At 40.5% G+C, this 72,089-nt stretch overlaps 2 protein-coding genes and 1 pseudogene across 2 annotated transcripts in view; all 3 read left to right on the top strand.

The window, feature by feature from the left end:
* Positions 1 to 13,557: 13,557 nt before the first annotated feature.
* LOC120571144 lies at positions 13,558 to 20,592 on the top strand (annotated as a pseudogene).
* A 19,103-nt stretch (positions 20,593 to 39,695) lies between these two features.
* Positions 39,696 to 57,043, top strand: LOC120570764 (protein NLRC3-like). Its single transcript, XM_039819291.1, has 11 exons — positions 39,696 to 39,763; positions 41,839 to 41,944; positions 42,312 to 42,452; positions 44,956 to 45,034; positions 46,898 to 47,126; positions 47,362 to 49,129; positions 49,232 to 49,405; positions 49,501 to 49,674; positions 53,572 to 53,745; positions 54,708 to 54,754; positions 55,892 to 57,043. Exons 2-11 carry the CDS (start codon positions 41,853 to 41,855, stop codon positions 56,410 to 56,412), a joined length of 3,399 nt encoding a protein of 1,132 aa, XP_039675225.1. The 5' UTR covers positions 39,696 to 39,763; positions 41,839 to 41,852; the 3' UTR covers positions 56,413 to 57,043.
* A 12,571-nt stretch (positions 57,044 to 69,614) lies between these two features.
* The window catches only part of LOC120544862 (interleukin-1 receptor accessory protein-like), a gene marked incomplete at its 5' end in the record, with an annotated part of 85,083 nt that continues 82,608 nt past the window's right edge, over positions 69,615 to 72,089 (top strand). The window contains one exon of the mRNA XM_039778725.1: positions 69,615 to 69,840. Within this exon, the coding sequence (XP_039634659.1) occupies positions 69,615 to 69,840 (226 nt within the window). The remainder of the gene's footprint in view (positions 69,841 to 72,089) is intronic.

The following is a 72,089-nucleotide window of genomic DNA, read 5'->3' as shown; positions in this document are numbered from 1 at the left end:
GACTTTTCGGTTCAAGCTATTAAAGTGATGGTTCGGAGTAATTTTACCCTAGGGTCCTTTGCACCATGACCTCGAGCCAAACACCCCCTCAGAAGCTTTTTTCACCTGGGTCTAACATTGGGAGAGTTAGCGTAGAGTAGCGTTAGCCGCTGAATAGCTTAGCGCAGAGGCTAATGGATCCGAAGTGTCTCTTAACATTACCCCACTAATAATGCCCGAAATGATACCAAAGGTCTACACTAGTATATATATGTTATGCACTCATAAAACGATGGATTGTAAAGTTTGTAAGTACACCAGAAGGTTATGTAAATAACACTTGCCTGCTGGCTTCTGCTCTCTGCTGTTGTTGCTGCTGTAAGACGAGTGCTTAGGGACATCTACAAATTACAACACCGAAAAGAGATGCAACAAAAATATTTTTTAATTTAACTTATTTTTTAAAGTAAGTGCTGTAGTATAACTAGCAGGAGACAAGTAATAATTGAGGTTAGTTTGGAGACATTACCTTATTTAATCATTAAATTAATAAATATTTATGTTGCATCTCTTTTCGGTGTTGTAATTTGTAGATGTCCCTAAGCACTCTTACTGCCCGGTAGTAACAGCAGCAGCAGCAGCAGCAGAGAGCAGAAGCCAGCAGGCAAGTGTTATTTACATAAACTTCTGGTGTACTTACAAATTTTACAATCCATCGTTGTATGAGTGCATAACCTATTTGTACTACTGTAGACGTTTGGTATCATTTCGGGCATTATTAGGGGGTAATGTTAGAGACACTTCGATCCATTAGCCCTGCAGCTATAGCTGATAACGCCTACCGCTACGCACGCTCCCAATGTTCGACCCAGGTAAAAGTTTCTGGGGGTGTTTGGCTCGGAAAAGACCTAAATTAAAATCCGAACCATCACTTTAAGTGGTTTCTTTCGTACCTGTCTCACAGAGAGCAGTGCACTGTGGTGGACGGGGTTAGTTGTGTCTACATAGGTTGTCCTGTGGGGGTCCCTCAAGGGTCCATACTGGGGCCCATTTTATTTTCATTATATATAAATGATTTACCTGAATATTGTTCAGGTAAATCCTGAGGAGGCAGCACGTGTGCTCTCAACAGCTCTTACACATATACAAACGTGGCTCAATAGATCATGTCTTATTTTAAATGCAAAAAATGTTTGTTTGTATTTGTCAAAGCAACCTTCTACCATTACGCCTTCTCAATCCAGGGTGTTTTCGGGTACAGAGGAGTTGGAAGTTATTAATGAGTTTAAATACTTGGGCATGATTATAGATTCCAAACTTTCTTTCAAAAATCATGTTAAAATGATTTCCAACAGAATTAAATTCAGTCTTTGTAATTTTAAGCAAATTAGAGAATCTCTGTCAGATACGGCTGCTCTGATGTTCTTGTACTCAATGAAATTTTCACATCTAAACTACTGCATCACCAGCTGGTCTATGTCGGGTTCTACTATCCTAAAACCAGTTGAACTTTTGTAAAAAAAAAAAGGCACTCAAAACTCTAGATAAAAAACCTTTTTCTTATCATCATTGCAAAATCTAAGAGAAATACAACTTACTGACTTTTGATAATTTTTGTAATTTTTCTCAATATGCTTAGTTTATAAAGTACTACATGGCTTGGCACCACCCCCATTGCAAGAATTTATTAAATACAGACAGACTCGGATTACTAGAGCTGCTGTAAACAGGGACTGTGAGGTTCCTTTTAGAAAAACTTCTTTTAGACATAATGTAATCTATTAAAGGTAGTGCATTGTGGAACACACTACCCCCAACTATAAGGGAATGTCCCACTCTGGCCACCTTTAAGAGCCAGGTAAAGGTGTGGCTCAGAGCTAACCAAACGTACAACCACCTCTGACTGCATGCTGTACCGTATTAGCTCAGTAGAGTGTGCTAATGAATTGCGTCTTCGTCTTAACACTTACTAATAATAATAATTATTACAATAATAATAACAAATGTTATTACTGTATATATTTTGTCTTAGAACTAACCAAGTATGGGTCACCCCTACTTGTATGCTGTACCGTATTAGCTTATTGAAGCATATGTATGTTGTGTCTCTTTTTTAACATTTACTAATAATTTGTTTTGTTTTTCTTTTCTTTCGTCCTGTTTTATCCTGTTTTATATAGCAAATGTTAATAGTGTTTATCTTATGTCCTGTTATTGTAATTTATATCTGCCAAACGGGACTACAGATGGAAATTAGCCTTTGGGCTACAATCTGGCACTTTTACGTGTACTGCTGTACATGTTCATTAAATGTGCATTGTCCTGAAATAAATAAATAATAAAAAGATGAGCGTTCACGGCTTTCCTTACCAGACCGCGAGGTCGATAACAGATTTACTGAGCAAAAATAGAAACACAGCGACGGAGGGGGGGGGAGGCTTGCGTGTTTTTCTGGGATGCTAAAATTAAAAAAATAAAAAGGGGGTTTTTTTGGGTTTTTTTTTTTTGGTTTTTTTTGTGTTTAAATATTATTTTTTTTTTTTTTAGTTTGTGGTTTTTTTTTTTGTTTTTGTTTTTTTTTTTTTTTTTAAAAATAATATTTTTTTTTTTTGGGGGGTTTGGGGAAAGAAATAGACAGATTGAGACATGCAATTATGACAAACTATCAACAGATTCAAGGCATTTGCTGTGAAAAAGATGGAAACTACAAAGCATGATTATTGCAGCACATATACCGAGGGGCTTGGACTGGGGAGGGGACTGAAAAATATGCTAGAATTCATAGCTTTGGCTGTGTCGAATGACGGTGTGAGCCCCTCCGCGCTCCCCCATATTCAAAATAGGGAATAAAACTGTACAACTGTTTAACTAGTATTGATAAAGCTGTACCCGTCCTTGCCCTCCCCTGAATATGTATACCTACTCCTAAAACTACTAATGCCATGTAATGAGTAAGCAAGAATCAGTGAAAGTTGACACATTAAATACTTCAACAAAGTGCCATTTATTAATACACTAAAACTGTATACTCATTAATCATAAAACAAGCTATATATACAGTACAGGCCAAAAGTTTGGACACCTTCTCATTCAATGTGTTTTTTTATTTTCATGACTATTTACATTGTAGATTCATCAAAACTATGAATGAACACATATGGAATTATTTACTTAACAATCTAAAATATAAGACATGTTTTCAGTTATTTCACACTTTTTTGTGTGAAATAACTGAAAACATGTCTTATATTTTAGATTCCTCAAAGTAGCCACCCTTTGCTTTTTTTGATAGCGCTGCAAACCCTTGGTGTTCTCTCAATGAGCTTCATGAGGTAGTCACCTGAAATGGTTTTCACTTCACAGGTGTGCTTTGTCAGGGTTAATTAGTGGAAGTTTTTCCGTTATTAATAAAAAAGTAAAGGGTGGCTACTTTGAGGAATCTAAAATATAAGACATGTTTTCAGTTATTTCACACTTTTTTGTTAAGTACATAATTCCATATGTGTTCATTCATAGTTTCGATGCCTTCAGTGAGAATCTACAATGTAAATAGTCATGAAAATAAAAAGGAAACGCATTGAATGTGTGTACAAACTTTTGGCCTGTACTGTAAATGTAGCTTGCTTTATGATTATCATTTCGAGAGGCCCTATGCTATATCATCAGGTCTATCATGATTTTTTGTCTGCCAATGCAGATAGAAAAGCTACAATTCTCGTTAAGAACGTTTGCATGATGTGCATGATGGGCAACATTTAAATAGGCTACTAATGCAATCATACAGTAAAGCATGCCTACTTTTTTTTATGTTGTAGTGTTATCAACAGTTTGTCCACCACTCATTTTTATCAAGGGGTTAAGTGTTTTAAGGGGAGTTGTGCTTACCGCAGGTTGTAGCCTCACTCCCTCATCTCTGTCCCTCTCCTCCTAAAGTCTCCTCCTCACTGTGCAGGTCACTGTAGCCAATACCAGCACCGCTATCATCGGCCACAGGCACGGGAGCTGATGAAGGTCCTGCTACTCCCGAAAACATGTCTTTTCGCTTCTTTCTTTTCTTTGAGCCGCTTGGGTAACGTTTTTTCATTTTGGCGTTTAGACCATTGACATAAAAGAAAGGTTTAGAGCGTTTAGACTCGTCTTGCTCCGTCTCTGTGTACTTCCCATTTCTCCTGTCACCGTGTGTTTATCTTTCGCGCTGCGGCGCACTGTGGAACGGACTAGTCCATTTCATTGTGAAAGTGGGGGGTGTTGACCTCTCTCAGCAAGCAGGGCGCCTGCAGCTGCTGGGGGCGCTAATCTGCCAATTCCCCACACAGTGAAATGATAGAAAACAGAAAAACGCTTTGCGGTACAGAGGATTATTTATATATATTTTTTAAGTTAAGTGGCTGCCCTGTTCGCCCGTGCCAAAAACCGCCACTAGTTTGAGCACTAAACGATTTCACATTATCACAATAAGGACTTTATTTTCAGGGGTGCTGAGATGATTTTTAGGGGTGCTTCAGCACCCCTAAAAATAGCCTAGCGCCGCCTATGGAATACACATTGTTCATACTTTATACAGAGTGAGTAGCAGCTTCTTGTGGAAGTATGATAATGTGAAACACATTATTTGTAAAGAAGATGAAACGGCAAGAGAAAGCTAGGCAAACAATCACGGACTGACTGAATGTGTAAGCAGCCTAAAAATCTACATTTACTGACCACTGCTCTGAACTGAAACCCTCATTATCATACCATTCAAGGATTAGGCTACTAATCATTTGCACAAATTAACTCTTTGTACTCTTTACCTTAAAAGTGAGCAGAAGATAATGTTACTCAGGAAATTTACCATAAAGATCCATTTTCCATAACACTAGAATATGATGAATAAATATCTCTTTCACACGGTTTCTCTCTCTCTCTCTCATGGGCTAAAATATAAATTTCCTAAGTCATATTAACTTCCACTGCTCGCTTGCAAAGTGTACAATTGTTCATTTTTGCAAATGACAAGTGTTTCATTGAATGGTTTCAGTTAAGAGCAGTAGTTCATAAATGTATATTTTTAGATATATCATTCAGTCAGTCCGCTATTGCTATCTGGTATTGCTATGTGTCACTTTTTCTCACGTTTTTTTATATTTACAGAGGCTGACTTTCCTTCTCTACATATCATATGCTTTGCTCCCTCGTATACATGGACATAGAACAGAAAGACACTGAAGACATTGGACTCTAAATCTAGAAACTATAAAGAGAATTACGTGATAAATATAATGCAGAGTATACGGAGTATATTCATCAGTTATTTCCCCCCCCAGCAAAATATAAGGTCAAAAACCATTGAGGTGTCCTCTCCCTGTTGTTACATGAAGGTACAGTAGTCTACACTATACACTCACCTTAAAGATTATTAGGAACACCTGAAAGATTTCTTGTTAATGCAATTTATCTAATCAACCAATGACACAACAGTTGCTTCAATGCATTTAGGTGTGTGGTCCTGGTGTAGACAATCTCCTGAACTCCCAACTGAATGTCAGAATTGGATAGAGGTGGGCGATATATCGTTTAGACGATAATATCCAAATTGTTGTCTGGACGATATGCAAAATTGGGATATCGAATATTTCATAATTTGTACAATCCGACCCCCCAAACATGAAAAGAGCTGAAGGAAGTCAACAAGAAAACAAATAACGCACACTATAGCCTTCTAAACAATCATATGTAGCGATTTTAATACTGTAGGGGTTTGTTTGACTGTATTTTTTGTACAAAATCACGATCGTCCCGCACGAGAGTAAGCTGCTACTATTTCTTACCTGTGCCTTATGACGTTCACTCATGTCAACAAAGATGGCGGCGCGCGATTGTGCTGTGGCTCTCCTGTCGGTGTATATTTATACAAGTACGTACAGCCACACTGAACTAATCAATACGGGACCACGATACAACACAGCCATTAGAGAGCCTTCCAGGCGGCTCATAACATCCCGGAGGAAATAGCCTGACCGAGCCCTCCAGGTTGTTGTCGGCGCTAGCACGCCGAGCTAGCTATCTACCGGCAGGATGAGAAAATAACTCTGGCACGACCAGAGGCGGAGGACTGCATTTTTGTGCACAATGAATGGAGTACCAACTGCAGGATCGTTGCCCAGTACGGCTCACCTGACTTGGAGCCGTGTCGGTAATATATTGACCATTTTATTTACTATGAAAACAGCACACTGCCGTCTACATAGCCCCCGATGCTAACGTTAGCACAATTTTGGTTCGCTGCTAACCATAGTGAACAAACTGCAGCACAATCACCTGGATACAGGATACAGGGGACTTTAACAAGGCGTCCTTAAAGTCTGTTCCCCTCCAGCTTTCTCCCAGCATGTAGATTGAGTTACTAGAGGGAAGAACACACTAGACCATGTATATACCCTCTAACATAAAAAAAAGCACACAGAACTGCACCTCTCCCTCACCTGGGCCAGTCAGATCACAGTTGGACAGTTGAAGACTGTAAAAATGTTGTCTGGTCTGATGAGTCTCGATTTCTGTTGAGACATTCAGATGGTAGAGTCAGAATTTGGCGTAAACAGAATGAGAACATGGATCCGTAATGCCTTGTTACCACTGGGCAGGCTGCTGGTGGGGGTGTAATGGTGTGGGGGATGTTTTCTTGGCACACTTTAGGCCCCTTAGTACCAATTGGCCATCGTTTAAATGCAACAGCCTACCTGAGCATTGTTTCTGACCATGCCCATCCCTTTATGACCACCATGTACCCATTCTCTGGTGGCTACTTCCAGCAGGATAATGCACCATGTCAAAAAGCTCACATCATTTCAAATTGGTTTCTAGGACATGACAATGAGTTCACTGTACTAAAATGACCCCACAGTCACCAGATCTCAACCCAATAGAACATCTTTGGGATGTAGTGGAACGGGAGCTTCGTGCCCTGGATGTGCATCCCACAAATCTCCATCAACTGCAAGATGCTATCCTCTCAATATGGTTGAAAGAGCAGGGGAGGTGGTCAGGTTGTTGTAAATGGTGTCAAAGGCGCAGATTTAGTTTCCCTCCGTAGGTGCTCACAGGCAAAAGCCTTTTAAAAAAAATAAAAAAATAAAAAAAAGCGGCTGACACAAACGCATGCGCCTATTAAATCGATAATTTAGCCGTAAAGTAGGCTTTCAACTCAGGACAGCGCCACTTCTCACAAATACAGACAGGATTGGAGATGAGAAGTTTAACGGACACGTAACCGCGATCAGCTTCGTGGGAAATTAAGAATCAATGACACCAACATAACCAATCACACTATGCGCTCCACTCAGCACCAACTGCAATGTTTAATTCCACGGTATCGGCGCCTATGAATGCTATTGCTTTTGGATTAAAAAAGAAAAGAGTTACATTTGTCCTCTGTGAAGGTTTTAGAAACTTTGTCAGGTGGGTTAAGAAGTTTATTGTAGAACACCAGCGGAGCACGTGAAAACCAAAACGTAATGGTAGGAGGTAAACATCAGTAAATATTGAGAAGTGGGGGCTGCAAGGTCTGTGATACATTCCCATTGCAAATGTTCCATTAACATTGATTAACATGGCAAAACACTTATACGTTGATTATAGCGCCCACTATTGGCCGATCTTCGCCAAATTTAGTACATTATTTATTATTTTTAATTAATTAATATTTTTATTTTCAGGACAATGATAACATATACTGATAACATTTAATTTGGCAGAGATATGATGAATTTAGTGTTTAGTAGCTTGCTAGGAAAATTTGTTTGGTCGTCAAAAATGCATACTTTAACGTAGCAAAATTCCTTGAGTAACTTTTGGTCAGGTCCATCAGGAGATGTTACGTACCAGGTTTTGTGCAGATCAGCTGCACGGCCGAGTTAAAAAAAGTTGGTATTGCGCGATATTGCAAAAAAACTTGAGCGGAAATGGACGTAGCCTATATCATGCAGGGCTTAAAGTATTCCGGCACCGTGCCGGATCTCTGGCGTGCGGCCGTGAGGGGAAAAAACAAAAACAAACTTGCATGCGGTTTAATATTTTCGTTACCACATACCAATCCTATAAGAGGAATGCAGCTCTAACTAACACATGGTTGAAAGTAATCAGGCCTGGTGCCGGATTTCTGGCATATGAATATTTTAGAAAAATAAATAAATTAAAAAGTCCACATGGGATTTGTTTTTGATGCGCTGGGTTTAACCAATTATCGAACTTCCACCTACCAATGAAACAAGTTCTAGCCAATCAGATGCAAAGTAGGGCGGGTCTTTGCCGAAAAGCAAGAATACGGTGTGGTCTCCGTGGTAACGTGGCTAAAAAAAATTTATGCAAAGTTTATGAAACTTGGAGCATGTAGATACAGCTTTAGTTGAGAAAGTAGTTAAAAAACAAATGGCGCTGGGCATGAATAGAGGACAAGAGGAAACTGGTGGAGACGGGAAGCCGTTTAGCACTTGGTTCCTCAAACTGAGGGAGCCGGGTGCTTCTGCAGCGCATGTTGAAGGAAGATACTGGATGGAGCAGGGGTAAGACAGTGCTGCTAGTCATTAGATGCTAATCGCAAAGCTTCGGTCCGTGCACTCTGTCATACGAGTGTGTTACCGGCAACGACCGTTAAGACTGCGACTGCCCCTTTACTGACCGACTGTGATACAAACAATACGTGTGTGCACGTTCACTGTAGCTATCTGAAGCCCAAACTGCCTTGACAAAGCTGTCTGTCTGGAATCAGCATCGCAGGTATTTAAACATAACGGCCTTGTCCCAGAGTTTAGACGTCTAGCTATATGAAAAGATAAACAATGCAATTGCGTGGGTTTCCTCCGGGTGCTCCGGTTTCTTCCCACCATAAAGACATGCATGCAACTAGGACTACAGTTGAAAATTAGCCGACTGGCTAACACTGGCGCATTTACAGAAATGTTGATTAATGTGCATTGTCCTAATCAAATAAATAAATCTTAAATATTTTTAATAAATGTAAATAAAGCAGCTAATATCAACATGGACAAAATCATGAATGTACTAATTCGCTTTTTTGATGAGGACCTGGCTAAAGTAGTAAATGTTTATGTTGATTTCATGCAATATGTAAATCCACATTGACTCTTAATTTAACATATGCTTGGAAAAAGTAAAAATTGATCCAAAACATTTTAGTTTTTAAAAACTGACTTTTATTATTGTGTGATGTCGGAAGGACTTTAACTGTTTTGCCAGCCAAATTAACTTTAATGAGTGCATATTGAAATATTACACTGTTGGTTGGCAAAACATGCATCTCAAAATGCATCAGATTGATGCTTTAAAATATGGAATATTTAAAATTTTCTTCCGGGGGAGCATGTCCCCAGACCCCCCTAGAGGGGTAATATCCTTCTCACCTTTTTCAATCCTGACCCGTTTTCATGCCTGAGTTATTTAAACATAAGAACCTTGTCCCAGAGTTTATGAAAAGCTAAACAATGCAAAGTTGTGACTTCCAAAAAAGTTTCAGGCTCAGTTTTTTTCTTTCACTTTAAGCCCTGATCATGTGATTCAGCTTTATTCACGGAAGACGTGGATGTAAGGATTTCTAATGTGCGATGTGTAATGTGGCAGTTAAAGACAAAAAAGCATTATAGCGCCACCTAGTGGTCCACATGTGTAATTGTTGGTAGGTGCGTCCATGACCCATTGTCTATCTACACTGTAAATTTATAATTGTTCACATCAGTGTAAGTAGTAAATTTAGACATGGGTCCCATAGGCCACGCCCACTTTGACTCCTCAATACCACACTCTAGGGTTGGCCTCAGGAGTGACCCTAGATGGTATCCATCACATTTTGTAAAAATCGGATTAGCAGTTCATGAGATATACACTTTTTGTAGTTGTAGCGCACCCCTAGTGACCATTTTTTGTAAAATGCGTGGGGGACCTCCAGAGGGTCATGGCAATTTAAAGTTAGGCATTGATGGCATTTATTTTGGCCAAGATATGGCAAAGTTTTTTTTTTAACTTTTTGGAAGGCCCAATTGGTCGCACGGTCTAGGAGGAGATCGAAAAAGTAGGTTTTTGATAAATCGTAATTTTTCACGCATAAAAGTCTAGGCGGAAATGGGCGTGGCCTATATCGCGTGATTCAGGTGGATCCAGGGAACGCGTAGATGTATGGTTTTTGAATGTACAGTGTGTGAGTTATATGGCCAAACACGTTTTTTCTGCTATAGTGCCACCTAGTGGTGGAAGTGGGTCAATTGTTGCGCCTGAGGTCTTTGCAGAGTTTTGGACCAGTCCTGAAAATACCACCCCCCCACCATGTACAGTTTAGTCTGTAGTCTGAGTTTTAGGCGGAGAAGAATAATAAAAAAAAAAAGTAAGAAGAAGAAGAATATATTTTATATTGTTATATTTTAACCCATGATAGAAAGGAAGAAACGGAGTGAAAGAGAATCATGCATCATATTCCAGCGTTGTAGAAAATTGATCTTCATGGTAAATTGCCTTAATAACATTATCTTCTGCTTACTTTTAAGTAGGGCTGCTCGATTATGAAAAAAATAATAATCATGATTATTTAACACGATTACTCATTAACATTTGGATATATTGGATAGTGTCAAGGGTATAGTCTGTTAGTGTCCGCTATCTCACAGAAACAGTCTTTGGATCAGAATACAATCTGTTTTACTACTGTGAGTCGGTTCAGCTTTACAGATATCACACATAACGTTACACAGCTAATGAACAGTTCCACACACAACACAATGTGCATCTCACTATGACCACTACTACTGTCATTACAAAACATTGTGCCAAAATACCAACAATAATGTGGGCTTATTTGATAGCTAACCTTAGGAAAAATCCAACACATAGACGGTACCTTAAGCCTATTACACACTCACCAGACGGCCGACCATTGACAGAAAAGCCAGTCGAAATGATCAGTCTCCCCGTGTTGGTCCACAAAGTGCCACAGAACACACCAACAAGACGAGAGGAGACGAGACGTAATACATCTCTATAAGCCTTAGAGGGTCATGACAAACAACATTCTAAAGATTCGCGATGATAACATATATTTTGGCCGAAATATGGCGACGTTTGTGTCTTGGTAGCTAGCTACACAAATTTGTTTGTGTGTAATTTATGCAATTTTCATCCGACAAAAATTCTTTTGATACCTTTTTGTCAGGTCTGTCTGGAGAGGCTACGTACCAAGTTTCATGCAGATCGGTCACACGGTCTAGGAGGAGTAAGAAAAAGCAGGTTTACGATAAATTGCGATTTTTCACGCATAAAAGTCTAGGTGGAAATGGGCGTGGCCTATATCGCGTGATTCAGCTGGATCCAGTGAACGCGTAGATGTATGGTTTTTGAATGTCAGTTGTAGGGTGTGGGAGTTATAAAGCCAAACACGTTTTCTTTGCTGTAACGCCACCTAGTGGTGTAAGTTGCTGAATTTTTTTTGTCCAAGGTCCTTGCAGTGATCTGGACCAGTCCTGCAAACGTCACCCCCCCACCACCCATGTACGGTTTAGTAAGTAAGTAAGTAAAGTTTATTTATAGAGCGCTTTTCACAGATAAAAATCACAAAGTGCTTTACAAGGTACAACCACATTAAAATACATTGAATAAAGTTAAAACATTTAAAAAGTCAGAGATAAATTAAATTAAACCCAGTCAACTAAAAGCTTGTTTAAATTAGTGTCTTGAGTTGCCTTTTAAAAGAATTAACAGAATGAGCCACACGGAGGAGCAAAGGCAAGGCGTTCCAGAGTCTGGGGGCTTTAGCCTCGAAGGACAGATCTCCCCGGGTTTTGTAGCGAGTCTTTGGGACGATTAAAAGACTTTGGCCTGCTGATTGAAGGGCACGGCCTAGGGAGTATGAGCGTAACAAGTCAGCAATGTATTCTCGGGCCTGACCATTTAAAGCTGTAAAAGTTACAACCAATATTTTAAATTCAATGCGAAATTTGATAGGTAGCCAGTGTAGGGAGGACAAAATGGGATTGATGTGTGTCCTTCTGCCGGATCCTGTTAAAAGCCTTGCCGCAGTAAGTTTAGGCTGTAGCGTCTATTTTATCGGCGGAAGAAGAAACCTTAGAAAAGCAATAGGGTTCCACAGCCCTGCTGTGCGAACGGCGTAGCTTCGCTGCCGCCGATTCTTCCAGCCTCGGGCTTGGGCCCCTAATAAGTTTTCTTGCAAAACGGAACATGGCAAAATAACCGTTTTTTTCTCAATTATACTATTTTGGTGATCGTTGGGAGCCAAAATTGAAATCGAAATTCAATTAATTGCACAGCCCTACTTTTAAGGCAGAGTACAACTGTTAATTTGTTCAAATGTAGTAGTAGATTAGTAACTACTTCCATAGGAAGCTGCTGCTTACTCTGTATAAAGTATGAAGAATGCATATTTTCCATGTTAGCATCCGTAAATCTGTTGTCGACCTTGTGGTCTGGTAAGGAAAGGCGTGAACTCGCATCTATACGAAAGATTTCAGGCTCGGCCTTTGTGAAACGCACCAAGCCAGGCTGCACAGGTTAGACCAAGTCAAGCCTGGCTTTATCAGTTATCCTGGATTTATAAATTCTACTTTTGTGAAACAGACCCCAGGCCTGCCTTGTTGCATGTTCAAAACGTTTTTCAAAACATGTCATTTTCAGCATATAGCTCGCTAACTCAGTTTGTTGTTTCCCGAAATATACTGACTTTTGTGGCTTACATTTTAACAGTTATTTCAGTTTTAATGCAAGAGATACTTCACACTCCACGCAGAGCTTTCGCCGTAGCCTATGTAAGTGGCCTGATGTTTATACTTGTGCGCTGGTGTGTGCGTCGAGCCGGCCATGTGTGTGTACGTACGCTACGGTGAAATCTTTGTCTGGAGCCTCCGCAGAATGGTAAAACAAGTGACCTAACGTGACACACACAAAGAACATCGAAGGTGGGTTGTTGTTGCCACAGCCAGAAGACACATTTAGTTTTAAATTAAGCTGGAGGCAGCAAAAAAAAACACAGCTGGCTGAACTATTTAAAAATAGCGGGTTTTTTCAGGACACCCCCCTCTGTCGCTTTCACGTCACCTTTTGGTATCGGCTCAGCTCGCTTGGAACCTCGATTGAGGTGGTACTAAAAAAAGTACCTGTTAGCAGGTACCAGGTACTTTCTTTTTGTAATGGAAAATCAAAAAGGCAAGTAGAGTCGAGGCGAGTCGAGCAGGTACCACGTCATGGAAAAGCGCCATATAATTCACTCCCACCTCCTATTAGTTCTTCTAACCTTTGTATCATTATCTCTGGATGTTTCCCCCTTGGGTGTACCAAAGGAGCCCTCAGCAGACGTCAAGCTGGCGACCAGAGCAGGAAATAAGGGCAAGAAGGCCAAGGAGGAGGAACAGCCTGCAGCACCTCCTGCAGCAGCAGTGAAAGAGGAGGAGGAGCAACCTGCAGCACCTCCTGCAGCAGCAGTGAAGGAGGAGGAGGAGCAACCTGCAGCACCTCCTGCAGCAGCAGTGAAGGAGGAGGAGGAGGAGGAGGAGGAGTATGTGGTGGAGAAGGTTTTGGACCGCAGAGTGGTGAAGGGAAGAGTAGAGTTTCTGCTGAAATGGAAGGGGTTCTCAGAGTAAGTATGAGTCTATAATATTAATACTTGTTCTTGGTCATATATATATATATATATATATATATATATATATATACATATACACTGTACATTGTATATATTGTTATTTTGACTCTAAGCTGCAGATCATCAAATAACCTTAAGAAATGGCAATAGAAAAAAGGAATAATACGAATTAGCAATTAGAGTGAGAATGTATTGCCTAAAAACAAAGCCTGAGGAGATTTTCTTCTGTCTGCACTCACCTTTCCAGTGAGGATAACACATGGGAGCCGCAAGAAAACCTGGAGTGCCCCGACCTTATCACCGAGTACATGCAGAAACAAAAGGAGAAGGAGGAGAAGAAGAAGCAAGGCAAGAGGAAAGTTGTCAGTAAGGCCTGGGGAGACTCAGAGGAGCGAGGGAGCAAGAGGATGAAGAAGGTGAGCAAAGGAAAGCGGTTTCTCCAGACAAGAGTTACAGAAATCTAATCTCATTATTAATGAATATTAATACAGTGCAAAAACTGATTTATTAAAAATTTAATAATAACCTAGCAATAATTTATTTCACCAGTAAATTGCTGTTAAACGACAAAAACAGATGAGAAAAGTTATTATATTATTTTAAAATAACTTTGAATGCACCACGAGGTTTACCCGTTTCAAGTTAATGGAGCATTACGATATATTGTGCAGCCCTAGCTCCAACTGTTAATTTGTGCAATTGATTAGTAGCCTAATCCTTGAATGGTATGATTGTGATGGTTTCAGTTCAGAACAGTGGTCAGTAAATGTATATTTTTAGACTGCTTACGCATTCAGGCAGTCCGTGATCATCTGCCTCGCTTTCTCTCGCTGTTTCATTGCAGCGTCCGTGTTTCCTTTTTATAAATAATGGGCCTCATTTACCAATATCTTCCTAAGTTTTCTCTTAAATATGTTCTTAAAAAAAGTTCCTAAGAATGGTCTACTTGGATTCATGACATGTTCTTAAACAACAGAATTTTCCGCACCTGCGTTCTTAGGATTTGGTGAATCCCACGTCTTCGTAATGATGAAATGAAAGCACGTGCCAGTTGTTCCTAATTAGCATAAGATAACGCCCCGCAAATTCCCATATAAGGGTATGACACTAACTGTGCACCTCCTGGGAAGCGGGAGACTGCGTTCGGGAGATGGTTGTCGGAGTCACAGATGACTTGTACATTGCAGTGGTGGAGGAAATACTGAATCTCAGTACTTAAGTAAAAGTACAAATAACCAGACATATTTACTTTAGTAAAAGTAGAAGTAGCCTACCACGATAACAACCCTACTTAAGTAAAAGTAAAAAGTACCTGTTTTCAAATGTACTTTAAGTGTTAAAAGTAAAAGTACTTGCATAATGAGTTATTCTCTTAATCTTATTTGCATTTTAAATGGTAATATGTCCACTACCACAAACAAGGCCTGGCTTTTAAAAAACAGTTCCTATCCTAACCAGCTTAAAACGGAAATATGTTGTTAGAATGCGGTTGTTTTTATTCGTGGATGTATTTTAAGACTGTTTTATTTTCTTTAACCATGTAAGCCAATAAAGTGTGTCAAGCAGCGGAAATGGGGAGGAGATGTGAAGAGCTCCAGCCAAATAAATAAGATATAAACGCGTCTTACGCAGCCTGGCGGAGGAGTAAACGACGCTGTGGAGAGAAATAGATGGCAACTATTATTTAAAATCGGGAATAATAAAAAACAAACATTCTCACTTTTACCGGAGGCTGTATTACCGAGGGTCGGCATCGCTGCGGCTGGGCTCTGGAGCACCAGAGCGGGCTTGGAAGCCGATGAAGGATCGGCGGGGCACCATATATACTGTATCTATGGCAACCAAACTTCAGTGTTGAGACAAACGTGTGACGGTCAGGAAGACGTTTTGGCAGGGTGAAAAACTGATCAGAAGATGTAACAGAATGTTGTAGAAATGTAGTGGAGTCGAAAGTATAGATAATGCTGCAAAATGCAACAAAGTAAAAATATGCACTATTGGTACAGATATGTGAAAAATGTACTTAAGTACAGTAACAAATAATTTTTACTTCGTTACATTCCACCACTGCATTTTGGCCCTATAAATAGCGCGATCAATCACCAAATAACACAGGATTTTATCAGTTTAATTGCTGATGTAAATTGCAGTCTTAGTGTTTCTTTGCATACTATGATTTTTTTTTTTCAACGGATGATTAGAAATACATTACAGTACAATATTATCATTGTAAACGACTGTAGAATTAAATAAAATGCAGTAACCAATTATTTGGAGCAAACTGTCATCACTCAAATGTGCGTAAGAGTGCTCTTGAGTGTTTGTAGATTTTTTTTGTAGCTAACAACAAATCCAAAATCTAAAATAGATTTTACCTATCTTCGTAAAATCTTGTGTGGGGTGAACACATTCTTTGTAAGAAAGGTTGGTGAATGAGGCCCAATGTGTTTCACCTTATCATACTTCCATAAGAAGCAGCTGCTCACTAGTGCTTAGATCGGGCCCAAAAAATCAAGCCCAACCCTACCCGACACGTTAACTGTAATTATGAGCCCGAGCCCGATTTAAATCCAACAATTTTTAATACGTGGGCCGTTTATAACTGATGTTCTCAACTACAATTCTGAGTTGTTTGAACTACAGAAATCTGTTTAGAATTATCTTAATAAATACAGGTAATGCAGCAAGGCCGAAGCGTGTAAACTGCGCCGTTTGTTTATTCAGAATGGAACGGATCGCAAATGGATCTAGACTGACACCAATAATTGACTTTTCACGAACACCACAATTAATATTTATTTTGACTGTCTTTGACTTTAACAATAAAATGAATTTATTCAGAAGATTTGTTCCACACATCATAGAAATTCGCCTGGAAACCAAAATAGGTGACCTATGTGAATCGTGTAGATTCAATGAGAAAATGTTTGGGGGGGGGGGGGCAACGGTAAGACAGGGCTTGCTGTCATTAGATGCTAGTCACAGAGCTTCGGTCCGTGCACTCTGTCATAAGAGTACGTTCCCGGCAACTACCGCTACCGTTAAGACTGCGACTGTTCCTTTACTGACCGACCGTGATACAAACAATACGTGTGTGCACGTTCATAGCGGAACATGATTTGTCATTAACGATGACCACTGTTTAAAAGCTATCTGAAGCCCAAACTGCCTTGACAAAGCTGTCTTGTTTGGAATCAGCATGGCAGGTATTTAAACATAATGGCCTTGTCCCAGAGTTTAGACGTCTAGCTAGACGAAACGTTTTTAATAAATGTACATGACAACTATATATAAATTAGCTTTTTTGATGATGACTTTGCCAAAGTAGTAAAATTTAGTTTTCACAATGATTCATTGTAGGATTATATTATGGCAATATGTAAATCCACATTGACTCTTTATTTAACATATTGTTGGAAGAAGTAAAAATTGATCTTCTTTTTTTTCTTTTTTAGTTTTTGAAAATGATGACTTTAAATATTGTGTAATGTCAGAAGGACTTTAACTGTTTTGCCAGTCAAATTAACTTTAATGAGTGCATATTGAAATATTACACTTGGTTGGTTGGCAAAAAATGCATCTCAAAATGCATCAGATTGATGCTTTAAAATATGGAATATTTAAAATTCCGGGGGAGCATGCCCCCAGACCCCCCCTAGACAGGTAATATCCTTCTCACCTTTTGAAGGTAACCTGCACATCAACAGACGCCACATGCAGAACGCCACATACAGAACGCTTTAAAACAGCGGGGGGGGACTCTTTTCCTGCTAGTGTATTAAATTGCTTCGAGCTGGCAGAACGTAACGTAATCTCAGAGATTATTCCTTCAGAGTTGAACCGGGCAGATACATCAGTTTTCATCAGACTCACCATGGGTCGGTTTAATTGAGTCGCCAAAATACCCCCGTGAATCAAATCCCCTACTTCACCGTTAACCGTCAAGCCACTAAACCTGTATTGAAATGAACACCTCTGCTGAAATGTTATATTCCTTAATGATCCAATACAAGACAACACCGTTTTTTTTTTTTTTTTTTTTTTTTTTTTTTTTTTTTCTCTCTCTCTCTCTCTCTCTCTGTGCGTACACACACACACACACAGAGTCCGGTTCTGGTGGATGATGACGGGCCAGATGCCAGATGCACACTGCCATGAGTCCATGACGCTAATGTCTAATTACTCCACATTGTCATTGTGATATTTTGTGATTGCATTCTGAATCTGCAGCTTTTTCTGTCAGGTAAATATAGTAGTAATGTCTTCCTCTGGTGCAACTGTAGAAGTAGCCTACACTGTAAGTCAGTAGTAGGCTATACAGTGGAGTTGCATATTAAGTGATGTAGTAATTTCTGTAAGTAATTTTGGGGTACAATTTGGTTTTGATGAATTCTACAAGCAGCAATACCACAGGCCAAGAAATCGCCTGTTCCAAACAGGCACATTTTCAACGGGCACTGCACTAGTTTGTTTAAAATGTTACAACCAATTTGTTTTTTTAGCAAAATACTGAAAGCAGCAGAACTGAGTAGGCTACATTTTAATATTTGTTAATTTATCAGAAGTTATATCATCATCGCGATATTCAACGTTACGTCATATCTCATATTTTCCTCATATCGTGCAGCCCTAATAACTACCCTGAAATTGTGTCAGATGCCGCATAGTGTCGCAATATTTTCATCTGTCATCTTTTATTCTAATTTGTTTATTATGTAAATAGTTTTTTCTTTCTAAATGATCTGATAATGTTGTGTAGTCATTGTTTTCACCTTCATTTGACTAGTTTATAACTGAACCCATTATTACTAAACCTAGCCGTCCCGCACCGCGCCACTCACCACCGCCAGTAAATTCTCAACCTGTGGGAAACACTGAGAAGAGCCCGATGGTTTCCATAGTAACATGTCTGAAACCAGACGGACTTTACCTTTATTTTGACATAAAATTAATGTATGTATTTCAAAAGGTTTGAATGGGATTTAAAGGATGAAAAATAACCAGAGAGCAAGTCCAGGGTTTAAGAAGGTTGTTCACTAACTCTCGGTCTCTCTCCGTTTGTCTGTTGCTATAGAAACGGAGAGGAGGAGGGGGACCCAAACGTCACTACTGTCAACACTGTGACAAATCCTTCACCACATCTGGATATTTAAAGATTCATCAGAGAGTTCACACTGGACATAATCTACACAGTTGTGATCTATGTAGGGCAGCTTTCATACTCCATTATCAACTAAAAGTACATAAACGCATTCACACTGGAGAAAAGCCTTACAGCTGTGGTCAATGTGGGGCAGCTTTCACACAAAATAGTGCCCTAAAAAGACATCAACAAATTCACACTGAAGAAAAGCCTTACAGCTGTGATCAGTGTGGGGCAGCTTTCACACAACGGAGTACCATAAAAATACATCAACGCATTCACACGGAGAGAAGCCTTACAGCTGTGATCAATGTGAGGCAGCTTTCATACTACAGCATCAACTAAAAGTACATCAACGCATTCACACTGGAGAAAAGCCTTACAGCTGTGATCAATGTGGGGCGGCTTTCACACAAAAGACTCACCTAAAAAGACATCAAGTCATTCACACTGAAGAAAAGCCTTACAGCTGTGATCACTGTGGGGCAGCTTTCAAACGACAGAGTACTCTAATAATACATCAACACATTCACACTGGAGAAAGGCCTTACAGCTGTGATCGATGTGGTAAAACATTTTCTAGGAGTGACAGCCTAGAAATCCACCAACGTGTTCATACTGGAGAGAAGCCGTACTGGTGTGATCTTTGTGGTACAACATTTTCTCATCGTGGTCACCTAGAAAGCCACAAACGCGTTCACACTGGAGATAAACCGTACAGCTGTGAACAATGCGGGGCAGCATTCATAAATTTAAGTAACTTAAAAACCCACCGACGTGTTCACACTGGAGAGAAGCCGTACTGGTGTGAACAATGTGGAAAAACGTTTTCTAGGAGTACTTGCCTTAAATCTCACCAGCGCATTCACACTGGAGAGAAGCCGTACTGGTGTGAACAATGTGGTAAAACTTTTTCTCAGAGTGGTACCCTTAAATCTCACCAGCGCATTCACACTGGAGAGAAGCCGTACTGGTGTGAACAATGTGGGGAAATGTTTTCTCAGAATGCTGGCCTTAAATATCACCAGCGTGTTCACACTGGAGAGAAGCCATACCGGTGTGAACAATGTGGGAAAACTTTTTCTCTGAGTGGTGGCCTTAAAACACATCAACGCATTCACACTGGAGAGAAGCCATACAGCTGTGATCTATGTGGTAAAACATTTTCTCAGAGTGGTGACCTTAAAAGACACCAGCGCGTTCACCCTGCCGTGTTGTGAACATTGTTTCCGAGCCAAGCTGTTTCCTCCTGCCTCCTCCTCATGCCCTGATAGCTGTGTTGTTATTTTCTGTTCTTCTCTCCACATTGAAGGCTGACCAGCAGTAACTTTATCTTCTGAACAGCATGTATGTTATCCTGGCTAGGACTACACATTACAGTGAGTTACAGAGGAATCAGCAGGAGAGCAAAAACAGTGAAGACTGTCTGATAATGATGGTTACTTTGTCTGCCACAGTAAGAGATTGACACGCATCTCCTCCTCCACCACCTCCATCTTCTAACAGAGTAGCAGTGTATGTGGACATTCCTGCTGGTACTCTGTCCTTCTACACAGTCTCCTCTGACTCACTGATCCACCTCCACACCTTCAACACCACATTCACTCAACCTCTTTATCCTGGGTTTATGGTCTGCTCTGCTGGTTCCTCAGTGTCTCTGTGTCCTCTACAGGACTGAGAGTCTCTCCTGTGGACAGAAACACTGACTGAAGATCAGCTGCTGAAATCAAAGTTCAGTCTGTTCACCATCACACACACTCTGCACTGTGAAGCAGATCTCAGACTCAAACACAGAAACATTCATCTGATTTCATCTCTGGGATTAAAGAGATTTGAATTGTTGGACTAAAAACACTTCATGATATCTAACATCTAAAAAAATAGTAACAAACTGTTATTGGTTACTATTATGTCCTTTGTATTGTAATATATTTAAAATTTGGAAAACAAATGTTTCTATAAACAATCATATAGTTTAATATTTCTAAATGCTTTTAATAAAATCTATGTTTAATCTTGAGGGAGATAATTTGTTCATTTGATCATATGATTTCATTTATCAGTTGACTCTTGCCTTCTAGGCAGCGTTGCCTGGAAGGCACTGTTGGCAGGCACTGGTTATGGTTAGGGTTAGGTGCCTAGAAGGCAGCGGTCGCAGTGGAAGGATCAGTTGGGGGAAAAAAACACCATTGAGCATATTTTTGAAGCAGAAACAACCTTTCAGTGTAAAGGTAGGGGCTGCGATCACTTTTTGGCAGAACAGCAGAAGCGCGTGTCCCCCCCCCCTCCCGCTCCAGGTGACTGATGGACAGACAGGTGCTGCTGTCGGTTCACTTTCCTTCTTCAGTTGTCGGATGGAAAGTTGGAGATGTTTCCAATCACAACATGGCATCATGACTTTGCATAAATATATACGCCACTTTCATAAAGCCAAATGGCGTGTTATTGTACGCCATTTTCAGCTATCCACGTGTATGATACACGCTGTATACAGCTGATGTAAACAGACCCACCACGTGGCCTCGCTTCCTGAGTTTAGGAAAAGAACACAGGGAAAGGCTTTAGTAACAAAACAGTGACAAAAACACGCTTACGACAACAACAAATGGTTGGGTTTAGGAAAGAAACATTGGGTAAGGCTTATTAAAAACAAAAACTTACAAAACAAAAACAGCTGAAAAATTGCCACACGCAGGGTGCGAACCCAGCTCTCCCAAGTGAAAGTCCTGTGTTTTACCCATCCACTAATCTACCTCCTTACCCATTCCCCACTTGCTTTATACTACTCGCTACGGCGGAAATGGACTCTCAATGTAGGCCAATGGCGGCAGATTTGCGTTGATTTACACACAAAAATGCGATTATGCGTCTTGATAATACGCAAAAACGGAATACAAATTGGCGTTTCATACATACGCCAATTCATGAGATCAGTCTGCCAATCAGCAGAAATCAGCTGGGACAGCCAACCAACACACACACTGGGAGTCCAACCACTTTAATTAATGTTGACTTTGTGAATATTATATCTGAACTTTTAGCTTCAGTCTTCATCACAGACTCCAGCAGGTTTTGGACAGTACCGAAGCCAAGTGGATGTAAAATCAATCTGAGCATCACAACTAACTGTTTTAGACATAGATATGGTCATAATAATGCTGTCAAATTGCTTTTATTTATTTTTTTTAATTGTCACATTTTCTTAACGGAGGAGCCCTAAACCTCCTGCCAAATATGGTCCCCCAAGTCTTTTCCCAAACCTGGGGAAAAGTGCCCAGTGTAGTTAAACAGGAGGAATGTGAGGTAGAACAACAGCCTGTTAACTGCTACTGTTGATTCTGCATCAAGCTGCATGTGCAGCTAACTGACTGCAGCTGGAACATCTGGTGTAGCATCACAGCTGTCTAAAAACAAGGACACATGTTAATGACTGCTACACTTGATTATATCAATAATTCATAGTTACAAACAAGTGTGAACTTTTCATTTAATAATCTTCTGACGTGTAATATTCCCTGTTTGTATTTTCTGTGACTGAATGTGGTTTTAAATCTGTTGAGGTGTGTTCAGACTGAAAGCAAAGACACTGATGATGTCAGAAAATAGAAAGCAAACTGTTTCCAGCAGACACTAAAGAATGATGAAGCAGCAGGAAACAGACCAGGTCAGATAGTAAACAGCTGATTTATTCATCTGACTTGTAGAATAACCTCAATGATTGGATTGTTTTAAATGTCTGGGAATGTGGAACAACTAAATGCAAAATGAATGAAATAAAACAAGGCCACATGCTGATTATTTGTGACTTGATTTGATGGATTTATTCTTCCTGTTGTGTCTGTGTTTAAACTCCTAATTAAAAGGTAAAGTTTCCCTCCACTAAAGGTTCTGTTGTTGCCGCTGACAGACTCAGATTATTATTCCAAGTGTCTGACAACATTATGAAAGGATCCCTACAGAGATACACCTTTTAGTTAAAGAGTAAGATCCTTTTAGTTTAACATGAAACAGCCCCGAAATCACCATCAGCAAACTCCACCAGACTCCATGTAAATAATCAGGACTTTTAGCGTGTTTAGAGCCAGCAAACTCCACCAGACTCCATGTAAATAATCAGGACTTTTAGCGTGTATAGAGCCAGCAAACTCCACCAGACTCCATGTAAATAATCAGAGCCAGCAAACTCCACCAGACTCCATGTAAATAATCAGGACTTTTAGCGTGTATAGAGCCAGCAAACTCCACCAGACTCCATGTAAATAATCAGGACTTTTAGCGTGTATAGAGCCAGCATATTTCCACCAGAGTCCATGTAAATAATACAGGACTTTTAAAAACTCTTCCTTTACATCCCAGATTTTTACAAATATGCAATAGTGGATATATACCCCCGCCTTCATGTACACATTTAAAGAGATTAATTCATGAATAATTTCTTAAATAGTCCATTTTTATATCATAATGTGATGTGTGATAGCACAGGACTGACTTTATGGATTTTGTTGATGCAGGAAAATCTATTTTTATGTTCTATGTTTTATGTTCTTTAATCAAGTATTCCTATTTGGAATTATTATTTTAATGTACATGTTATGAGACTAACATGGTCATGTTCAGCCAATATAATATAATATGATATATAAAATACTGTCACACAGGGCCGTGACCAGCCGTGAAAGGGCCTGATGTGACGGGGCCTGACAGTCGGCCATTTTCACTACCATAACTCAGCATGCTAGCTTCCTAGCATCAGAACTGTTAGCTTGTAAGCAAGGCATTTCAGTAACATTTTTTTTAGACACAGTTTTGGTTTTCCAAAAACTTTAATTGTTTTCTAGGATATTTTAGTGTGACAGCGCATGACCCTTTAGCTCGTCCTCCCCAAAAAAACATGCAAAAACAAGCTTTAAATCATAAAAGTGATTGAGAAAAAGTCACCCTTTATCAGTATCAGCATCAACTCAGTCACATGATGACACATCCTCTGAGTCATAACCTTAAAGGCGTATTACACACTTTTTGTGTATGTTTTTTATGTAACGTGACAGGGCTGCCCGAAAACATGGGGACAGTTGTAAAATACCATTTATTTGTAGAATTTATGTAATATTTAATGATTTTTATAAATTAATGTGAATGATAACAACTTAAACTTTTAATGAATACCAATTTTTCTAAATAACTTTAACTTATAAGTTTTCAGAATAACAAAATTATGGACAATGTAGTTAAATTTGGCTGAGGACAGACCATTTTTCAGGATTTGTAATTTTCAAAAGTGTTTTTAATTAAGAATAAAACATCCAAGGACCTAATATTACATATTCCTTTAAAGTGCAACTCACAGAAATCACCCATTTAGTATTTCTTTGTCAGTTTTGGATTATACAAGTTTTATTCAATGTAACAACTCCAGGACAGATAATGTACGTTTCTGGTAGGATGTCCCAGTCCCTTAACAGTGGCGGTTCTACACGGAGGCATGTCGGGGGAGGCCCGTGCCTCTCTAGACATGTCCCTGCCCCCCCTGTGCCCCCCCAGCCTCCCTCCGTGCTGACCAAATAAAAAAGTTATGAATTTATTATGGTTTTACACGCGAGCGCCAAAAGCGGAACTAATGTGCGAGTTCGAGTTCGCTTCAGAACTCGAACCTCCTATGGCGCCATTTTGACGCTACAAAGAGATCACCTCCCGTTAGCATTCCACTGACTAGCATACATTTTGGCGCCACTTTGACAGCGAATAACTTTACATCTGAAGCGTTTAAAGACTGTATTTGTCCGTTGTTTATTTGTAAAGAAACCCGACAATGTATAAAAGGCTCCATTACCTTGTACCTCACGTTATGGCTCCGTAGCAGACGTTTTTAAAAATAAACTAACGGGGTGGCCTCTAGCTCACCCAGTAAGAGCGTTCGCCCCATGTTGGCTGAGTCCTGCAGCAGCGCGGGTTCGAATCTGACCCGCTGCCCTTTGCTGCGTGTCATCCCTCATCTCTCTCCCCCTTTCCGGTCTATCCACTGTCATTAAAGGGAAAAGCCCAAACAAATAATCTTTAAAAAAAAAAATAAACTAACGATTGTGTCATAACCAAGTGACACAATAGAGGAATTACCGTATAGTACAGGAGAAGCTCGCAGGCACAGTACCGACCAAGTGAATGTAAAATCAATCTGAGCATCACAACTAACTGTTTTTAGACTCAGATATGGTCATAATAATGCTCCAAAATACTGTCAAATTGCATTTTTATTTTCTTCAAATCGTCAAATATTCTTAAGGGGAGGAGCCCTAAACCTCCTCCCAAATACGGTCCCCCAAGTCTTTTTCCAAACCTGGGGAAAAGTGCCCAGTGTAGTTAAACAGGAGGAATGTGAGGTAGAACAACAGCCTGTCAACTGCTACTGTTGATTCTGCATCAAGCTGCACAGTTTGGACATGTGCAGCTAACTGTCTGCAGCTGGAACATCTGGTGGAGCATCACAGCTGTCTAAAAACAAGGACACGTTAATGACTGCTACACTTGATTATATCAATAATTCATAATCTATTAGCCTTGTGTGATGACAAAAACCAAAGTTTTCTAAATGTCTGACTTGTTTCCATTGCTGCAGAATGACTCCTCAACAATAAATGCCATCCCAATACTGACCTTACTTCCTTCACCTTTTAATGGTTCTGCTATTACCTTCTGCTTTGGTAGCACTAGGGTTCAAACCTTTCTGCCTAATGGCTGTCTCATCTTATTGCTTTTCCCGTCTTTTATTCCTGTTGGCCAGTCAGACTCTTAAAGTTTGGATTTTAGTTATCTTACAAGCCAGTAACTGACCCTCTGCAGATATGATAGTTTTGTCATTGTGGAACAAACAATCCTTCATGTACATAGACTCTTTGTCCCAAAAACTTTAAGGATTAATATTATTATAACATCTAATTTCATTTTACTTTGTAGTGTGAATTGAGGATTAAAAAGTATAAAGTGTGTGCGAAGGGTGTGATTTGTGAAAAAAACAGATGGGGGTTGTTAACTGACTTGAACTTGACGTTAAAGTATAAGCGGAGCGTCTGTTTTATATCGTTATTTATTCCATACATGTGCACGGCTCCATTCATCTGTCTCCATCATTACACACAAGTGAACTGGCATACATGGCATACATGCAGTATGAGAAACTGTAATACCTCAAATACAACAACCAACACTATTACCGTAATGTATTGATAAGAGTGTTATCCAAAAATGATATTTAACACACAGATACATATTTTGGGAGGAAGACAGTGTTACAATTTATAACACAAATAAATGGGTAAAAACGACTTTCTTCAGAGTTCTCCTCATAGAATTTAATGTGAAATGTAACATATACACACTATGTGTATCATCTGTTCATTCTGTTTGTTCAGACTGAAAGCAAAGACACTGATGATGTCAGAAAATAGAAAGCAAACTGTTTCCAGAGGACACTAAAGAATGATGGAGCAGCAGGAAACAGACCAGGGGTCTCATTTATAAACGTGGCGTACGCACAAAACGGGGCTGAAAACCTCCGTACGCCACTTCCCACGCAAAGGTTGTGATTTATAAAAAACAAACTTGACGGGAGAATGTGCGGTCCTCCACGCAAACTCTGACTCATGCGTACGCACATTATGGAGACAAAATAGGAATTGGCGACGCAGATGGTGAGGTGGTGAACTGAAGTCAGACTGCAAAAAGTACATCTGGGATTAAGGCTTAGGCTAGGTTTAAAGTATTAAAAAAGAATGCCTCACGCACATTTCTTCACACCATATGAAGATTAAATCCAGAAGTGTTATTTGCGCTTGTACTGAGTGATAATTGTTCAGCCACCTCAAACTCAAATCTTAAATAAAAACTCATTCTTAATATTTAATCGGCGCTGTCTCGCCGTCACATTGTCCGCTACGGAGCGCAGGAGCAGGAGATGGTCCGACTGCATTGAATACAGGATAGCATCAAATACCCTACCATTAGATAACTGCAGAACACAGTGTAAATAATTAAATATCTGTCTTTAAAACTGTGCATGTATCAATAAATGTCAAAGTCTGGAAATACAGCCGTTAAGCTCTCGCGCAATCGTTACGCTCTATGTCCTCGTTATCGGTCTAAAATGTAATACTGTTCATAACAAACCCTGCATGAAGAAAAGTGTGTTTGCCTATTACATTTCGATTTCAAATTGTATCTCGGGGTGGGGGATACCATTAGTTGTTGCTGTGATTTTAGCAAGGTGTTAACAATCACAAATTGTTGTAGACTAAACATATAAATACTGCGGTGAACCCGTGCGTAATGCTGCATCATGGCACTGCTGGCCCTGCAGGAGGAAGAATCAGGAGAGAAAGAGACTTCAGGGACCATGACGATGACTGGCTCATATGCCGATTTAAATTCCCTAATATAGCTGTAATAGTAATATAGCTTCGCTCTTGGATCTATGTACTGAATTGGGTCCAGTAGAGAGGGCAACGCGCCGGAACCGTGCCATCCCGGTCCAAATACAGGTCCTCGCCACTCTGGGTGAAACCGGCTGTTTCCAGAGGGAAATGTCAGACAGCTAAGTGTTTTTTTTAAATAAATATTATATATAATCTTCAACTTTATCACTAAGGCTTGTTTGGATATAATATATAGTTCTGTTAAATCTTATTATATATGTCTGGTATATCGAAGCTGTCCCCGAGTGCCGTAATGCCTGCCGTTTTGGAAGATTTTATTAATAAAGGTAGTCTATAGATCCGGTTTCCATACGCGGTGCGACAACAGGTCAAAATTATAATTCAATTGGCAGCAATTCACGAGCGTCTGAGAGTTTTTTTTTTTGTTTGTTTGTTTTCTCCGCCAGTCGTCATGATTCGGCATGTTTCGGTGTAACGAAGAACAACTGCCAGGGCCATTAACATACTGATCAGCATTCACAAGGTGCTTACATTGACTATTTATGGTTAAAAATGGGCGTGTACAGGGCGGGATAAGAGGCTGATCCACGTACGCACACTTGTAGTCAATCTCTGATTTATAAAGGGAACATTGCTTACAGGTGTGCGTACACACGGTTTTATAAATCAGACTTTTTTTCGGCGTACGCCAATTTGGGCTTTTGGGCGCACGTACACTTATAGTAAGGATCCTACGCACAGTTTTATAAATGAGACCCCTGGTCAGATAGTAAACAGCTGATTTATTCATCTGACTTGTAGAATAACCTCAATGATTGAATTGTTTTAAATGTCTGGGAATGTGGAACAACTAAATGCAAAATGAATGAAATAAAACAAGGCCACATGTTGATTATTTGTGACTTGATTTGATGGATTTATTCTTCCTGTTGTGTCTGTTTAAACTCCTAATTAAAAGGTAAAGTTTCCATCCTCTAAAAGTTCTGTTGTTGCCGCTGACAGACTCAGATTATTATTCTAAGTGTCTGACAACATTATGAAAGGATCCCTACAGAGATACACCTTTTAGTTAAAGAGTAAGATCCTTTTAGTTTAACATGAAACAACCCCGAAATCACCATCAGCATATTTCCACCAGACTCCATGTAAATAATCAGGACTTTTAGCGTGTATAGAGCCAGCATATCTCCACCAGACTCCATGTAAATAATCAGGACTTTTAGCGTGTATAGAGCCAGCATATTTCCACATGTAAATGGGCGAATTAAGGGTTTATTTCAACCAAACCAGAGTGGTGATTGTTGTTGGAACAGTTGATATATTGTTTTTTCTTTTTCTATCGACCATAAATTAAGTGTGTTTAATAATCATGAAACTGATATTTTATTTAAATGGATTCTGGTGGAAACATACATTTAAATGCTTAAATTATATTTAGTTATTTCTCTTTATACTTACAAATTGTTTTAATTACTCAAGTAAAGTACAAGTACCTTGAGTTAAGTCCAGTACTTGAGTAAATGTCCTCAGTTCCAGTCCACCACTAACTGATTAATGAACTGAATGTGTATCTGTTGTTCCCCTCCTGACCTCCAGGTGGCGGCGTTCTTTCATTTTAAACTTTAATCTGAAAAACCCTGACTTGGAGGAAACCGGAAGTCTCGTTGTTTCACTGTGATCTCGGGCTGGCAGCGGGACAGTTGTGTTGTTTATTAGTGAGTTTTAAACATAGACAGTATAAGAACGGTTTTAAGAAGACAGAGCTCCAGGTAAACCCGCACACACACTCAGGTAAACACTTTAATAACTGTTCTTTTACAAGGCTATCAAAGCGAATAAGCCAGAGCTGCGCATGCGTTAGCGTCTCATTCTGCTGTTGTTAATATATATATTTGCTTTATTTCAGACACGTAAAAAAATGGTCCATATTACATAGAAGAAAGACACATAATAAACAGTACATTTATCTCCTGGATAGGCTCATAAGCCAGTGAGCCCAAATACCCGAGGAGTATCGCACAGAGCTTAGTCCAGGATTTGTCAATGCAGCGATGATACTATTCGCCGAGCTCGAAAGCCTGCACATACACCTGTACATAAGATTACGTAATATAGCAGGGCAATTTGGCAAGTCCATGTTTACAAACATTTGGCTTGCACTACTCCATCGTGGGACTCTCAGTAGCATCCGCAACGCATCATTATACGCTACCGTTAGCTTTTGCATACTACTCTTTTTTTATAGCGCCTCCACAGATGTGTGTTAAGATTCAGTTAAACAGAACATCTGTTGCTGAGCAACAGTCTGCTCCGTTAGCTGCTCCTCTGTAGTTCGGTGGGCTCGGTGAGATTCGGGGCTGAAGTTGTAACATTGTTGCATTTTTCATTTGGTTCGGTTTGCGTCACACTGCACTATCAAATGCAGCAAACAGTGGAAACACACGTCACGTGGTGGAAGCAGTCGCTTGTTGATTGGACAGAATATCAGAGGGAAACTCTCCGAAATAATGAAGCTCCACTACATTTCTACCGTGTTGGCTTTTCTGGTTCTGCTTTAGTGTTTCTAATATTTGAGAGGAAGGTGAACAATGGGAGCAGCGTCATGTGGTGGAAGCAGTCCAGAGGGTGGGGGGAGGGGTCTCTGGGTGTCCTCCCCCAGGGAAGTTTAGAGCCCTGCAAGCCTGTCGGGGCCCGACGGGGCCAGACAGGCTAAGCCCATTCGGGCCGGGTTCGGGCCGTTTTTTTTTTTTACATATCGGACTTGGGTTGGACTCGGGCTTATTTTAGCTTCTCTCCTCATTGTGCCCATCTTAAGGCCGTTTTACAGTTGTGCGGAGGCTCCACGCAGAGCTCTCGCCGTAGCCTATGTAAGTGGCCTGGGGTCTCATTTATAAACGTGTACATGCGCGCAAAAGGCGGGGCTGAAAGCGTCGTCACCGCCTACTTTCGCAAAAGGTTGTGATTTATAAAAAATAAACTTGACGGGAGAATGTGCGGTCCTCCACGCAAACTCTGACCCATGCGTACGCACATTATGGAGACAAAATAGGAATTGGCGACGCAGATGGTGAGGTGGTGAACTGAAGTCAGACTGCAAAAAGTACATCTGGGATTAAGGCTTAGGCTACTCTTAATATGTTTAAAGTATTAAAAAATAATGCCTCACGCACATTTCTTCACACCATATGAAGATTAAGGGCCCATCCCAATACCTTCCCTTTTCCCTAGATTTTTGCCCTAACCCTTGTTTTTGCGCGTTCTCGTGTAGGGTAGGGTGTCCCAATATGTTAGGGAGCAAGGGGGCGTGCTATCTTTCCCTTAAAATCAACCCTTAACAGTGAGTGAGGTCCGATGCAGGCTTATAAATGAAGTGGGAGATAAAATTACCCAGGATACCTTGCGAACTCAGCGAGTCGGACAAGTTTTTCCAACAAGATGGCAGACACCGCTGGAAAAGAGCAATTTACTTGTAAGTATATTTTTGCAAATAAGCATGTTAAAATTTCGAAATATGTTGGAATGTGTTAGTTTGATGCACATCCAATGGACTGTTAAGTTTTGAACATTAATGTTAGAAAATATTTCACGAAGCTATCTGACGATGTTTATGGTATCTGCTAGCTAGATAGCTAACTGCTATCTCCTATAAGCTAACAGGAAAGTTAAGGGGAATGCTAACGGTAATGTTAACGGTAAAGCTAACGGGAATGTTAAAGGTAAAGCTAACGGTATGTTAACGGTAAAGCTAACGGTATGTTAACGGTATGTTAATGGTAAAGCTGACGGGAATGTTAACGGTAAAGATGATGGGAATGTTAACGGTAAAGATGACGGGAATGTTAACGGTAAAGATGACGGGAATGTTAACGGGAATCGTTTCTGCTGTTAATGTGCAATTTACTAGCTAAGCTGCAACTGGTGTCTTTCAGGGACTGTAGAGCAGACTTTTGTCCTCATTAGGTTCAGGGCAGAAAATGAAGACAAGTTCACCAAAAAGAAATTTACCTCCAAACTGTTATGGGAGTGAGTGACCAGATTGTACAATTCAATAACTGATAACAATATGTCTGATAATGCTCTAGCCCCCAGGTACGATGTATTGCGACACAGCTATTCACAGTAGCAGTGGCAGCAAAAACTGTCCTGTTAGTAGTGTCCTGGGGCCCTCAGACACTGTCCCGTTATGGAGTTACTCCTCAGGACACTACTTACAGGACAGTTTTTGCTGCCACTGCTTGTCACTATTCATCATATTTGTATGTTTATAGGAAAGCAGTGAAAGACCTGGGCCTGGACGGAAAAATTACAGGAGAGAAGGCAAGCAAGAAGTGGGAGAACTTAAAGAAGCGGTACAAGGTAATTATTTGCATAATGTTTTCATTACCTACATATTACTTAAATCCTACTTTAAAAATTATTTTTTTATAAAAAGATTGCTCTCTCTGTCTGTGTGTGTGTGTGTGTGTGTGTGTGTGTGTGTGTTATTGTAGGACCTGAAACAACCAAAGACGGGCTCAGGTACAGACAGCGGTGAACAAACGGTATCAAATTGGCGATACGCTAGTGATAAAATTTTATTTTTTATAAAAAGATTGCTCTCTCTGTCTGTGTGTGTGTGTGTGTGTGTGTGTGTGTGTTATTGTAGGACCTGAAACAACCAAAGACGGGCTCAGGTACAGACAGCGGTGAACAAACGGTATCAAATTGGCGATACTACGAGGCGATGCATGCTGTTTTGGGGGGGAGGCCAGCGATAGATCCTCCCGTGATTGTGGCCTCTCTCAAGCCGGCAGAGGACCCCACATCAATATTAATGGTAAGTTGATAGGAGTAGGAAATATCACATTTTCAAAGATATCCTATAATTGGTGCAATACTGATGCACATAACACCCACCTCCCGCCCCCAGGCCATTGTCACGCCCCAACACGAACCTGAACCCACTGAGGAAGACTTCTCTAAGCCTGGATCTACTCTTCCTCCCACCTCCCCAGTTCTTCCCACTACACCAACCACTACTCGTCCCCCCACCACTCCAGCTGCCCCAACCCCATCTCCCAGAAAGAGGAAGAGAGGCAGTAATCCCATTCTGGATTTCCTGAAAGCGGAATCTGTTAAAGAGCAGAAAAGGCATGAGGAAACAGAGGCCAAAACTGAGAGGTTTTTAAGCCTCTTTGAAAAACTTGTGGACAAAATGCCCCAACAATAGTATTTCCTCAATAGTTCTGTTCTGGTTCTGTTGTGTTCATGTTAAAATGTTAAATATTGAAAGTGCAATTTATTTATTTTATCAAACCTCAGGTACATGTTCTTTTTTGTTATTTAAATTTTACTTTGTTTTTTTGTTTTATATTTACAAAGTGTTCCTTCTTTGATCAGTGCACTTTAAATAAACCTCTTCATGGGTCAAAGAAAATGTAAGTGGTAAAGGTTTTTGACCAATCATTATACCGATACACTGCATGTCTAGATCATTATAAAAGAAAACGTCACCAACATGTTGTCGAAATAAAATTAAGTTTAATAGAAATTTAAAACATGAACCATATGTCCACAAAATATGCACATGTAAAAAACACCCTCAGAGTGTAGAACTATTTACATTTTTCATCAGAAAGGGTGAATTTTCTAATTAACAGTTATGACTATACTCATCAGTCATCACACTGATGGTGTCACAAATATTTTGTTATATACATAAACAAATACTACTTAATACTTATATGTATGTGCATAACATTTCAAATCAGAGGAGCTGAGAGAGTAACTAGTACCAACATGTTACGGTTATTTATTTTTTTGACATTTTAGGATATAATCCTACTCCACTAAATGTTTATGCAACTATTTACAATTTTCCTCATACTTTTCTAATGAGTGGCTTGCGCGTAGATCAAGGCCGCAAGCATGTCCCTTGTGGCATTCCCTGGTGTTTCATGTGCCTCAAGAGCTTCTTGTAGGGGAGGTTCTGGGTCCTGGATGTCCAGTGCCACATCATTGTCTGGTTCCAGGACATCTCCATTGTCGATGCAAACATTGTGCAGGAAGGCACAGGATGCTATGACCTGGGGTGCAAATGTAGGACTGACCTCCAGGGCCCTGAAAAGTGTGGACCTCCAACGAGTCTTCATAATTCCAAAGGCTCTCTCCACAATGGAGCGTGCCCTTGATTGATGGTAGTTAAATTTTCTTTGCTCCCGACCATTCACAGGTTCCCTGTATGGAGTGATGAGGCAGATTGGTGTCTCCAAACAAGGATATCCACCATCTCCCAGGATAAAGTAAAGATGTTAAAAGTTTGATGTTTTTGAACTTAAGTTGATAAAAGTTTTTTAAGATGCGTGTGTCATGTACGGAACCTGGATAGCCTATAAAAACATCCAGGAACTTTCCAGTAGAATCACAGATGGCTTGCATGTTTATTGAGTAAAACCCTTTGTAATTTAAATAGTCCAGGCGATGAAGTGATGGGGGCTTGATTCTAATGTGACAACCATCAATAGCACCAACAGCTTTGTTGAGGATGGGTGTCCCAGAACACTGGGCAAATCCATCAGCCACAGTCTCCAGGTCTGCAGGCTTCGGGAAGGCGACGGCTCTATGGAGATTGTCCTAAATAAACTGTGCCACCTTGTGTATGACCCTGTGAACAGTGGATTTGGGCACACTGAAAACTCGCGACACCACACGATAGGAAAGTCCATGGGCAAGCCAATAGACATAGATCAGGACTTCAAAATCATTGCCCCAGCCATGGTCCTGCTCTCTCCGCATCAGGTGCTGCACAGCATGCATGGCTCGCCTATTTAACCTGAAGTCTTGTTTGGTGTCTAACTCCACATCAAACCACAGGCGTAGGATGGGCACGTCCACATTCAACCTGCAATATGTCGCAGGACGGTCACTCTGGAAAACAATAAACATAAACCAACTATATTGCATAAGTACAACAACACCAGATTGATAAAGTAGCTTAATAAAAACACATTCCACAGTCCAATTTAATTTAACAGATTTAACAATATATTCATGCTTTTTTTTTCACACTTTGTTTTTCTGGATTATTGTCCTACCGGTATTTTAAAGTCAATGCGGCTGTATGGTTAACTCAGCCAAGTGTAGTTTGCAGTAACGTACAGGTGCCAATAGATGGCAGTAGCTACATTGGATGTAACACGGGTCTCATTTAATGCTAGCAGAGAATGACGGGCTCTGGTGCTAGTGACCTGACGGACTTTTCAACAACAAAACGAAAAGAGTTTTAAAGTATAAACTCGGGTAAAAAACCTGCGAGACATTTCGACATTGACCCCAGGAGAATCTGATACTGGAAGAAAAAGAAGGATGCGCTGACAAGAGCAGAGCACAGCTAGCTGGAGGTGGGAGGAGTTGTGTGTGTTGTTTTTTGTTTACTTTCTCCTTATGTCACACACAGAAAATGACAACCTATCAAAAACAGTTCCAGTGCCTTGCGAAAGTATTCGGCCCCCTTGAACGTTTCGACCTTTTGCCACATTTCAGGCCTCAAACATAAAGATATAAAACTGTAATTTTTTGTGAAGAATCAACAACAAGTGGGTCCCAATTATGAAGTGGAACGAAATTCATTGGCTATTTCAAACTTTTTTAACAAATAAAAAACTGAAAAAGTGGGCGTGCAAAATTATTCAGCCCCTTTACTTTCAGTGCAGCAAACTCTCTCCAGAAGTTCAGTGAGGATCTCTGAATGATCCAATGTTGACCTAAATGACTAATGATGATAAATAGAATCCAGCTGTGTGTAATCAAGTCTCCGTATAAATGCACCTGCTCTGTGATAGTCTCAGAGGTCCGTGTAAAGCGCAGAGAGCATCATGAAGAACAAGGAACACACCAGGCAGGTCCGAGATACTGTTGTGGAGAAGTTTAAAGCCGGATTTAGATACAAAAAGATTTCCCAAGCTTTAAACATCCCAAGGAGCACTGTGCAAGTGATAATATTGAAATGGAAGGAGTATCAGACCACTACAAATCTACGAAGACCCGGCCGTCCCTCTAAACTTTCAGCTCATACAATGAGAAGACTGATCAGAGATGCAGCCAAGAGGCCCATGATCACTCTGGATGAACTGCAGAGATCTACAGCTGAGGTGGGAGACTCTGTCCATAGGACAACAATCAGTCGTATACTGCACAAATCTGGCCTTTATGGAAGAGTGGCAAGAAGAAAGCCATTTCTTAAAGATATCCATAAAAAGTGTCGTTTAAAGTTTGCCAAAAGCCACCTGGGAGACACACCAAACATGTGGAAGAAGGTGCTGTGGTCAGATGAAACCAAAATCGAACTTTTTGGCAACAATGCAAAACGTTATGTTTGGCGTAAAAGCAACACAGCTCATCACCCTGAACACACCATCCCCACTGTCAAACATGGTGGTGGCAGCATCATGGTTTGGGCCTGCTTTTCTTCAGCAGGGACAGGGAAGATGGTTAAAATTGATTGAAGATGAAAAAAGAAATTGAAGATGGATGGAGCCAAATACAGGACCATTCTGGAAGAAAACCTGATGGAGTCTGCAAAAGACCTGAGACTGGGACGGAGATTTGTCTTCCAACAAGACAATGATCCAAAACATAAAGCAAAATCTACAATGGAATGGTTCACAAATAAACATATCCAGGTGTTCGAATGGCCAAGTCAAAGTCCAGACCTGAATCCAATCGAGAATCTGTGGAAAGAACTGAAAACTGCTGTTCACAAACGCTCTCCATCCAACCTCACTGAGCTCGAGCTGTTTTGCAAGGAGGAATGGGCAAAAATGTCAGTCTCTCGATGTGCAAAACTGATAGAGACATACCCAGCGACTTACAGCTGTAATCGAGCAAAAGGTGGCGCTACAAAGTATTAACTTAAGGGGGCTGAATAATTTTGCACTCAATATTTCAGTTTTTATTTGGTTTAAAAGGTTTGAAATATCCAATAAATTTCGTTCCACTTCATGATTGTGTCCCACTTGTTGTTGATTCTTCACAAAAAATTACAGTTTTATATCTTTATGTTTGAGGCCTGAAATGTGGCAAAAGGTCGAAAAGTTCAAGGGGGCCGAATACTTTCGCAAGGCACTGTATATATATATATATATATATTAATGGGAGGGAATTACATATTGGCTATTTGTCGGCTTCTTGAGCCGTGTGTCGCCAACGCACACATCGGTTTGAATTATGTTTTTATATAGTATTATTTGCTCTCACAATCGCTTAATACTGCCAGGGTTGCAACTGAAATAATTTGCTAAAGCAAGGACAGTTTATGGAAAGCACAAGTGTAATTATGGTCACATCTTGCGCCTGACTTATGGGGAAGTGATATTGATAAGAGTAAGTGATTTACGCATCTACAGCGTCGGCTTTTTTTCTTTGCCAGCTTTCCTTCCTGTTGTAGGAAGCAGTGACTGTATTGCCTTTTCCCTGTAAAACCGAGTCTGTGTTCTTCATATTTATGTAGAATTATGATTTGCTCTTCTTATGTAAAATATGCGGCTCTGGTAGATGTTTGCGATTGGTCATGCTGTGCAAACACCGCCTCTTTTATGTGAACGTGTGCGCCACTGGATTGGGAAACTCTGAGTTGACTGAACTAGTTGTTAACCAGCGTCGTGATACAGGTTATGCGGGACCGCGTTGTTAGGTTTGGTGAAGCCGGGTAACTGAAAGAAATCCAGGCCATGTTGATCTTGCTTCGTAGTACAGGCCTCTAATGTTTCTAAGTCCATATCAAAAAATGCTTTTATGTTTAAAGCACCTTCCGACTGGAATGCCAGTAAATATTCGTTCCATTTCATCTTTCACTGTTTAAACATGCCTTGGAAAATTATATCTCATTCCTCACTCTTCTCTCTTTATTGAACCCCTTAATCTTACTAACATTCTACAGTAATGCTTGGCTATATTTTGAATGATCCTTATTCCCTTACGTTGTAATTGTAGGCTCTGTGTTTTTTGTTTCGTTTTTGTTTTTGTCTGTTGTTGTCTGTTTTGAGTTAGTTGTTGTTTGGCTATTTGTTTCTGTTCTGTTCTGATTTGTTTATCATGTTTGTGTGTCTGCAATGTTTTTTGTTGTATTTTGTTCAGGACCCCCTCGAAAAACGAGATGGTACATGTCAAGGGGTTATCCTAATAAAAGAATTTCAAAGAATTTCAAAGATCCCTCCTGAGTGTGTTGACATGGTGACATAGGTCAGAGGGTTCACTGACCCCCAGAAGTATTTCAGGGGGAGATCCAGAGACAAGAAGCAGGCCAGCAGAATCATCTCCCACATCAAGACATCACGAAGCCTCCACATCATGTGTCACATCCCAGTCTTCTGCTGGGTCACTGCTACAGTTCTGGAGGACGTGTTGAAGACCAGAGGGGGAGGAGAGCTGCCCAAGACCCTGACTGAGATGTACATCCACTTCCTGGTGGTTCAGTCCAAACTGAAGAACATCAAATATCATGGAAAATCTGAGATAGATCAACACTGGAGTCCAGAGAGCTGGGGTCCATTTCAGAAAGCAAGTTTAGTGAAAACTCTGAGTGTGTTAACCCTGAGATGAGTGAAACTCTGGGTTTTCTGTTTCAGAAAGAGAGGTAACTTAACCTCAGAGTCAGTTAATATGGTAACTGAGCCTGTGAGCCTCACCTGGTCGGGAGCAGGTTTTCTTCTCTCAGTCTCCTCCCTTTGACACAGCGTTTCCTCATTCATTCATTCAGTCTGTATCAGGCGCATTTTAATGCAGTTATCTGCATAAATAAAAAAACGTATTGGTTTATGTTAGGCAGATTATAAAACGTTTTTTTTCTCAAACATGTCATATCCTTTTGTGGACAATCCCGTTGATGAAAAATTACTTCACAGAGAGTTTGTGTCGGGAGATGATATTGAGTCCCGACTAGATGTATTTTCATTTCCACATAACCAATTTGAGAGGTATTTTTTGCAAACGGCAGTTTTCTTTATAACAGTGTAGGGGATCATAATGTAATAGTAAAGCCACTGTATGCAGAGCCGTCAGAAAAGTGTGACTCGCTCTGAAACGTTTTTTAAACGTCTTTGTAGTGTTCCCTGGACACAAACCACTGAGAACCATTAAAAAGAAATACATAATTATACATTATAGTTCTGTTAATGATATGGTGCTGCAACCTCACAATGGGAATAGTATAGTTTACTTTTTCGTCCGCAGGATTGCACCTAAATGAAATTATAGGTGTAATACAATTCCAGTTTTCATCAGTAATATCATAAGTTAACTGTGATTAAATATGACATTAATACACTGTTAATGCTTACGCATTGACTCAAGCAGCAATTTTCTCCCACACCAATTCTCTCTTTTTTTTTATTTATTTGATTGGGACAGTGAATGTTAATTAACAAACATGGAATACATGCATGTAAACATGCCGGATTGTAGCCAAAGGCTAATTTCCATCCTTAGACCCACGGGCTAAGATCACACAGGTCACAAAACATTGCATAATAAAATATAACATCTACAGTAAGTACATCATTTATCAATAAATTAACAAAAGCCCTATATATAATATTCACATAAGACTTAAAAATTCATTCAACTTCAAAAATCCATATACACATTACAAAGTAAAGAAATTCAGAAAAGGATACAACATACCCACTAATGTGTGCAGCTTTGGTTTTCCCATTATCATTATTATTATCTGTTTTGCAGCAGCAGCCGCTGTCTTGATTTTTTAACGAAATGCATGTTTGCTGCACTCGCTGTTTGTGCACAGTGAGTATTTCCGCCGACCTGTGTGTTTGTGGTTGTTACCATGGTGAATCGTAGAATCGTAGAAACTGGTACTGGTACTAAGGTGTCTTGATAAGGGACATTAAAGGTCAAAGTCTCTCTCTGGTAGTTCACTCTGTCCCGTGTTGTGATCCAGATGTTTTTTCCAGGTTAAACTTTTGGTGACACTTTTCAGCTGATTGTTGATCGGTTAGTTTCATCAAACTTTAAAAATGTGTTTGTGTGTCGAAGAGTTTAATTTAGTTAGGGCTGTTAGGGTTAGCATTAACACAAACAGCTCTTAGTGTTCAGGAATACCATCTACTCTAACAACAGAAGCTAACCATGCTAACCATGGAGTGGATTCCAAATCCATATTTAAGAAGTCAAATGTAGCTCTGCTGACAAAGTGAGACAGGACTGAAGGTGATCTGTATTACTGTATTATAGCATATATTGATATTCTATCTTGATTTTTTTACATGATGTACGCTACTAAATTATATCTGATACTAAGTTAAACTGTTTTATTGCTGCACTGTTCTATACTCTATATGCTGATATATTGTATAAACGTGAGTTCTCAGTGCAGTAAAATGTCCCCTGTGTAATTTAATATTTGATATGATGACATTATTCTGATGCGTTCAGGGGAACACTGTGGAGCAGAATGCAGCTTCTCTCTCTCTCTCCCCCTCCCTTCCTCTCTCTCTCACTGGTGTACTCCCTGCTCTGTGTGTGGGAGCAGTTTTTTTCTTTGACTTGGTCTTGATGTGACGCAGATGTTTCCTCCATGTTAAACATTTGGTAAGTATCATTTTCAGCTGATTTTTTATCTTTCCCTAAACTGTAAAAATGTGTTTTGTTGGAGAAGAGTTTAGTTTGGTTAGAGTTAACTGTAACAGTTATCAACTCGTAATCCTAACTGTGTAAACCTAATCCTAGCTGTGTCAAGTTTGGGCTCGGGCAGAGAATCAGGATCACCAGCTGCTCTAACAACAGTAGCTAACCAATGCTAACCATGCTAACCATTATGGTTGATCTGTTAGTGTAGGACGAGAAATGACTCATCAAACATTACTGAAACTCACCTATATAAACACACAACTCATGAAAGAGTCTGAAGTCTCTAATGTTTATTCTGTATTGCAGTAAAAGTACCAATACACACTATCAAAGCATACTGCGTTAGTAGAAGTTAAAGTTCTGCTTTGAAGACATTACTGAGTTAAAAGTACATATTATCAGCTAAATGTACTTAGTTCATAAAATTAAAAGTACACAATTATTATCAGCTAAATTCATTAGTTGTTCCACTTCTGCTCTTCCACTTCCACTATTAGGCTACATAACAGCATACATCACACTGTTTCTCACAGAATAGAGTTGAAGTTGCTGATCTTTAGGGGACAGTTGTTCAAAACATTTAATCTGGATCAAAATGATACGGATTTGCAAATCCCATTTTTTGCTATGCAGGATCAGGTAATCTGTCTTACTTTTATGCTGGTTTTTCAACGCAACATTGGACTGGATCACCCTGACACAGTTTTGAAAACACAAACATAACATAAACATCCACTTCCAATCATAATTTCTTTTATGACCCCTCATCTGAGCCACAACAAATAAAAACAAATATACATTAACAAATAAACTGTGGATATTTTGAAAACGTCTTAAAAAAAAAAAAAAGGATAAATGTCCAATAGTTAACAAAATAAAGAATGTTCAGGGTTCTTCTTCAGCTGAGGAGGAGAGACCAGCATTTCCAAGCCTTGCTTTTAGGAGGCGGATCTGAAGTTTCGCTTTGGTTTGCTGCAGTTTGGTCAGCTTGATTTGTTCCTCTGCCAGGAGTATTTGTGCTTCTGCTCTTTCAGTTTCTTTATGATGCACCTGAGCCTGTTGAAGAACCAGACCAACCTCTGGTGTTCTGTCAGAATGAGGGACTGACTGGACGTATAGTAAGGGATGCAATTGTTAGAAATAATTTTTGACAGCCTCATCTCTGATGATTGTTTCTTTTAAATTAATACACGGTGATGAATGACAGAAAAATTGAATATTTTATTATTGTTAGTTATTGAAATCTGTTTGGGGGATTTCATGTGGACAAGATCATTTTTATTTTTATTTTACTTTACTATACTGAATATCTTAATTGGTAGTCTATGTCTACTTTATCTACTTTATCACTGTTACAACGGTTACACAAGTCAAGTGCAAAATATAAATAAAAATATATACACTAAATGATACAAATGTATTATTTGACCAATTTTAAAGTTTTACTACATTTTCTTCCTGGAATCCACCTTGAAATCCTACCCTCTGTTGGGATCAGGATAATCCTTTTGTTTTTAATCAATGTTATCTAAATCCTACTGACAAGTTTTGAACAACACAAACTGAAGGTTTGATCCAGATTAAAACTAGGATTGGATTCCGTCATCTAATGTGATTTCAGATTCCTTTTTTCCCTTTTGAACAACCCATTTTCAAGATTTCATCCAATCCGATAACCAAAATCCAATCATTTTACCTTTGAACAACTGGCCCAAGATGATTAGATGGTCAGTTAGCTCCATTTAGTGGACAGATAGTAGAACTCCATCATCTGATGTGGGACAGCTTAAATCATCAGTGAAGAATGAAGGATATGTCAGAACTTGTCAGACTACTTGATCCACCTGGGTGTCATGTATTGTATTCAACCCACAGCCATCTTCCAACTACTGAGACAGACTTGGTTTGCGTGTGCCTGAATGAAAGAGCAGCTGATTCTCTGTTTTCTACAGTATTTGTGTTGGAGAGGAATAAGAGACTAATGTGTCCTGTGATAAAAAGCTTGTTATAGTGACAGAGGTGATCTCTCCCAGCAGGTGAGGACACTGCTATGAGTCAGTGTGTGGACAGAGAGGAGGGAGCCCCTCCCTATAAAAAACCCACTCTGTGTGGGGACCTTGACAGCCAGACCAAAGCTCAGAGGTGAGATGATGATGGACTCTTCTCCATGTTAGAGCTCAGCACTCAGATCACTCCTCCATCATGATTCACACTGAAAATATATGTATGAAATATGTATGAAAAAGCCCATATTATACTCCCTTTTTTAGCATCATAGTTGTACATCATAATCTACTACAATAGATTTATATGCTTTGATGTTCAAAAAAACATGTTTCTTATACTGTGCTGAGTACCAATATACCAACTGATATAATAGGGCTCTTTAACGACGACTTTATTATTCAACAAAGCAACTGATCATCAACGGAGATGAAACAGCATCTTTCATCAGATTACATTTTGATGAACACAGAAATTACTCATCCACTGTCTTTGTTTGTATCAGGATGCAGCAGCAGAATCCAAAATCTCCTGGACCTAAACCTAAGCTTAAATCTGAATCTGGACCCAGCTGTGTGTCCATGAAGAGTGACTGGTCTATGCATTCTCCTATTTACTTTAAAGTTGGAAAAGCTGCTGAAGAAAGGTAATAATTTAAAACTGGACTCACTTTAGCCTATTTTAAGTCTCTCTGACTGTCTGCTTTGGCTTCAGATCATCAACAATTATAAGTTTGAATGCATTTTAGCAGACCACAGTGAAAATCAAAAACACAATTAACGTTAATAAGCAACAGTTAACCACCTGAGGGTTTGTCATTTACACGAAAAAAAAAAAAGAATTAAGAGTCCTGGGGCCTCATTTATATAAAACTGCATATCTTTCATATTAAAAGATGGCATCTGCAAAAACCTGAAAAGTACGCATGCACAGAAATATTCAAATTCACAAAACTGGGCGTACGCCAGGTTCTGGGTATCTGTCCTTTATATATCACAATCAGTGTGAAAATGAGCGCACGTGAATGAGCCACTGACCCCGCCTTGCCTCCTCCCATAAATTAATATGCAATTGACTATAAATGCACCCCTACATCATCCTTTTCCAATCACAAGGTTAATCCTGCTGCAGAACACGCAAGAAAAAACAAACACGACTGAGATTGAGGTGTGATCACAAAGGTGAAAGTAAGGAAAATCATGATTTATCATCTCGGATAAGCAATAAAAGAAAATCTGCAGATTGAGCAAATTTTCTGGTGTAGGTTTGTGTATGCACCGGGTTCAGAGAACCAAAACCATGGCAGAAAAAAAGGTTGATATCAAAGTGGAAATCAAGAGAATAAGAGTGGCGGCGCCACACAAAGACACTGTGCATGTCAATCCAAATTAGGCACAATAAGCAGTTTGAACCCACTGATGTAATGTTATTAATTTTTGAGAGACGCAGTCCCAAGCCAACCCGATTTATGAGGAGAAGAGGGACCCATGTGAGCCAGCGTCTCTATGGGAGGTGACAGTGTGCACCCTGGATCTGCTGTGCATGAATATAATAAATACAATAACAGAAATATTTGCAAAATTAATATAAATTAACATTGTTCTAAATAACAAGCAAATCCTTGAAAGAACTGGTTAAAACATATATGCCAATTCTCCTGCCACTTTTTCACACGCTGTTTATGACATCCAAACGGCACTGTAAAGCTGCTGCAGTCAGCCCAGTGTTTGGTGGGTCAGGTTCATTTACTACACCTTGTTCACTTACTTACACATCATCCACAGGATCAGTTGAGTTTACCCACATGTAGAGTCCGGATCAGGCCGAATTTTTCTGTCCGAGCCCGGCCCGTGTCCGAAAGAGTCGTGACCGAACCCGGCCCGAGCCCGACACAATTAAAATCTAATTTTTTTTTCATACTAATGACACATGTAGGCTATGTTTTTCTGTGGAAAGCCCGCTTTTATTAAGCAACTGTAGGAAGGCATTTGGAAATGTCAACAGATGAGCGCACACGGGGAAACAAGCGCACATTAATAAGCTGTTAAAATGTTCAATGTGTTAACCTTTCCTGCTTGCTTCTTTTCCGACCCGTGATCAGAAAACAAGGGGAGACTCGTTACCTCCAGGGCCGACGTTATAAAATGAATAACGTCAGGGTTAAAATCCTGTTTCTGGTGAGCAAATTAATGAACTTGGCTTTCAGTCTTGTGTTTATTTCAGACACCGCACACACTGTGTACAAAAATTAAACTTATTCTACTAGCCCGACCCGAACCTGACCATAATTTCTATATATCTGTCCGAACCTGTCCCGGCCCGTCAGGTACCGCCAGGACCCGTCGGGCTCGGTTCGGGTATCCATGCCTTACCCACATGACACTGCGTTTCATCTTGATACCATGGGCTTGACAACCGGCGTACGCAACCTTTTGTTTGTACGCAAAGTTTATACATGAGGTCCCTGCTGTTTTCAGGAAAATGAAGAGTTGACTCGCTTTACTTTTTAATAAGACTATATAATAAGATCATTATTAAAGTTAAGGCTTTTGGGAGGATATCAAGTCAGTCCTGATCAATCGGTCCAAGTAAAGTTACAAGTCCATTGCTATTGTCATCTGCTAAATCCGGGTTCTGGTCACGGTGGCAACAGGTCAAGAAAGGTAGCCCAGACATCCCTCTCACTAGCTACGGTTTCAAGCTCCTACTGGGGGATCCCAAGTCTTGCCCAGGCCAGATGAGATATATAATCCTTCTATCGTGTTGTTGGTCTACCCTGGGGTCTCCTCCCAGCTGGACTTGCCTGGAAGACCTCCAATGGTAAGCGCCCAGGAGAAATCCTTACCAGAAGATGGAACCACCTCAGCTGGCTCCTTTTGGCGCAAGAGAGCAACAGCTCTACTCCAAACTCCCTCCGGATGTCGATGGCCCCGGTACCCCATATCATCATCATTGGTTTTCCTGGTTATGCAGAACCTCTTGTGTTGAAGTTTATGAACTCTATTTTTCAGGCTTGTCATAGGAAGCTGAATAATGTTCCTCCTTCCATCTAGCACCTATGCTGCTGAGGCTTGGAGGAAGACCCAGCCAGTTGTGTAGGTTGCAGATTTTAATAACAAATGTTCTTAAACTTGATGTTTTTTCCACAGAATTCAGCTGAAGATTTCAGATGGCCTTGGTTTTCAGTCTGCCCAGCTGCATCAAACAGACCTGGACTCCATATTTAAGGTGTGTACGTACAAACTCTAAACTAGATGAGGTTAAAAGTTGTCTCGTGATATCATTAAACAAGTGCAGAATTCCGTCGGTAGTACGGAGGACCAATTAATTTGAACTCATTCGGTGCCAAATTTCTGTACCTTTAGAGCGTCTTTCACAGAGAGCAGGGCTTAGCTCCGACACACACGCAGAGGTGTGGTGCAGACAGAGTGAGATTTATGCTGCCTCTGCAGTGTGTTAAAGTCACAGTGAGACACTGCAATGCCAGTAAAGGGGACACAAGTGTGGTTACAGTTTCAAAACTTCATGCAGACAGAATTTGCTGCAATATAATATAATATAGTGAGATCGCCGTGCAGTTAATGTTTAACTCCTGAGACAGGTGGAAGTTGGTGTCTAACTGACAGGCACAAGACAAAAGGGTCCATGTGCCATTGTGACAGACTGACAGGCTGAGATTGTACAGGCAACCCAACTTTATCGCTATAGTACCTTTCAGCAATAAGGCAATTTAAAGTGATTTACATAAAACATTAAAGAGCAATTAAAAACGGTCATGAAAAAAAAGAATAAGATACAAATACACAAATAAAACTTATAGTGCATTGTAAGAAATTAATAATTTTTTATTAATAGGTTGCAGGCATGGGTTTGGGAGTAGAGAGAGACGCCGCAGTTATTTTGGGAAACTGTAACCACACTTGTGTCCCCTTTACTGGCATTGCCGTGTCTCACTGTGACTTTAACACACTGCAGAGGCAGCATAAATCTCACTCTGTGCCCTGCTGTGCCCTGCTACGCCCTGCAGTGCCCTGCTGCACCATGAACTACTACAACTACTATTTCTAGTCATAGTTCCATTATCTTTATTATTATAATAATTGCCACTGTTCATCGTACCCTCAGCTGGCACTGTCAGACACCGCCTACCAAGAGCCTGGGTCTGTCCAAGGTTTCTCTCTAAAAGGAAGTTTTTCCTTGCTAGTGTTGCACTAAGGCCATGTCCACACGTGCCAAAACAATTATTTTTTTCCCTATCTTCCCTGGCATCGTTTCAAGAATATATGAGTCCAAACGGAACCATTTGTAAATCACTCAACACGCTACTTCATATTCCAGGCCTATAGGTGGCACTGTTTCTGCTACAGAAATTCACCAAAAAACACACAAGAAGAGGCGGAGCATGCATATGAAGCTTGCATATTGTATACTAACAGACAGTAGAAGAAGAAACCATAACACAAGAAGAAGACGACGAAAATAGCAAGAAACCAGAATCGTTTGTGTGTTGTTGTTATGAGACGTCATCTCGGGGTAAGAGGTCGAATGCTAGAGGTTGAGGGGTGTGGCACTGACATCATCGAAACGCAACTATGTGGCTTTGCTTTCCAAACGAAAACGCAAGGGTGCCGTTTTTTTCAACCTGGGAACAGGTTTCAAAAAGTGCATCTTCAGGCAGTGCGTTTACAGGATTTGTTTGACGATCGGTCAAAACGATGCAAACGTGCATTTGCACCAAAAAGCGTTTCCATGTGGATGGCCCATTAATAAATAAAGTGTCTTGAGATAACTCTTGTTATGATTTGATACTATAAATCAAATTGAATTTGAATTTTTAGGTCTGAAGAGTTGTTTTATACAAGAAAGAAGCCATTTGAGTTTGTGGCAAAACCTTTCACGGTGCTCATTTTTCATTTTGTGACTTTTGGTTTGAATAAAAGTCATATTTCATCATTTAGGTTTTCTTCAGAATAGTGTTAAAATCTCGTCTTGTTTTCATGAACCAACTCTCATGTCTCATCTTGTGAGCTGAGTGTCATGTCACACCCCTAGTTCTTTACATTAAATATTCAGTTTATCGTTGTGTTTCAGCTGCTGGAGGAGAACATTGTGACCTTTGTGAAGAATGAACTGAAGAAGATCCAGAAGGTTCTGAATCCAGACCACCCAAAATTCTTAGAGAGTCAGAAGAAGGCTGAGGATGTGTTGGACGGTGAGGATGAAGAGCAGAGTAGGAGCAGCAGAGATGCATTTCTGAAGATTACACTGCACTTCCTGAGGAGATTGGAGCAGGAGGAGCTGGCTGACTGTCTGCAGAACAGTAAGAGGACATAAGAGTTTACATGATGGAAAGGAAGAGGAAATTAAGTCAAAATGGGAAAAACCTGTATATATATATATATATATATATATATATATATATATATATATATATATATATATATATACACACTATATTGCACACATCTGCATCAGATCCAAGGCTGTTTTTCTTAAAACTGATACAGCCTTAAATGTTTAGATTCTCTGATGTAATTTGTTGTTTGTTTATTCAGGAACTCGTGTTGCAGTATGCCGCCCCAAATTCAAGTCCAACTTGGAGAAGAAGTTTCAGTGTGTATTTGAGGGGATTGCTAAAGCAGGAAACCCAACCTTTCTGAGTAAGATGTTCACAGAGATCTACATCACCAATGGAGGGACTTTAAAGGTCAATGAAGAACATGAGGTCAGACAGATTGAAATAGCATCCAGGAAACCAAACAGACCAGAAACAGCAATCAGATGTGAAGACATCTTTAAAACCCCACCTGGAAGAGATGAACCAATCAGAACAGTGATGACAAAGGGAGTGGCTGGGATCGGGAAAACTGTCTTAACACAGAAGTTCACTCTGGACTGGGCTGAAGGCAAAGCCAACCAGGACATCCAGTTCACATTTCCATTCACTTTCAGAGAGCTGAATGTGCTGGAAGACAAAAAGTACAGCTTAGTGGAACTTGTTCATCACTTCTTCAGTGAAACCAAAGAAGCAGGGATCTGCAGCTTTGAAAAAATCCCGGTTGTGTTCATCTTTGATGGTCTGGATGAGTGTCGACTTCCTCTGGACTTCCACAACACTGAGATCCTGACTGATGTTACAGAGTCCACCTCAGTGGGTGTGCTTCTGACAAACCTCATCAGGGGGAAACTGCTTCCCTCAGCTCGCCTCTGGATAACCACAAGACCTGCAGCAGCCAATCAGATCCCTCCTGTGTGTGTTGACATGGTGACAGAGATCAGAGGGTTCACTGACCCACAGAAGGAGGAGTACTTCAGGAAGAGATACAGAGACAAGAAGCAGGCCAGCAGAATCATCTCCCACATCAAGACGTCAAGAAGCCTCCACATCATGTGCCACATCCCAGTCTTCTGCTGGATCACTGCTACAGTTCTAGAGAAGTTGTTGAAGACCATAGGGGGAGGAGAGCTGCCCAAAACCCTGTCTGAGATGTACATCCACTTCCTGGTGGTTCAGTCCAAACTGAAGAACATCAAATATCATGGAAAATCTGAGATAGATCAACACTGGAGTCCAGAGACCAGGAAGATGATTGAGTCTCTGGGAAAACTAGCCTTTGAGCAGCTGCAGAAAGGCAACCTGATCTTTTATGAATCAGACCTGACAGAGTGTGGCATCGATATCAGAGCAGCCTCAGTGTACTCAGGAGTGTTCACACAGATCTTTAAAGAGGAGAGTGGACTGTACCAGGACAAGGTGTTCTGCTTTATCCATCTGAGTGTTCAGGAGTTTCTGGCTGCTCTTCATGTCCATCTGACATTCATCAACTCTGGAGTCAATCTGCTGTCAGAAGAACAATCAACATCAACATGTTTCTACCAGAGTGCTGTGGACAAGGCCTTAGAGAGTCCAAATGGACACCTGGACTTGTTCCTCCGCTTTCTCCTGGGTCTTTCACTGCAGCCCAATCAGAAACACCTACAAGGTCTGATGACATATGCAGGACGTAGCTCACAGACCTGTCAGGAAACAGTCAAGTACATCAAGAAACGGATCAGTGAGAATCTGTCTTCAGAGAGAAGCATCAATCTGTTCCATTGTCTGAATGAACTGAATGATGGTTATCTAGTGGAGCAGATCCAACAGTCCCTGAGTTCAGGAAGTCTCTCCACAGATGAACTGTCTCCTGCTCAATGGTCAGCTCTGGTCTTCATCTTACTGTCATCAGAAAAAGATCTGGATGTGTTTGATCTGAAGAAATACTCTGCTTCAGAGGAGGCTCTTTTGAGGCTGCTGCCAGTGATCAAAGCCTCCAACAAAGCTATGTATGTTCACACAGAACTATCCAGATTAAATGGAGTTTTTCTTTAATTTTAATTTGTTTTTGTTTGTAGCTGTGTTCTTATGTGTTGCTGATTCCTCTTCAGACTGAGTGGCTGTAACCTGTCAGAGAGAAGCTGTGAAGCTCTGTCTTCAGTTCTAAGCTCCCAGTCATCTAGTCTGAGAGAGCTGGACCTGAGTATCAACAACCTACAGGATTCAGGAGTGAAACATCTGTTCTCTGGATTGGAGAGTCCACACTGCAGACTGGAAACTCTCAGGTTGGTGCTCGGCTATTTGAAAATGATGAACCTCTAAGTTGTTATTTTTGTCATGTATTCATTATTGGATGGCCTTTCTATTGAATCTCTTTTAGGTTGAGTGGCTGTACATTGTCAGAGAGAATATGTGAAACTCTGCCCTCAGTTCTCAGCTCCCAGTCCTCTAGTCTGAGAGAGCTGGACCTGAGTAACAACGACCTGCAGGATTTAGGAGTGGAGCTGGTGTCGGCAGGACTGAAGAGTCCACACTGCAGACTGGAAACTCTCAGGTTGGTGGTTAGGACTTGAGTAACAATGCAAGCTAAAGCAACATTGTGGAACATTCATATATTTTTTTCCCGATTTGTGTGCCTACAGTGTCACAGTAATTTACTTCTACACTGCTGTCATAAATATCGATAACTCTACATGTGCATTTGTTATGATTACATTACTTGTAATTAAAATCTAGCGAGTCAACATCTCTGCTAACCAGCAGCCAATGGTGCAACAACACAAGACATAGCAAGCCAGCTAATATTACTTACTATGAATGAATGAAGGTTTCTTCAGTTACTAAACATAAAACATAATATAAGTACAGCAGGTTAATTACAAACAAGGGTGGTAACCGAAAAGTTGTAGGCTGAAGCCATAGCTTATTATGCCTACCCTATTTACAAAACAACATCTACCCATCAGAAGTTAAACATAAACAATATACATGCATAAACATATATATTCATACATACACACTTACATATATACATACTATATATAATCTCATATGCATACACATATACATACATACACATACATATGCCTGCACATATACGTAAACACATACCTATACGATTTTACTTAGGCAACCTTATATTTGAAAAAATTTAAGTTTTAAACTGTTTTTTGAAATAATGAATGGAATTACTCCTCTTAAGATCATTGGTGAGACCATTCCACAAGTCGACCCCTTTTACCGAAATGGATTTCATTTTAAAGTTTGTTCGGACCATTTGTTTATTAAACATGTTCTCTCCTCTTAAGTTATATTTCTGTTCCCTTTTTTCAAACAAACATAGTATGTTTTCAGGCAATATTTTCCTATAGACTTTAAAAATAAAAACAGCTGTATTCAGACTGAGAAGATCAGAACATTTTATTGCTATAAATTTGCAAAATATCGAGTTTGTCGGTTCATTATACAGTGAATGATTGACTATCCTTGTAGCTTTTTTTTGTAAAATAAAAATAGGTTTTGTGTTTGTGGTGTAGGCATGGCCCCATATTTCAACACAGTAAGAAAAGTATGGAACAATAAGAGAACAATACAGAATATACAGAGATGGCTTATTTAGGACATACTTGGTTTTATGTAGTATAGCTATTGTTTTAGACATTTTTGATTGAACATGAGCGATGTGTGCTTTCCAGGATAATTTATGGTCTAATATTATTCCAAGAAATTTATTTTCATTCACCCTTTCTAATACCACATCATCAACCTTTAAGCTCATGCTGGTTTTAATTTGACGATTACTAAATATAATGTATTTAGTTTTACTTAGATTAAAGGATAGTTTATTTTGGTCAAACCATCGCTTGATTCTGGATAGTTCTCTGGTCACATTAGCAATTAGTTGGTGAAGATTATCCCCAGATACATACAAAGTTGTGTCATCTGCGAATAAAACACATTTTAACAAATCGGATACCTTACAGATGGCATTAATATATAAAATAAACAACTTAGGACCAATCAAAGATCCCTGGGGCACCCCACAAGTTACTTTGCACATTTCTGAATGTTGATCATTAAAATGTACATACTGGTATCTGTAGTCAAGATAACTTTCTAACCATGAGAAAGCACGGCCTCTGAAACCATACTGCTCTAGTTTGTTCATTAACAATTTATGATCTATGGTATCAAAGGCTTTTTTTAGATCAACAGAAACACCCAGAGAAAAATACTTTTTATCTAATGCGGATGCTATATAATCCACTAATTTAATAACTGCCATCGAAGTCGATCGGCCGCTCCTAAATCTATATTGATCATCACTTAATATTATACATTTTTCTATGAAGCTATCAAGCCTCTTCAGAAAGAGTTTTTCCAGTATTTTGGAAAATTGGGACAATGATGAAATTAGTCTATAATTAGAATATAAATGACTGTCACCACTCTTAATAAACTCTTAATAGTCCAAGAAGGTCAGCTCGCTGTCCTGCCCTTTTTTTATTTCGCGAAACCTCTGCAACAACTAAAAGCCAGTCAGATTTTTTCTGGCAGCAGCTCGGCCACTCTCTTCTGTTCTCTTTTTAGCTTCCTTTACTGTGTTCAGCTTACCTTTCCTATACCCTGAGGAAGGCTCAAGCTGATGTGACGGTCCCCTTTGTGACAGTCTCACTACGTTGTGTCTGTAAATCTGCATGTGCACATGGGAAAACCAGACCGAATCAGGATAGGCATGTTCACATCACAGACAGAGACATAGAAGCCCACAGCAGTTATCAGGAGTTCTACTTTTTATTAAACTTGTTTTAACTGCTTTTATAGTATAGTGGAAATTGTTATTTTCAACACAAGTATGACAATAAAATAAATGAAATAAAACCTCAGCTTCTAAGGCCTTTCTGCTGTATAAGAATACAGTATATGAAATAGTATAGTGTCTTTGACACCAGCATGTAGCTTCTACAGTAACATTAAACATTTTTCATTTTCATTTAATTAAAGTCAACATCAAATACAGTGACAGGTACCTGCCCATGGGGAAACCAGACCAAATCAGGATAGGCATGTTGACATCACAGACAGAGACATAAAAGTCCTACACAACGCACAGTAAGTCAGAACAGAGCATTCAGCTCTGAGCCTAAAATTAGTGACTCACGAATTAAAGTGATGGTTCGGAGTTATTTCACCCTAGGGTCCTTTGCACCATGACCTCGAGCCAAACACCCCCCCCCCCAGAAGCTTTTTTCACTTGGGTCTAACATTGGGAGCGTTGGCATAGAGTAGCCAGCGCAGGGGCTAATGGACCCACGTTTGTATCTCGTAAATGACCCCACTAATAATGCCCAAAATGATACCAAACGTCTACACTAGTACAAATAGGTTATGTACTCATAAAACGATGGATTGGAAAGTTTGTAAGTACACCAGAAGTTTGTGTAAATAACACTTGCCTGCTGGCTTCTGCTCTCTGCTGTTGTTGTTGCTGCTCTAAGACGAGTGCTTAGGGACGTCTACAAATTACAACACCGAAAAGAGATGCAACAAAAATATTTTTTAATTTAACTTTTCTTTTTTAAGTAAGTGCTGTAGTATAACTAGCAGAAGACAAGTAATAATTGAGGTAAGTTTGGAGACATTACCTTATTTAATCATTAAATTAATAAATATTTTTGTTGTATCCTTTCGGTAGTAATTTGTAGACTGCCCTCACTTCGTCTAACTGCAGGTACAGCAGCAGCAACAGAAAGCAGAAGAGAGCAGGCAAGTGTTCCAAACGTTACGTTGTACAAAACTTTCCAATCCATCGTTTTTATGAATACAAATATTTACGTACTAGTGTATCATAACGTTGGTATTCGAACATTAATAGTGGGAAAGTCATTTGGACTAAGCTATTCTGCTGATAACGCTACTCTACGCTAACGCTCCCAATGTTAAACCCAGGTGAAAAAAGCCTCTGGGGGGGTGTTTGGCTCGAGGTCATGGTGCAAAGGACCCTAGGGTGAAATTACTCCGAACCATCACTTTAAGCTGGATTAACAGGCAGCTTCAACAACAGCAGAACGGAGCGATTAAATGCATTCCCTGTCAAAAATCTATACTAGCGTAAACCTACTTCCTTATCCAGCTGCTGCAGTAATTATGCAGAGGAGGAGAAATCAGTCTCCACAAAATCATTGCATGTTTATTTATTTGTGCTTTAGAATGTAATCACTGCAAAACAATGATAAACTAAGGTTTATTTCTCTCTCTCTCTACTGGGAAATGACAATTTCAAGTAGCTACACAACATTAGTTCTTGTTGTGTACAGCTGTACTGTAGAGCCCTGCCCATTTCTAGCACTCAAGGTCATTGTTATGTATTTCTCCCAGGTTGTGGCCCAGGTCGTACCGCAATTGTCATGACCAACTCTGTGTGTGTGTGTGTGTGTGTGTGTGTGTGTAGTCTCTCAGGCTGTATGATCTCAGTGGAAGGCTGTACTTCTCTGGCCTCAGCTCTGAGCTCCAACCCCTCCCATCTGAGGTTGCTGGACCTGAGCTACAATCATCCGGGAGATTCAGGAGTGAAGTTGCTTTCTACTTTACTAGAGGATCCAAATTGCAGACTGGACACTCTCAGGTATCGACGGACGAACACGTTTTTCGTCACTGAGAAACTCTGGTTCATGTTTAATGGAGGATCTAAGTGAAGGTGTATTACAGGGGTTCTCAATCTTATCACATAAATACTTATTTGTATTCAAGGTGAGAGCTCTGGAACAATTCGATTGGCATTAACAAAATAAGATTTAATCAACTTACATATCCCTTTTATGCAACATACATTCCAGTTGAGTACTCACTTTTCCTAGTCAACTTTTGTAGCAATACAGGAAGGTGAAATTCAGTAACAGTACCAAACGGGACCTTTTTTGGTAGCTTACCTTTCTCTAACAAAATAATTAAAGTAAGGTGGAAAAATAAGCCAAACGTATTTATCCTATTTACATGTCATTTATTTAGACCATTTTACACACCAAACTAAATAAAACCCCTCCAAACCTCCAGCCTGTCAGTCTGTCACCAGGGCATAGAGAATGCTGTTGTGCATGTCTCAGAGTAAATCCGCCTACACATGATAGGCGGCAAATCCGCTCTGCGCCGGTCATTCCATTGATTTCCTACGGGGAGGGCGTTGGCACCCAACTATGCACTGCGCTACCCCTGGTGTTGCGCACCGATTGGATTTGCTGCTTTGCGCTGCTCTCAAGCCACTGACTTTTCGAAGGCGCAACCAATAAGATAATGGCATGTCGTTATCTAGCAACAGGAAATAGCTTCCTTGCCACCCTTGATGATGTTTACCTGCGCTGCACTTTGCTCTGCGCCCTACCTAGCGGTGCGCAGAGAGAAAATCATGTATCATGTGTAAGCGGCTTAAGTGTAACCACACGGTGATAGCTTTAGCAGCATTGTCCTGACTTAAACTTGGTCAAGCTGCAGAGTCTCACTCCATCTCATTTTACACTATGATGGATAAACCTTGAAATCATCCTAAGTCCTGGTGTATGAAGTTGATTGTGTCTTTGTTTCTTCCTGCAGGGTGGACCATGGTGGACCGCAGAGACTTATACCTGGTCTGAGGAATTGTGAGTGTGTTTTAAGTTTGCTCTAAGAGAACTTAGCTGCATGTTACACTAGTTTAACCCCTTCCTGTCGCTGGAAGTATAATATAAGATGAGGTTACTTATTATTTCAATGTTTTACTGAACAGGATCGTGAGTGCTTAGCAGTTGATGGTGAATTGTCTAAATCTCCCTTTACGAGTGGATGTTATTATTATAGACATAAGTAATTATAAAGAAATAATTAAGAAACAATAGCATGGTGCCTCCACTGTGGAAGTACTTAACTTACACACTAGGAGCTATATCTGTATTTCCCCAGAAACAAATGTCAAGTATTTTAAATGTAAACCGTAGTAAAATGAAATGTTCAGGACAGACAAGTAAAATGTATAACGCGAAGTAATGTATTTTACTATTCTGGTTTCTCTTTCTGTGTTGTATTCAAGTATTTTGTCTTAGTCTTTTTTTAAGATATCACTTTATGTTATTCATAAACATCTTCATTGCTTTTACAGGCTCAAATAAAACTCTAAACATGTGTCACACAAATCCACAAACTGAACACGTTGATCCAACAGAACTAATAAATACATGAATCAATAGTCGAGCCAGCAGAAAGCTAACTTTGTTTCTTCATTTTTTATTCACACATAAGTTGTGTTCAAGTAGCCTTCACTTTTCTTCTCTGGATGTTTTTAATTAATAAGCATTGAAAAAACTCATAACTGTTCATAAACACAACACGGTATAATTAATGTCACAAAGATGTTTAAAAGGAGAATAAAGTGAGATGAGGTAGATTTATCTTCCAGTTCCTCCCTGTTGGGAGACCTGGTATCAGATATACGACACATACGCAAACATACCATAAATACAAATTTTTCATACCTAAACTGGTATTTCTATAAAGTAAACATCAGCTAATACCCGTTTTAGAAAGCAGATGGTTCAGAACTGCTTTGTGCTGCAGTAGAAGAAGATGTGACAGTTTTATTAGTGAGACTTTATTCAGTTCATGTTTCTAGATTTGGATCATCAGCTGTCATCATCGGGTCAACACGAAGACAAGAAGCTGAACACTGTTGACATGTTGACTCTCATGTTCACTAACTGTTCATGTTGTTTTAACCTGCAGTTGTGTCTTGTTCTCTCCATCAGATGTCTGTGAACTGGAACTGGACACAAACACAGTAAACAGAAAACTCAAACTGTCTGACAACAACAGGAAGGTGACATGTGTGAGAGAAGATCAGTCATATCCTGATCATCCAGACAGATTTTATGGCTGGGCTCAGCTTCTGTGTAGAAATGGTCTGACTGGTCGCTGTTACTGGGAGGTCGAGAGGAGAGGAGAGGTTTCTATAGCAGTGAGTTACAGAGGAATCGGAAGGAAAGGAGACAGTAACTGGGGGTTTGGATGGAATGATCATTCCTGGAGTCTGAGGTGCTCTGATGATGATGGTTACTCTGTCTGGCACAATAAGAGAAACACATCCATCACCACCTCCTCTTCTTCTGACAGAGTAGCAGTGTATGTGGATGTTCCTGCTGGCTCTCTTTCCTTCTACACAGTCTCCTCTGACTCACTGATCCACCTCCACACCTTCAACACCACATTTACTCAACCTCTTTATCCTGGGTTTATGGTCTTGTCAGCTGGTTCCTCAGTGTCTCTGTGACCTCTGCAGGACTGAGAGTCTCTCTTGTGGACAGAAACACTGACTGAAGATCAGCTGCTTGAATCAAAGTTCAGTGTGTTCACCATCACACACACTGCACTGTGAAGCAGATCTGAGCCTCAAACACAAAAACAGTCATCTGATTTCATCTCTGGGATTATCAACATTTGAACTGTTGGACTAAAAACACTTCATGATATGTAACATCTAAAAAATAATCAACTGTTATTGTTAAAAGCAGTTTAATGCTGACAGCTAAATGGTGTAAAAGTTTGTCTCTATTTCACTGTGTTGGATTCCAACACGAGACGTACGACAGTCTGCAGCTGCCGTTGTCTGAAAAACAACACATATGTTGCATTCACTTGAAATAAGCCTCTAAAACTTGACTAAAATGACGAGACTTTTAGTCGACTAACACTTGACTAACAAAAACGTTTGGCACAAGACTGACAAAATTAACACTAGTGTGCAGGTTGCGATATATGAAAAAAAAACAGATGGGGGGTGTTAAGTTAACTGACTTGAACTTGACGTGAAAGTATAAGCGGAGCGTCTGTTTTATATTGTTATTTATTCCATACATGTGCACGGCCAACACAGTCTCACTCCCTACTCGTCAAATGTATGACGCATGGTCAAGGACCCTGGCGTCAAGTTTCAACGAAATAGGGGTACCCTTGACGTTATTTTTTCGCCGAGGGGTCCGTCAGATAGACATTCATGTTATTCCCTCACCGTCGGATATCGACGAAAGAAAAAAACACGCCCCCCGCCCCTTAACTCGAAATCTATGACAGTTATTATTGGTATTTTTAGCCCAATAACCACTGTTTTAATCAACATTATTCATGAGATATTATCATGGTTTATATGTATTTATTTTAATGTTATTATTTCGGTCTATTTCGGCCAGGGAAGCTGGGTTTCTTTTTTGTTGATTTATATTTTTTAAACTATAAGGCTACATCTATCAACATTTATTTAGATGTTATCATGGTATTCATTTCTTTATTTTAATAATATTATTTCGGTCTTATTACCGGTGAAATATTACAGTATATGCTGTAATACAGAACATTACGATATGATCCTAGCAGGACGCATTCAAAGCCGATATCCCCCAATACAATCATTTCAAAGAATCGGGCAGCGATCAGCGGGTCTTTAACGTCAGGATCGCTTCAATATACATATATACAGTCAGTGATTGTGTCACCAGCAACAACACGTTGCTCAGTTTTGTTCCAGTAAGTTATGAACCATAATAACGTTTAAACGAATCCGAGAGCGACTCCGAAGTCCGCGTGAAATACCGTCCGATCAGCGGATACGCAAGATAAAATATATAATATTCGTAATATTGATGTTTTTTCTAACGTTGTATTTGAGGAGTTAAACAATAAAGATAGTTATAATAATAAAATACAGTTTCATGTATTTGTCTCATATATTGTGTACTTGGCCGGCCGGCGGGCGGCCGCAATCTGAAATGGAATCAAGCCATTTTACGGCAGACAGACAGAAACACAGGAGCCGAACGAGTCCCCCCACCGACCCCGGAAGAACTACAAGTGCTCAAGCTTTGTAACAGCTTTTGTGGCGTTTCTTATGGGAGTTGTAGTTTTAAAGTATATTGGTATATGTTATGACTGTGGTCATATTTGTGTATTGTCTGCTGTGTGTGTGCTGTGTGTGCCCTGTGTTTTTCTCTTTTGTTCCAATTGTATATGCAAATGAAGGTGTGCCGTAGCCGTCCTTGGATTGGAGGAGGAGCTCAGGCCCGACCCTGTGATTGGCTGCAGCTGGGGAGGCAACCTGGTTATAAGGAGCCAAGATGGCGGCGTCTGGTGGGCAGCAAGCACTTCCTCATCCTCCTAATCTCCCAACCGGCCACTCCTTTTGTGCTTTTTGGTTTAGATTGGATATTGATTTTTCGTTTGTTTAGTAAGGGTGGACCTCCAGATGTGTTGAGCTTGTTTTCTCATGTTTTTGTTAGTTAGGGAGGTAAGTCTTTTGTCTTTTGTTTTGCCCATTTGTTTGTTAGGTTAGTTGCTTATCTCTCAGTTAGGATTGTTTTGTTTGTTACTTTTCTGGTAGGCCACCCTGAAGCTTTATACATTTGTTACATACATATATTTTTCTATGTAAAATAAATACCTTTTTTAATCTAATCACGGAATTGTGTGTGGCTACTTGGGAGACGGGGAAGATGGGACCTTTTTATGTTGCGTCCTAGGCACCCCTAGACTGGGGCGTAACATAAATGGGGGCTCGTTCCGTCTTCTTGTCGCGCTTTGTTTCTGGGTCTGTTCGGTCGGTGAGTGTTTGTTGGTTCTGGTTGGCAGTTTTTTTTTGGTGTGTGGGGGGTGTTATGGAGTTTTCACTGGATGATTTTGTGGCTAGTCCTTCTTTGGCGAAGATTGGAACATGCAGGAAAAAGGACCTGTTGGTTTTGGCGAAGTATTATGATGTACCTGTGTCCTACAGTGCCAATAAGGCGGAGCTTAAGCAGTTGCTGTGTGCAGAGTTGGTGGAGCAGGGCGTCCTACCTGAACCGGCTGCTGATGTTGCTGCTGCGGGTGACACGGCTGGTGACGCACCGATGGCGGAGGTGAAAGGAGCGGGGGCTGCTGGCATGTTCGCTGCTGGTGTTGAACATCAGCCGGTCACAGAACCTCTCACGGGTGGCATGTCCACTGAGGACCTCCGCATAACCCTCAGAATAAGGGAGGTAGAGGTGCAAGCCATGCATCTGCGCATCAGGGCTCTTGAGCTGGAAAGAGGTGCTCCTGTAGTCTCCACCCCGATGTCTCCTCTTGACCGCAGTGCTGTTTCTGCTCCGGCTTTTGACATCAGTAAGCACATTGCTTTAGTCCCTCCATTTCGTGAGTCCGAGGTTGACTCATATTTTAGCGCTTTCGAGCGGATAGCTGCCGCCCTAAGTTGGCCCAAAGAGTTCTGGTCCCTTCTCCTCCAGTGTAAGTTAGTGGGGAAAGCTCAAGAGGTATGTGCCAGTCTATCTATTGAGGATAGTCTTGACTATAAAATCTTGAAAAAGACTGTGTTGCAGGCCTATGAGCTGGTCCCTGAAGCATATCGACAAAAATTTAGAAACAGTGAGAAAACTGCTAACCAGACATATGTGGAGTTTGTGCGTGACAAGAGCGTTTTATTTGATAAATGGTGCCAAGCATGTAACGTTAAAACTATGGCGGAGCTCAGAGAGCTTATTTTACTTGAGGAGTTCAAAAAGTGTTTACCGGAACGAATCGTTGTCTATTTGAACGAACAAAAAGAATCGTCGGTAACAAAAGCGGCTGTGTTGGCTGATGAATTCATTCTGACTCATAAAAGCGTTTTTTCTATGCCAGCACCACGTGTTACACCGGTAATGCCTGAGCGCAGAAATCGGTCACCGAAGCTGACGCGTAAGAGCACTTCACCAGCTGCGGGTGAGCGCCGCGAATGTCATTATTGCCATGAGCCAGGCCATTTGATCGCTGTTTGTCCGGTTCTTAGAAGAAAAGGACCTCACAAAAGCGCTAAATCTCCTGCAGGTGTGGGTTTCATAAATAACCGCGTCCCGCCTCTAAAACACCCCAGGGGTGTCTGAAGAGGTGGAGGTTGACCCTCGTTTTAAGCCGTTCGTTTCTCCGCGGGTTTGTGTCTGTAACCGGCGAAGAATCAGACAAAGTACCGGTAACTATTCTTCGTGATACAGGCCGCCTATCATTCATTCATGCTGGCTAGTGTTTTGCCTCTTTCAAATGAAACGTCGTGTTCCTCCGATTTGATAGTGTGGGGTATTAAAATGGGTGAACTTAACGCCCACTTCATATGATCCACTTGCATTCAGCGCTTTGCGGGACAGGTGAAAGTTGCTGTGCTCCCACAGTTTCCGATTAGTGGCATTTCGTTTATTCTGGGTAACGATTTGGCCGGAGGAAAGGTGTTTCCTCTGCCGAAGTAGTTAAAGATCCAATTTCGGTTGCGTCTGTTTGGTGTCCCGCCTCTGTGTCTTCTGCTGTGTCTGTGCCAAATCTGTTTCCTGTATGCGCATTGCGCGCGCACAGGCTCGTAAAGCAAGTGAAGTCGTTGATTTGTCTGAGTCATTTATGGCTACATTAGGTGAGGGTGAGCCCTCCTTTTCAGTGTCTCCTGTTACTGAGAGTGAAAAGGTATCAAAATGTGTCAATGAGTTTGATCTCTTTCCTGCTGACTCAGACCTGAGTTTAAACGTAACCCGAGAAATGTTGATTGATGCTCAGAAAAACGATCCGTCTCTAACGTTGTGTCTCTCCTCTGTTGTAGCCGCCGAGGAAGACAGCAAGCTTGGTGTTTTTTATCTGGACAACGGTGTCGTGATGAGACGGTGGAGTCCCGACTCCAGTGAGATACGCGTTGTTACTCAGGTGGTTGTGCCAAAAGACTATCGAGCGCAAATTTTGAGTCTTGCACATGACTCCAGCTTAGCTGGTCACCTGGGTGTTAAAAAAACGTACCATCGTGTGTTGCGCAACTTCTTTTGGCCTGGTTTAAAGTCTGACGTAGCGAAGTATTGCCGCACCTGTCACACATGTCAAGTTGTGGGAAAGCCCAATCAACCTGTTCCTCCAGCCCCGCTTCACCCGATTCCGGTGCTTGGGGAGCCGTTTGAACGTGTGTTAATAGATTGTGTGGGTCCGTTACCTAGAACCAAATCCGGTCATCAGTATATTTTAACTGTGATGTGCGCTGCGACGCGGTATCCGGAGGCTATTCCATTGCGCACTCTCAGAGCAAAAGCAGTGGTGAAAGCTCTCACTAAATTCTTTTCAACTTTTGGTCTGCCTAAAACCATACAGAGTGACCAAGGCACAAATTTCATGTCCAAACTGTTTGCACAGGTAATGAGAGAGCTGAAAGTCAAACATGTAACGTCAAGTCCTTACCATCCAGAGTCCCAAGGCGCACTTGAGAGGTTCCACCAAACATTAAAGTCCATGTTGCGTAAGTATTGTCTCGAGTCGAACAGAGAGTGGGATGAGGGCCTCCCTCTCCTATTGTTTGCCGTGCGTGAAACACCTCAAGAGTCTTTAGGTTTTAGCCCTTGTGAGTTGGTCTTTGGCCATACTGTGCGCGGTCCTCTTCGACTCCTTAAAGAAAAGTGGTTGTCAGAGTCGCCAAAAACGGAGCATAACGTGCTGGATTATGTCCATTCGTTTCGTGAACGTCTCAATCATGTATGTCAGTTAGCCCGTGACAACTTGGCACAAAGCCAAACTAAAATGAAGCGTCGTTATGATAAAAAGTCGGTGCTCCGTGTGTTCCAACCAGGGGAACAAGTTTTGGTTCTGCTTCCGTTACCTGGATCTAGTTTGCAATCTCGGTTTTCGGGTCCCTATACGGTGGAAAGTAAAATTAGTGACACAGACTATGTCATTCTAACTCCAGATCGGAAAAGACAATCTAGAGTATGTCATATTAACATGTTGAAACGTTACTTTTCCAGGGTGAGTGATTCCCCGCCATCTCCTGTTAGCCCGCTGATGTCCGTGTCCGATACTCTTCCCTCGTTACAGTCTTGCTGATGATGGCTTGGAAGAGAAAAGTGGTTTAACGCCGGCCGTTCGTTTGAGAAATTCAGAGGTACTGAGTAACTTGGAGGGCTTTTTGTCCCATCTGTCTGATTCGGCCCGTGCGGATATTATACAGTTGATTGAGGATAACCTGTTGCTTTTCTCTGACCATCCTTAGTCAAACATCCGGTCCTATACCACCGAATCGAGCGGGAGGGCCACAAACCTATTAAACAACATGCGTGTAGAGTAAATCCGACAAAAGGGCTATGATGCAGCAGGAGGTAAGTTATCTGGTTGAGCATGGATTAGCTGTTCCAAGTACCAGTGCGTGGAGCTCTCCCTGTGTTTTGGTTCCGAAACCAGATAACACCCCTCGTTTTTGTAACGATTACCGAAAAGTAAATTCAGTTACCAAACCCGATTCATTTCCGCTCCCCAGGATGGAGGATTGCATCGACCGTGTAGGCTTCGCTAAATATGTGACAAAGCTGGACCTGTTAAAAGGTTACTGGCAAGTTCCTTTAACACCACGGGCCTCCGAGATATCAGCTTCGTCAAACCGACACATTCCTGCAATATACGGTTATGCCATTTGGGTTGCGTAATGCACCCGCTACTTTCCAGCGGTTAATCGCATCCGTGTTATCTGGCATCGACAATTGCGCGGCTTACTTAGATGATGTAGTTGCTTACTCCTCCACCTGGTCTGACCATCTCCATACATTGTCCCTTTTTTTTAGCCGTCTCCTCGAGGCCTCCCTTACTCTTAATCTCGCTAAAGTGTGACTTTGGTAGGGCCACTGTTACCTATTTGGGTAAACAGGTAGGTCAGGGGCTTTTTTTGAAAAGGTCCTCGCTACCGCTTCGAAACGCAGTGGTCTTAAAAGTCACCTAAAACCATGTTCGTCTCTAAACCGCTCTCGCCGTTCCTGCCAGTCTGTATGTGTGTAATGCACCCTGTTCGCCCCGCCTTGCTTTTACGCGACCTTTTAAATTAGAGGTTGACGCCAGCGCGTGCGGCGCAGGTGCTGTGCTTTTGCAGGAGGACGATCAAGCTATTGACCATTCTGTTTGTTACTTCTCGAGGAAGTTTAATAAGCATCAGCTTAATTATAGCACTATCGAGAAGGAAGCTCTCGCCCTTCTGCTGGCCCTACAATACTTTGAAGTTTATCTTGGGTCTAGCTTCCAGCCTATACAGGTGTTCACCGACCACAACCCTTTAGTTTTCCTCGCCCACATGCATAACTCTAACCAGCGGCTTATGCGCTGGTCTCTTCTTCTGCAGGATTTTAATTTGCAGATTCACCACAAGAAGGGTACAGAGAATGTGATAGCAGACGCTTTGTCCAGATGTTCCTCAGATGTCTAGGAATTAAACCTTTTTAGGGGTGGGTTTAATTCTTAGGTGTGGGGGTGTTATGACTGTGGTCATATTTGTGTATTGTCTGCTGTGTGTGTGCTGTGTGTGCCCTGTGTTTTTCTCTTTTGTTCCAATTGTATATGCAAATGAAGGTGTGCCGTAGCCGTCCTTGGATTGGAGGAGGAGCTCAGGCCCGACCCTGTGATTGGCTGCAGCTGGGGAGGCAACCTGGTTATAAGGAGCCAAGATGGCGGCGTCTGGTGGGCAGCAGGCACTTCCTCATCCTCCTAATCTCCCAACCGGCCACTCCTTTTGTGCTTTTTGGTTTAGATTGGATATTGATTTTTCGTTTGTTTAGTAAGGGTGGACCTCCAGATGTGTTGAGCTTGTTTTCTCATGTTTTTGTTAGTTAGGGAGGTAAGTCTTTTGTCTTTTGTTTTGCCCATTTGTTTGTTAGGTTAGTTGCTTATCTCTCAGTTAGGATTGTTTTGTTTGTTACTTTTCTGGTAGGCCACCCTGAAGCTTTATACATTTGTTACATACATGTATTTTTCTATGTAAAATAAATACCTTTTGTTAATCTAATCACGGAATTGTGTGTGGCTACTTGGGAGACGGGGAAGATGGGACCTTTTTATGTTGCGTCCTAGGCACCCCTAGACTGGGGCGTAACAGTATATTTCTCATAAGTAGAAGTTGGCAGTGTATAATTTTGGATACACCCTGGGGTTTTTTGCGATGGAGAACACACTGGTGTCATCAGATTTTAAAAATCGAATCGTTAAATAGGTGAAAATAGCTTATTACCATATTTGACAGTGCTTACAGTAGGTACAATTTGGTGACCATAGCTACATGATAGCTGAGGTCCAGAGCTTTCTATAACAGCTGGTCTTATGTGTGTAGAACCTTCTGTTGCTAAATGACAAGCCTTCATACATGTACTGGGTTCAAGGTTCAGAGGTCAATATTTCAAAGCAGGAGTAATGTATCCTCTCCAGACTGACATATGTTCCTCTCCAGGTTGAGACCTTTCCAACGATGTGTTTGCTATAGTCCTATGACAACGTTTTAATTTTTACACATCATGGAGACCACAGCAGGAGATACTTTATTATCCCCAGAGGGATATTTGCCTTGAGTTCAAATGCTTCACAAATAACACTTGACATATTGTTTTATCATACAGCTGACATACTTACAATAAAAAACAACATGAACAAAGTGATATAGGCTAGACTGAAGCACATCACACAGCAACAATCTATTGCTCATCTTTCACAAACAGTGACAAGAGCAACGCAACCATGCTTCATATCATGAAGCTATTGCACACCCTCAATCTCAAGCAACCTTATTTAAAGTTTTAATTGAGGTAGGTCCATATTAGGCCTATAGTTTAGAAATGGTAAGTTCACCCATATCTTCTGCCAGAGGATAAGAGCTCATACTTGGCATGGAGAATAAAGATAGAGCAGACCATATGTGCTTGCCTGGAGAGACTGGTTTCTATTCCTCTCCACAACCTTCATGACAGTCATATTAATATGCTCTGTAATGCAGCCTTGTATAACACAAACCATCTGATTCACTGTGAGTGTCTGCACTAAATGATAACACACACTTTCAACACGGGCCTTCCAGCCAAAGGTGCATGTTGTCCATATGAACACCATTGGGCCTATAGGAGCAGAGCCGATGGATTGGTTCATTATTTATGACCTCTGATATCCTCTGACCCAGCTCTATCTCGAGAGTTATCTCAACTTCAGTTTCAAAGGAGGGGGGGGGGGAAGGGGGGTCAGCTTTTCTTAGACATGAGTAGGGCCCGGGGGGGCACCAAGGAAAAAAGGTTGGGAACCACTGCTCTGACCCATGTCATGACCCTTTTCTCAGCTTGTGAAATGGTTGAATAAGATGTGTGAGTTTTGTCTTTGTGCAGTAGGGCTGAGGTAGAAGTGTGCCAAAAATGCCAAAACACATGTTGTATATGTATACATACCCAAACAAAGCTATACATCTTACTCTGTGAACAAAAACCTCAGCAAAAATCTGCTTATCCTTTTAATTTCCTGAAAATGCTTCCTAAAACTAGTCCCTTCTTAATTTTGAAAAGGTAGTCTCAGTAAAGGCTACAAAGGTTAGGATGGCTACAAGCTGTAACCACGGTGATTGATATGAGGATCATCTTCTGAATATAATAATTAATATGTTAGGCCTACCATAAATTGATATTTCAAAAAAGTAATTTATTTAAAACAACTAATAATGCAGTGTGATTTTAAATCAAACTAAGTCCCACACATAAATATACTCATGTTTTTCCCCTTTAGTCTTTGCTATTAATATTCATCAACTGCAAAATTAGAAAATTGCGTTTTTAAATAACTATGCATGGAAAATAAAATAAAAAATGCTTCTCTTTGTATATAGTTTATTGTTTTTCACAACAGTACAATTCAAAACAAATGGAAATTAGTCAAACAAGCCATTAGGCTGTATTTCTAAACACTCAACTGTAGGTTTTATATATAGTATATATAAGGCAAATCAAAGTGCTAAATATAAAACACAATTTTTTCATTATTAGTATTTTATTGTGTAAATTCTCACGTACAACGTGGAACATTCTTTTTTTTTTTTTTTTTTAACGTGGAACATTCTTTCACAGACGAGGTGTGGAATTTCCACGTCACTTCCGCGGATTTGTTTAAACGTAGACAAATAAATGAAACTGTATTTTAATATTACAACTATCTTTATTGTTTAACTCCTCAAATACAACATTAGAAAAAAAACATTAATATTACGAATATTATATATTTGTATCTTCGTATCCGCTGAGCGGGACGTACTACGTCACTTCCGGAGTTTCCCGCGGATTCGTTTAAACGTTATTATGGTTCATAACTTACTGGAACAAAACTGAGCAACGTGTTGTTGCTGGTGACACAATCACTGACTGTATATATGTATATTGAAGCGATCCTGGCGTTAAAGACCCGCTGATCGCTGCCCGATTCTTTGAAATGAATGGCCGCATTGCATTGGGGGATATCGGCTTTGAATGCGTCTAGCTCGGATCATATCGTAATTACAGCATAATATTTTACCGGTAATAAGACCGAAATAATATTATTAAAATAAAGAAATGAATACCATGATAACATCTAAATAAATGTTGATAGATGTAGCGTTATAGTTTAAATATAAATCAACAAAAAAGCAACCCAGCTTCCCTGGCCGAAATAGACCGAAATAATAACATTAAAATAAATACATATAAACCATGATAATATCTCGTGAATAATGTTGATTAAAACAGTGGTTATTGGGCTAAAAATACCAATAATAACTGTCATAGATTTCGAGTTAAGGGCGGGGGCGTGTTTTTTTCTTTCGTCGATATCCGACGGTGAGGGAATAACATGAATGTCTATCTGACGGACCCCCTCGTCGAAAAATAACGTCAAGGGTTCCCCTATTTGGTTGGAACTTGACGCCAGGGTCCTTGACCATGCGTCATACATTTGACGAGTAGGGAGTGAGACTGTGTTGGCACGACTCTGTTCATCCGTCTCCATCATTACACACAAGTGAACTGGCATACATGCAGTATGAGAAACTGTAATACCTCAAATATAACAACCAACACTATTACTGTAATGTATTGACAAGAGCGTTATCCAAAAATTATATTTAACACACAGATACATATTTTGGGAGGAAGACAGTGTTACAATTTATGACAAGAATAAATGGGTAAAAACGACTTTCTTCAGAGTTCTCCTCATAGAATTTAATGTGAAATGTAACATATTCACAACAACCTGTGTATCATCTGTTCATTCTGTTGTTAGAGAGAGAGAGAGAGGCAGACAGAGAGAGAGAGAGACAGAGAGAGAGAGAGACAGAGAAACAGAGAGAGAGAGAGAGAGAGAGAGAGAGAGAGAGAGAGAGAGAAAGGTTTCCCTCCAAAACAAACAAACGTAGTTGAACACAGGAAACACACAGCGGATACAGAGAAAGAGAGAGAGAGTGTGAGAGAGAGAGAGAAAGGTGTGAACTTTTCATTTAATAATCTTCTGCAGACGTTTTATATTCCGTTTGTATCTTCTGTGACTGAATGTGGTGTGGTTTTAAATCTGTTGAGGTGTGTTCGGACTGAAAGCAAAAACACTGATGATGTCATAAAAAGTCAGAAAATAGAAAGCAAACTGTTTCCAGAGGACACTAAAGAATGATGGAGCAGAAGGAAACAGACCAGGTCCGATAGTAAACAGTTGATTTATTCATCTGACTTGTAGAATAACCTCAATGATTGAATTGTTTTAAATGTCTGGGAATGTGGAACAACTCAATGCAAAATGAATGAAATAAAACAAGGCCACATGTTGATTATTTGTGACTTGATTTGATGGATTTATTCTTCCTGTTGTGTCTGTGTTTAAACTCCTAATTAAAAGGTAAAGTTTCCATCCACTAAAAGTTCTGTTGTTGCCGCTGACAGACTCAGGTTATTATTCTAAGTGTCTGACTACATTATGGGATGGATCCCTACAGAGATAGAGCTTTTAGTTAAAGAGTAAGATCCTTTTAGTTTAACATGAAACAACCCCGAAATCACCATCACCAAACTCCACCAGACTCCATGTAAATAATCAGGACTTTTAGCGTGTATAGAGCCAGCATATCTCCACCAGACTCCATGTAAATAATCAGGACTTTTAGCGTGTATAGAGCCAGCATATCTCCACCAGACTCCATGTAAATAATCAGGACTTTTAGCGTGTGTAGAGCCAGCATATTTCCATCAGACTCCATGTAAATAATCAGGACTTTTAGCGTGTGTAGAGCCAGCATATTTCCACCAGACTCCATGTAAATAATCAGGACTTTTAGCATGTATAGAGCCAGCATATCTCCACCAGACTCCATATAAATAATCAGGACTTTTAGCGTGTATAGAGCCAGCATATTTCCATCAGACTCCATGTAAATAATCAGGACTTTTAGCGTGTATAGAGCCAGCATATCTCCACCAGACTCCATGTAAATAATCAGGACTTTTAGCGTGTTAGCGTGTATAGAGCCAGCATATCTCCACCAGACTCCTTGTAAATAATCAGGACTTTTAGTGTGTATAGAGCCAGCATATCTCCACCAGACTCCATGTAAATAATCAGAACTTTTAGCGTGTATAGTGCCAGCATATTTCCACCAGACTCCATGTAAATTACATTTCTGATCTGCTACTACACTATAACCCACCCAGACCTCTCAGGTCGTCTGGGACAGGTCTACTTGTTGTCCCCAGAGTCAGAACTAAACAGGGGGAAGCAGCGTTCAGTTTTTATGCTCCACATATCTGGAACAAACTCCCAGAAACCTGCAGGTCTGCTGAAACTCTCAGTTCTTTTAAATCTAAGCTAAAGACCTATCTTTTTGATGTTGCTTTTCTTTAAATAATCTATTTTATTAACTTTAATTTCTTATACTGCACTGTAAATTTTATTCTTATACAGCACTATCAATTTTATTCTTGTTTTAATTTGTTTATTAATGTTTTAAAATTGTTTAAAATTGTTTTCTAACTGCTCTTTAATGTTTTATGTAAAGCACTTTGAATTGCCCTGTTGCTGAAATGTGCTATACAAATAAAGCTGCCTTGCCTTGCCTAAATAATCAGGACTTTTAGCGTGTATAGAGCCAGCATATCTCCACCAGACTCCATGTAAATAATCAGGACTTTTAGCGTGTATAGAGCCAGCATATTTCCACCAGACTCCATGTAAATAATCAGGACTTTTAGCGTGTATAGAGCCAGCATATCTCCACATATAAATGGGTGAATTAAGGGTTTATTTCAACCAAACCAGAGTGGTGATTGTTGGAACAGTGGAAAGATGAACCAAGACGGCTTTTGGTAGTTTTATTTAGTTTCTGTCCGCTTTGAATGAAGTGTGTTTTAGGATGATAAAAGTCCTCATTATTTACATGGAGTCTGGTGGAGTTTAGCGAATGCAATTTCGCAGATGTTTTTATGTTTTAAAAAAAGGATCTTACTCTTTAACTAAAAGGTCTATCTCTGTAGGGATTATCTATTATTTGTTTTTGTACTTGCTTCTGTCAAAGCACTTTGTCAACTGTTGTTTTTAAAGGTGCTATACAAATAAAGTGTATTAATATTAGTATTAATTTGCTGTAGGAAATGTCCAATCAAAGAGCTAGAGGGGTTTAGAAACAGCTTCAGTTGTTGACGTCTCCGTCTCTGTCTCCGCAGGAACAATTCGTCCTGCAGTAAGATCGGCATGCGTCTGAAGGTGCTACGGCCCGACGAGGTGGTCCGTGGTGCCGACTGCGAGCCTCTGGTTGCGGTGGCGCCCACTCAAGAGGTCATCCCTCTCCAGGAGGGGAAGATGCTGCACTGTCCAGACCTGCAGGAAGCCGGCAGAATGGTCGGCGAAAACACAACCGTCACATGGTACCACGTTCAGAGAAGCAACTCGGTAATCCGTCCTGTCGTCTTTTTAAATAGTTCCAGAAGATGACATACGTACATATGTTGGTCCTGACATTCATAACTGTAGTTTATGTAGACTAGGGTAGGGTACTGAAACCCAGAACTAATATGGCACCGGTGCCTAAATGAACGGTATATACTGGACCGAATAGCAATGTGGATTTCAGTACGTTGTGTGAATTCCAATGTCCAAAATATACATTTCCTTGAACCAGTTCCACAATGACTGCACACAGCTCTTTTTTATGAGCACAAATACAACTTTAACTGTCAATATTCTAAAGTCAATTTTAGTGCATCTTACAGTACAGATCCATTTGACAGTGCAACGCTTCTGTCGCGCCGCGCTCATCTCTATTCCTATGGGTGACGTCGGTGACTTCAACGGCATGCAAAGCATTCCGGAAAATGCGTGCGTTCAAAAAGCTGGCCGATGCCCAGTTTTATGCAAATGAATCCGTTGAACACGCACCAGACAGTAGAAGTAAAAATAATTTAAAACTGACTTGTCGATCTGAGATGAAGACAGATTCAGCAACTGCACGGCCTATTTCGCTTAAAATGTTTTCGCATACACGTTTCGTGAACTATCTTCGTAAAATACTAGATTGTATATTCTCGCAGTCGGCCATGACACTGTTGAAATTCTCGAGAAGCCAGACCCATCGCCGACGTTCGGTCCAATCAGCTGCAGTCACATATCATACCACATACCCTTCACCATACCTAGAGATTGGCATGGGGTACTTTCCATAAAATCATCTCTCAATGCAAATCAAACTAGCTATTAGGCTAACTGAAATAAAAATTAATTTTGAAGAATAGATGAACTAGAGGTTGGTAAGATGTGATGATGGTGTGGGGTATGGTGAAGGGTATGTGATGATGATGGGGTTACGGTGAAGGGTATGTGATGATGATGGGGGGTACGGTGAAGGGTATGTGATGGTGTGGGTTATGGTGAAGGGTATGTGATGATGGTGTGGTTGTAAGGGGTATGTGATGATGTGGGGGTATGGTGAAGGGTATGTGATGATGTGGGGGTCTATTTTAATTCCAAAGGCCAAGGGAACTTTATCAGGATGCATAGTATCCTGGACCAATGAAATAACTGGCCTTTAAAAATAAACATCTGCCTGCCTCTATGGGAATTTAACATAGGGTGTACTTACTTATGCCCCCTGTATTTTAAGGAAGAACATTTATTTATTAACGATACATTATTCATTCACAAAGAAAATTGGTGTCCTTAAAGGTTGGATTTTTCAATTTTTTTTATTAAGGCATTAAGATCAATTTCCCAAAAGATGATTTTTTTATTCCTCTATTTAGTCAACTTTAGCATGGGGTTTTCCACTTATGCTGAGCACTGTTAAAAACATAACTTTACATATAAATAAAGACATTTGCACCATAAATTGTTGCATAAAAATTCACCAGAATGCAGCAAATAAATTGTGTTTGACGCTCAAACTTTTATGGGGAAGGACCCCAAGACCGCGCACACACAAACAAAATCCCCTCACACACACACACACACACACAGTGTCAAATGTAAACCTGCCCCCTCTGGGACTGCCGTGCATCCAGATATGCGTTTCATGTGCTCGCGGCCGTGTCGCAGTGTTTTTACGGCTCCTCCACCTGGCAGTGACGGGAGATGCCAACGACTGCTTTTAAATTAGTTTTTCCTTCCTGAGAGCGCGCTTCAGAGGAGATTCTACATTTGGGTAAAAGTTAATTGTCCGTGCAGAATCGGCGCAGGCTGCAGCAGCTCGCCCAATAAAACGGAACAAGCCGTTAACAGAGAGTACACACCGCTTACGGACACACGCCATCAATCACAAGGACGCCAGCACGCAGCGTACACGCAGTCAGACAACAGCAGGATTGATAAATGATTCAAGGAAATGTGTTTCATGTGCAGGCCGCTCTCTCGCTTGCTCACTGGAAGTTCAACCTCAATTTAAGACTCAGAACGCACTCATTTCTTCTTCCTGTCGATGTGTCAGTAAACCCTCAGCTGACTTTAACTAATGGGACCGAGATTTTTAAGCTCTGTTGTATGACAGAAAGGTTGTTGGTTCAAGTTCCTGCTGTCCTTCAGCAAGACACAACCTCAACTTCCTCAAAATGTGTGTGTCTGTCTGTCTGTCTGTCTGTCTGTGTCAGTCTGTCTGTGTGTTTGTGTGTGTGCCTGTGTGTGTCTGTGTATGTGTCTGTTTGT

This window comes from Perca fluviatilis, chromosome 2, assembly GCF_010015445.1.
Source record: "Perca fluviatilis chromosome 2, GENO_Pfluv_1.0, whole genome shotgun sequence".
Classification (NCBI taxonomy): Eukaryota; Metazoa; Chordata; class Actinopteri; order Perciformes; family Percidae; genus Perca; species Perca fluviatilis.
The sequence above is the reverse complement of the archived record's forward strand: the minus strand, read 5'-3'. Positions and strand labels throughout refer to the sequence as shown.

Coding starts and splice junctions, on each gene's coding strand:
- LOC120570764 (XM_039819291.1), top strand. CDS start 41,853: ATGAGTCAGTGTGTGGACAGAGAGGAGGGAGCCCCTCCCTATAAAAAA. Junction 45,035..46,897: donor ACCTGGACTCCATATTTAAG/GTGTGTACGTAC, acceptor GTTGTGTTTCAG/CTGCTGGAGGAGAACATTGT. Junction 53,746..54,707: donor TGCAGACTGGACACTCTCAG/GTATCGACGGAC, acceptor TTCTTCCTGCAG/GGTGGACCATGGTGGACCGC.